General features: G+C 47.2%; 2 long non-coding RNA genes across 2 annotated transcripts; both read right to left on the bottom strand.

The window, feature by feature from the left end:
• Positions 1-20,237: 20,237 nt before the first annotated feature.
• LOC306815364 lies at positions 20,238-25,823 on the bottom strand. The gene is made up of 2 exons (XR_013777391.1): positions 24,687-25,823; positions 20,238-20,571 (listed from the first exon to the last, which is right to left on the bottom strand). It is a non-coding gene; the product is annotated as an uncharacterized lncRNA (long non-coding RNA).
• A 24,554-nt stretch (positions 25,824-50,377) lies between these two features.
• LOC306815363 lies at positions 50,378-51,253 on the bottom strand. The gene is made up of 3 exons (XR_013777390.1): positions 51,184-51,253; positions 50,577-50,612; positions 50,378-50,452 (listed from the first exon to the last, which is right to left on the bottom strand). It is a non-coding gene; the product is annotated as an uncharacterized lncRNA (long non-coding RNA).
• Positions 51,254-72,089: the final 20,836 nt, after the last annotated feature.

Below are 72,089 nucleotides of genomic sequence, written 5' to 3'. Positions count from 1 at the left end.
GAATGAACAAGGTTGGAAAAGATCTTCAGATCATCAAGCCCAAGTTATTACCTAACATCAACTCACTAACTAAATCATGGCTCTGAGTGCCATGTCCAGTCATTTTTTAAATGCCTCCAGGGACAGTGACTTTACCACCTCCCTGGGCAGAAGATTCCAGTGCCCAATTACTCTTTCAGTTAAGAAATTTTTTCTGGTGTCAAACCTAAACTGCCCCTGGCTAGTCTTAAGACTGTGTCCTCTTGTTCTGTCAGTGCCTGCTTGGGAGAAGACACTGATGCCCACCTGACTGTTCAGGCAGTTGTAGAGAGTCTCCCTGTAGACCATTGCAACCATTGGGGGCATTGTAGCACAGCAGGGCCTCATGGAACAAAGGGGACCACAGTGACAGTGTGGGGCTCTATGGGACGAAGGAGCCAATGTGAAACTGTGGAACCAAGGAGAGCTTTGTTACACTACAGGACATCATGGAACCAAGGAGGCCATTGTGATACAGCAGAGGCTCGTGAAACCATGTGTTATGATCCACTCAACAAAAGCCGGAGTCATGATGGCTTGCTTGAACTCAGGGTGCAAAAGACACACAACAAAGGGACTAAAGTTTTTATTCAACAACAACAGGATTGCAACTTTTTTGAATGCCAGCAACTCAGTTTTTGCAATAGAGAGGAGAGATATAAAGGAAACAAAGTAAAGAGAGAGAGAGGGGGGGTAATGAAGAATAGCTACCAACAGATGAGATGCATCCTTGTGTTTAACCAATAGAAATAAACATCCTAGTAGACCTGGCAATAGACACGGTGTCCTCATGGTCCAGCCAATAGACCTGTCTTCTGTGGGGAGATCTCAAAAATCTTTTTCAGAAAGTCATCTTTTATAGTCCCTTTTCCAAAGCGAGTGGCCTCTGGCCAAAAGGTGGGGAGATTTACAGACTATTGTGTGCAGAGACCGTTGCTCCGAGAAATAGGTACAGGAATGCCAAGATTACTGTGTCTTTTTCCTAATTACTTAGGATCAGACAAAGTATCCGCATGGGTTAGAAGCATACAGAAGAGGCTCTTTCAGGTCCCAGGTTTATTCCATAGCGATGGTGTGGCAGGAAAGAGGCAGATTCTCTCTGGGAGAGCGGTATTCAGGAGAGGGTAATGGGAATGGCCTTGGATGGCAGCCAATGGGGTAAGGACACAGGGGGTAATACAGGAACTTCAGGTGGGCTACAAGGTCACAGGGGAAGGTCACAAGACAGGAAGAGGGACAGGGAGCCAGGGACCAACCGGAAGAGATGGACAGAGGTATGCTGAATCATTCCCCCTGCCTCATTACAACATCTCCCCATTTTTTTGTTATTTTAAGTAGGGGGTGATATTAAACTAATTCTAATCCGAATTATTTTTTTACCCATCATTTGTAAAAAGAAGGAGGGTTAGATTGTTCTATATTTTTCATCTCTATATGATTGTCTACTGAGGTAGAAGGAATGATACTGTTAATGGCCTTAAAAATTAAATGACGTAAGATCCCAAATGCCATTACTACAAGGAAAAGAATAATAATGAACAACATAATGGTTTTGACTACAGAAGTCCACCACCCAGAAAACCCCCAGCCCTTGAACAGTTCATTAAACCAATCTTCCGATTCCTGCTTCACTTGTCCAATCAGGTGGTTCATATCTCGAAGCGCAGCGTGGACATTAGGAGCTTTTGAATTCAGGTTCATGCAGCAGAGTCCTTCAAATTCCTGGCATTCATGTCCATGTAGCAATAGGAGGAAATCTATAGCAGCACGATTTTGGAGTGTTGCCTGCCTGGTTACTTCTTCATCTTCTAGGAGGGAGCTAACGGCAGTTGAAGTTAAATTTGCCTGTTTAACAACCCAACACTCCAGGTGACCTAATTCACCCAGAGCCTTAGCTGCTGCAACCCATGGAAGGAATACAGACACAGCTATTCTTTTTGATTTAGCCCAATGGAAAATTTCTGCATCACAATTTGGGTCCAGATTTCCAGCACTTCTCTTTTGTATTTTAGTACCTGATTTACTTTTGTGTGTCCAATCACTAATTAAGGTTTTGTTGGGTGCTAACAAGGACAACCGCCCTATAGTGCATGGTCCCCCTAGGAGATTAGAAGGAATTCCAGCCCATGCCCGGTCCCCACAAATTAAAAACAATCCCTTAGGTAGAATTTTGGGACTTGAGTGAACTGGATCTTTAGCAGGAATATGGTTTATACTAGTACACCACTTGGTGGCCATAAATTCTTTACGAAATTGTCGGATGAGATGAAAACCTTTAGTGTCAGTGAGTGTTGGATAGTCGCTAAAATGAATGCAGTATGTTGCTGGGTAGGAACCAAGCAGCTCTAACTCTTGGGGTTCCTGGGCTGCTTTGGGAAATTTTGGCAGCAGCTCCTTTAAAGGATTACCTTTGATTTGTGCTGACTGCTTAGGTGATATAGTGAATACTTCAGGTGTTTTATTAGGTATGTCTATGTCAAAGCTGCCTGAATACTCACTAACTTTTAGTGGGACGCCTACCAGGCAGGTGGACATAGGGTCTGTTGCTGCTGCTGTGAACAGGCATATGTTTTCCTGTTTGAGTGTCTGTGCCAGGGTTACCCAGATGTTTTGACGCGGCTGAGGGACAATCCATGCAGCTGCTGAACTGCTCAGTGTTAACATGAAGACAACTTGGATGAGGTTCTTCACAGGGTTAACTGGAGAGTAGCTTTTTTCTAAAAGGAAAAACAAACATTTTAAAACATGTTATAAGTCTCTTTCTGTTGGAGGGTATTCCTTCATGAAGTTTTTGTTTTCTTTTCCTCTGCAGCGTCTTCTTTTCGAAGCAACTGTTACTTGCTTCTCATCCTCTTCTGCTGTAGCTGGAGTTTTGGGAACAAAAGGTTTAACCCACTTTTGGGGAATCCACCGAGGGCCTGAGGGAGTGGATACACATGCATAACCCCTTCCCAAGGTTATTAGCTCATAGGGACCCTTGGTTTTCCATGTTTCTGGATCCCTAATCAACACTGGTGGGTGCTGAGACAATTTAAACTGTTTACTGCTGTTAAAATGACAGACCACAGGAGGATTCATATTTTCAAATGAACAATTCAAGAAATTGATTGTGTACAGAGCTTTACAGAGCTTTTGCTGGGGAGACATCCACACAGTTGAACTGCTTTGCCTAGCTAAAACTTGTTTGAGTGTCTGGTGTGTGCGTTCGATCACGGCTTGGCCTGTAGGGGAGTATGGGATGCCTGTTTTATGATTTACTCCCCACTGCTGGGTGAATTCCAGGAACTCCTTGGATATGTATGCTGGGCCATTGTCTGTTTTTATTTCTCTAGGGATTCCCAGAACTGAGAAGGCTTGTACTAGCTGTTGTTTTGCATGTGCTGCCTTTTCCCCTGCGTGAGCTGAGGCATAAACTGCACCTGAATATGTGTCAATACTCACATGAACATATTTGAGGCGTCCAAAGCTAGGAATGTGTGTGATGTCTGTTTGCCACACCTGACAGCTGCCAAGGCCCCGAGGGTTAACCCCTGTACCTGTGGGAGTCCAGGGTTTTTCCCTGGCTCCTTTGGGGGTGCAAAAACCCCCCTGGCAGACCCCTCAGAAACCCCTGAGTGCTGCCCAGGAGCTGCAGGGGCTGAATTTGGCTCCTTGGGAGAATCTGCCCACATTGAGAGAAGAGACACAGAAAATAATGATGAGTAGAGTGTAAATTAGAATGTTAGAACGTAGGTAAATAGGTTTTCTTGAATGTTTATGATAAGGGACACGTGGACAAGATGGAGAATTTGGGGGGGTGGACACCTTTTCCTCCTTCTTCTCCATGTCATCCATGTTGGGTGACATGTTGGCACTTTTAGATTGGATGGGGTCAGGGCTGGACCATTTAATAAAATTGTATTGTATTGGTAAAATTTTGTAAACATGTAATACGTAGTACTAACTATATAAGATAAGCCCTGCCTTGACCAGGCAGATTCCACCATGGATGCCAGGCTGAGCAGACCGCTGCTGGCCAGGCAAAGTGTCCCATAGATAAGAAACAATAAACTGTCCTTGGAAAAAGAGAAAACTGTCTCCGGCAGTCTCTCTTCGGCGGCTTCGGGGAAAACCAGGTTTTGAACCACCTTCGTGTCCCTCTGGGGTGATCTCGGGGCAGAGGAGGAACCCCAGACTGGGACAGTACCCAGCGATGGCATGGCCTGGAGGTGGCAGCTGGGACAGGTGGCCACAATGCCTCTAGCCTGACTCCGTGTTAGCTGGAACTGACGGACCAAACCTGGTACATTCTGGTGGTATTGCTGGTGGCGCAGCTTTGCCTGTTGGAAGATGTCAGGAAGGCATGCCTTTTCAGCTGGAGCTGCAAGAGTGTCTGTGTCCAAGTTTGGGACAAATTTTAGGAAAAAGACCTCCAAAGGGTCCCCTCCCCCCCTTACAATTCCTTCCTTCACCAAGCTCGGAAAGAATTTTCTTCAGGGGAAAGTGGAAAAAACTTTTTATTAACAAAATACAAAAGAAACACTTCCCAGCACAGACCCAGATTGAGATGAACTCGGCAGATCTTCGCCGGGAAGGGCAGCAGAGCTTCTTTGGCAGACTTCCAGAAATGGTCTCCGAAGTTCAGATCCGTTTCCTCTGGAGCCGATGGAAATCTTAGGGATGGGGGGGGGGGGGGAAGGGAGAGGGGCAGTTTAGGCAGCCGGGGGGGGGGGGGGGGAAAGCAGCTGAAGCAGCGGAGGGAAGGGGGGCAGGGGGGCAGCCGAAGCAGCAGCAAAAGCAGCAGCAGAAGCAGCAGCAGAAGCAGCGGCAAAAAGCCCCAAAAGCCGAAAAACACCCGGCTAGATAAAACAGCCCGGGGGAGGGGCCGGCAGCTCCATGGTGGGGGGTAGGGAGAGGAGCTAGTCAAAACATAACCCATAACAGTCTGCCATACGGTTCCCTTCTGTGATCTCACCTGGCAAGTCCATGTGTGACCTCACATGCATCACATAGAAGGGATGTTCTCTGTGTGAAACCAAATAGATTAGTTTTGACAGCAGCCTAAAGAGCTGCTCATTATCAATGTCTTTAAGCACTGCCTGCTCCGCTCTACACACTACCCCAGCAACATAAACTGAATCTGTTACCAGATTAAGAGGCTCTGAGAACTTCTCAAAGGATCTCACAGCTGCAGCCAGTTCTGCAATTTGGGGTGACCCCTCCACAAACTCAACATCAGCTTCCCAATGCTGAGTCTGGGGATTTCTCCAAGTCATCATCGACTTATGAGAGGACCCTGATGCATCTGTGAACACTGTGAGTGCCTCGAGCGGTCTCCTGCTCTTTTTCTCACGATGGATGAGGTGGAATTCCTCATTAAACAACTTATGTGCTGGGCTGTGAACAGATATCTGTCTACTGTAGCTATCCAGAGATATCTGGAGGCTGGCATTGCTTTGTAACAGATGTTCAAACATCTCTTTTGTCAGCCTTTCAGGAGAATTATTTCCCTTCCCAGAAAGTTTAACTGGCAGGTGTATGCACGTGAAGTCACAACCGGACAGTTCACGCAGCCTCATTCTTGCTTTTTGAATCAACTGAGCCATAAGCTCCTGTGGTTGTGTAATAGTTTTGGATCTTTGGTGGGAGAGGAAGACCCACTCTATGATTAGGAGTGAGTCCCTCTGCCCCTCAACCCACTGAAATATTAAACCATGTAAGTGTGGCAGTTTCCCCAAAACAATGAAACTGAAAGGCAGTTCAGGCTGATAGCGGTGAGCCTGCCTCTCAGACAGAGCTTTCTGTACCTTTTCAATTGCAGCTCTTGCCTCAGGTGTCAGTTCCCTGGGAGAAACCAGCTCTCTCTCCCCTTTCAATAAATTAAAAAGGGGTTGTAAGTCCTCAGTAGTGAGGCCTAAGCAAGGTCTTACCCAGTTCAACGAACCACACAAAGAGTGGAGATCTGCTAGAATTTTGGGATTACAATTAATTTCTAATTTCTGTTGAACAATGGTCCTGGCAGTGATTTCTAGGCCCAGATACTTCCAAGGCGGCATTCTTTGAACCTTGTCGTCCTGTAATTGAAATCCAGCAGAGGTTAAAACTTTAACTACTAGGTCAAGCGTGTTTTGGAGTATGAAGTTATCAGGAGCACACACCAGGACATCATCCATATAAGGTAATATGATTGCTTCTTTTCTCTGTGCACGCACAGGAGACAACAATGAAGCTACATACCACTGGCAAATAGCAGGACTGCACTTCATACCCTGTGGAAGCACTTTCCAGTGGTATCTCTTCATTGGAGCCTCTCTGTTCAATGATGGTACTGAGAATGCAAACCTGGGAGCATCTTCAGGGTGTAATGGGATTTGGAAAAAACAATCTTTAATGTCTAATACTGCCAATTGCCAATCTCTAGGTAACATAGTTGGAGAAGGCATCCCAGGTTGGGGAGATCCCATGTCTTGAATTACTTTATTTATTTCCCTAAGGTCATGTAATAATCTCCATTTGTCTTTCCCTGTTTTTTTTATTACAAAGATTGGAGAATTCCGGGGGCTTGTTGTTTCCTCTATGTGATTTTTTGCTAATTGCTCCTCTACAAGTTTTTCCAGTGCCCGTAACCTTTCTTTTCTTAATGGCCACTGAGTGGTCCAGACAGGTGTATCATTTAGCCATGTTAGCTTCTGGACCTGGCACTGCACAGTGGCCGCTTCTAAAAATCCTGAGGAGTCTTTGGAATTATCATTTTAATTCCCCATTGAGACATGGCATCTCTTCCCCACAAGGGACACTTGTAATCAATTACAAATGGATGAACACTGGCCACTTTGCTGTCCGGTCCCTCAATCTGCACAATGCTTTTTGCTATTTTAGCCAATTTAACTCCTCCTATACCCTGAATTTGCCCAGCCACAGGCTGCAATTCCCACTGTGAAGGCCACATCCTTTCAGGTATAATGGTTACATCTGAGCCTGTGTCCAGAACACCTTGCACATGTAGATGGTCTGATTTATGTGTCAGGTTGCATGCTAGGGAAGGCTTTTCTTCACGTACCGTCTCTGCCCAGTAAACCTCTGGTGACTTATCATCTGCTGTGATATCTGCTGGAATAGGAAAAGCTTGGGCCAGAACTTGCCCCTCACGCAAATAGAAAGGTGGCTGAGAGCATCGTGCTAATATGATAACACTGGATATTTTTCCCTTTATGATCATAGGAGCTATCTCAAGTTCTAAAGGTGTGTGTGCTGTGTCTCCCACAACAAAATACTCACGCTCTGTGTGGCAAACCATCTTATCAATTAAGGGGCTTGAAACGTCCACCAGGATGATAGTCCACTCAGCAGATCTGAAATGAAAACCTTTGGTAGTCTGGAGCCTAACACGGCCACAAGACTGCCTGACTTGGTCAAGAGAACATTTAACATTCACATTATCTGTTTTACCCACATTGCCCATCCCCTCCTCCCCCTTTATTTTTAAGGGAGAGTCTTTTGCTAGAGTATAGCCTGCAGAATTTATATCCTGGCGCATTATGGTGTTTATAGCAGGCCCGCGCCTCATTTCTAGATTTTTGTTTGTTGAATTTCTTCTGTTTCCTTTTCTGAGGACAGTCTCTAGCCATATGTCCTTGCTGCTGACACTGGAAACAGGTGTTGTTTATCAGCTGCTCTGATGACATCTGCGGCTTCTTCATCTGTGGTGGTTCAGGTGCTGAAGGCTCAGGTGGTGCTGGACTCGTGGTCCTCTCTGGAGTACTGAACATCTCCGCTCTGTGGGTGCAGGCTTCTATCATCTGTGCTAGAGTTGGTTCTGGGTATAGTGGCAGACTGAGGATAACTCTCCGACAAGCTTGACTGGCGTTTTTCTCTGCTAATTCTCTAATCAGTTCTGCCTGCATGGCTGGATTATGCACCTGTCGTTCCACCTGTGCTTTTAAGCGATCTACAAAGCTTAAAAAAGTCTCAGAAGAACATTGTTTAATATTAACATAACTACTAGTTACTTCAACTGTTGGCAATTTGATAAAGGCCATTTCAGCAGCATCACAAACCTTATCCAAAATAAATTTAGACAACAATTTAGTTTGCTTTTCTGGGCAGTGTATATCCCCCTCCTCACATAAATGATTTAATGTAAGTTCATTATTATCAGAATCCTTAGAATGTTCAGGATTTTGGTGAAGCTCTATTAAAAGACTGCTTAGGAATGTTTCCAAATATTAGACCATAATTCATATTCAGCTGGGGTTAGCAAACACCTGAAAAGGTCCTTTAAATCATGCGGAACAAGTTCATTTGATGTAAAAGTTGCTTTTAAAATGCATTTAAATATTTCACTTTGTCTCCCAAATATTTTTTGTAATTTGCATATTTCCTTCCGGTCTTGGTATGATAATGGTTGGTAGCTTCTTCTACCATTTTTTCTACCTAAATAATGAACCGGGGCTGAATCCAAAATACGGTCAGGTTCAGGGTTAACTGGTACATTAGGGGTTAATTGATTCTGTGCCTCTGCAGTCTGTGGCTGTGTAACTGAGACACATGCTTCCCCTCCCCCTCCCGCTCCTGCTCCGGCTGGGTGTGGCTCCTCTCTCCCGGTGTGAATAGAAGGGTTAGGAGATGGTGTAAGGTTACAAGGTTGGAAAAATGGGTTAAAACAGCCAGAAAAATACTGAGGTATAGGTGCTGGATGCAGGAACGGATTATTTGGAGAAAAAGGCATATTGTAAGAAGGTACTACAGGTTTCTCTGTCTGCACTAGAAAAGGGTGATTTTCTAAATTAGTATGCTCAGAAGGCAAGGCTGACGAAGATGGATACAGAAGCAAGTTTGTAGCAGGCTGTTCAGAAGTTTTTAAGTCTGTATATTTCGGGGGATCTTTAGAATTAGTAGTTTTTTGAGGTATTTCTAATTTCCTTTTTAATTTAGGGACAGAAGGTTCCGAATTAGGTATAGAGGGCTTAAAAGAATTTTCCTGTGGTTGATCATTGTTTTCTAATTGTGATAATTGTTTGTGAACATTTAAAAATATAGGCAAAAATAAAGCAGCAGTGGTATCACCTTTCTGTATTTTAGAAGTTAATAAATTTCCAACAGTTTTCCAAAATAAAATCGAATGGATATTTTGCTTTTCAAATCCTATAACTTCTCGAGCCAACCAGACAACAAACTTTCCAATCTGTTTCTTAGAAATTACAACATCCTGTGCATGTAACATTTCTTTAAGCTGAGAAATAATACTCCTTTGCTGTGCAGAGAATTTCCCCCCCATTCTGATGTTATAAAAACAAAATGCACAAGTCCCGTACTCTTGCAAAAAGTTACACAATAGCAGTTAGTCGCAAACCCAGGTGGTGTTTCTGTGTGGGGGTGCTGGGCTTTGTCACAACACGTGGCTGCCGTTATAGCAACACAGCCGTTCCCGGGGAAACCCTCCTCAGGGAGTGCCCCGCGCCTGTGCTTAACAGCAATAAGGCAGGACACGCCAGGCAGAGCTTGGCTGAGCACGTGTAATGCCGGCGGGTTGTGCAACACCGCGCACGTGCTCCCTGCTCCGCACTGTAACTGCCGCCGTCGCTACCACCCCGCGGGGTACACCCCCCCCACGGGCCTGGAGCCACCCCGTCTAAACCCCCCCCGTACCTCGGGGCTAAATTGGGGTTCACTTACCTCTCTTAGATGAGGCGCGGTCCCACCAGTAACTCAGCGGAAGTTCTAACCCAGAAACGGCTTTTCTAGTCCCTCAGAGGAGTTCCCCGTCCCGTCCTCGTGTGCTCGGGGCTGGTAAAAGCAGCTCCGAAGTCACAGAGGTAGATGACCAGCACAGACGGACTTTTAAAGTCCAAAAAAACCTGGGACTTCCAGGCTAGTAGGATCTTAAAAGTAAGCCCTCGTCAGGCGCCACCTGCTAAGATTACTGTGTCTTTTTCCTAATTACTTAGGATCAGACAAAGTATCCGCATGGGTTAGAAGCATACAAAAGAGGCTCCTTCAGGTCCCAGGTTTATTCCATAGCGATGGTGTGGCAGGAAAGAGCGAGATTCTCTCTGGGAGAGCGGTATTCAGGAGAGGGTAATGGGAGTGGCCTTGGATGGCAGCCAATGGGGTAAGGACACAGGGGGTAATACAGGAACTTCAGGTGGGCTAAAAGGTCACAGGGGAAGGTCACAGGACAGGAAGAGGGACAGGGAGCCAGGGACCAATCGGAATAGATGGACAGAGGTATGCTGAATCATTCCCCCTGCCTCATTACAACACAGGAACAGGACACTATAGCCAGCACACTGCGCGAGAGCAGTGTACCATGGCTAGCAGCAAGCTTGCTTGAAGAAGAGTCCCTTGGCAAGCATTCACCTCAGCCAGCCAGGACTCTTGTCCAAAGTGATGTCCAAAGGGGTCCTCAGGGTCTTAATCTCTGACCTTGGATGGTTGTGAGGCAGATCAGGGAAACTTCAGACTGACCCTTACACCATGGAGACCATGATGAAACTTTGAGGCCATGTGGAACCACAGGAACACTGGGGTACTGCAGGGCCTCATGGAACCAAGGGCATAAGGGTGACATTGTTTGCTCCAAGGGACCAAAGGAGTATTCTCACACTGTAAACCAAGGAGACCATTGTGACAGTATGGGGCATCTTGGAACCAAGGGTCCATTGTGACACAGCATGGCCTCATGGAACCATGGAGAGCATTTTTACAATTTGAGGCTTTGTGAAACCAAAGGGCCATTGTGGCATTTTGGGGCCTTATGAAAACAAGGATACCATAGTGACACTGTGGGGTCTCATGGAATCAATGGTTTGTTGTGACACTTTGAGACTCCATGGAATGAAGGAGTCCATTGTGACACTACAGATCGCCATTGAAGTAAGGATTCATGTTACAGTGCTGGACCCCATGGAACCAAGGACATCACTGTAGCTCTGGTGGGCTGAAGGGTCCCAAGGCACCGGTGGGCGGCAGCAGGGCTGTGTGGAACCAAGAGGCCATTGTTCCATTACAGGGCCTCGTGCAGCACAAGAGCTGTTGTGATCCTGCAGGGCACCGTGGGTCCATGGAGATCATTGTGGCATTGCCAGGTCCCATGGAATCATGGAGGTCATTGTGACACTGTGGGGTCCCACAGAACCAAAGGGCCATTGTGACCCTGCAGGGCCTCATGGAAGCAAGGGGCCATTGTGACACTGCAGAAGAAGGAGAACATTGTGACACAGGGGCCTTGCAGAGCCAAGAGGAGATGGAACAGGTCTGGCTGGCTTGGACTCCCGTGGACCACCTGAAAGGTCCCAGCTGATCCTGGTGCATTGAGCGCTGCCTCTCATCAGCCCCTGGAGCACTGGGACCCTATGCTTCCTATCCTATAGAAAAGAACCACCTCCCTTTCCAGGTGCCCAAAGATTAAATTGGTGCTCCCCCTAAAAAAATCACTATGTGCAAAGGTTTCTTCCAGCTAAAATCTGCCAGGACAGACAGCTCAGGCTGGTCTTGGCCTCCTGCAGGTTCTCTCTCACCTACTGCCAACCACTGGCACTCAGTGCTCTCCTTCCAGTGGAAAAGAACTGTCCTTCTCACCCAGGCATCAATGGCCAAAATTTGGCTTCTATGTCCAAAATTGCATCTATCCAAGGATTGCACCGAGAAAAATGTAATCAGAACAGACAGGTCTTGCTGCCTTGGCTTCTTTTGTAGATTATGAGCAAAATGTTTTCCTTTGCCACCACATTTGAGAGGACCCAGAGATCTCCCAAGATGGGGTTTGGAGGCCTCAAGCACATGAATACTGTGGAGGGACAAAGGAGCTCTGTGCTCAGTGCAGTGCAGACTGAGGATAGCAGAAGAGATCCTTGAGAGAGATTGAAGGGCAGCTTCAGAGATAGTGAATCCTTTCGAAATAGTAGAGAACAGCCAGAGAAAGAAAGAATTAATGCCAAGGTCAGCTGGGGAGGCCCAGACTGGACCTAAAGAGAAAGGCATTTCTGTCCCAGGGCATAGCTGGAGTACAATACATACCCCCAGAAGGAGTCTGGAGCAGCCCAAGGCTTAGTGTGGCCAGGCAGAGGCAGGCAGGATGCAGAGCTGTCAGCAAAGGAAGGGCCAGCAAGGTGGGGCAGCTGGGGGATGACAACAGCCTGCAGGGACAGAGGCACAGGACACGGACACTGTAGGACAGCCTGGGCTGCAGAGGGCACAGGGATGGGCAGCAGCTTAAAGGCCCTGCCAGAGCCAACTGCTGCAGCACTTGGGCCATGGCTTCTGGCCCTGGGCCTGAGGCCAGCAGGGGACAAGTGAGCCTTGCTGTGCTGGGGCCTCATTGCCTCCTTGTCCCTGCTCAGCAGCCTGGCAGGGGCCACCCCATGGTCCTGCCCTTGGCATTGCACATCCCCAGAGCCCAGTGCCCCGGGAAGAGCCTTGAGCAATGAGGGAGAGACAGGATGTGCCTTGCCAGGGGCTGGGGCTCAGCCTTGGCTCTTTGCATTCCTGAAACACATCCAGGTGTGCTCAGCATCAGAGACACCTTTCCCTTGTTTGTCCCCACCTGTCATCACTACCTCCAGTGTTCTGCTCTAACTGGAACCTGGGTGTTCAAATTCAAAATGCAAGAAATTCTCAGAACACTGGGTGTGTAAGCCAAAGCTTAGAATTAAACACAGTTAAGTAGAAATAGGTTTAGCTTTAGAAATCAAGATATAGCAAAAATAAAGGGAATTAGAAATGTGACAGGAAGTTTTAGAATGCAGCAATGTAAGTTTGTGTACTGCGATATAATTGGTTAAGAAGGTTCACAGTGTAGTATGAGTCAATACCATGAAATATCTTAGTATTGAATTACAAACATAAATATTTCTGCTGACAGTGCTTTATTGGTTAATAAATCCTTAAAAGACCTTGTAACCATAACTCTTGTGACTTCTAAGCCATGCTGTGAACATCTGTAAGGCAAACTTACTCTTTCTGCCTGAAAATTAAAAAAAAAAAAAAACCAAACTTTCTAAAGCAATTCAGAAGTCTCATAGCTCTGCTTTGTTTTGAAAACGAAAAAATCCTGGCCAAAAAAGTCACATAAAAACAATAATCTCACTCTTTAAAAATATATCATAAAAAGAGTAAACACACACTTTAAAAATATATTATAAAAACAATAAACCCTCACCTGGGGACACTTTCTCAGTCATGTCGATCAGTGGGACCGATAAGAACTTCAGGAAAATTTGGACTTGGAATTTGACTTTGAATTCTTGAGAGGCTTCTTTTCCTCCTTTACCCTATTTTTTCCTACCTGACATCATCGTCCTCAATTTTGGGCTCTAATACAACCCTTGGGAAAACTTATCCTTCATGTTTATCAGTGGGGCTCACTAAAAGTAAGAGAAACTTTGGAGTTTGCATCTGACTTTGAATTCTTGGGAGGTTTCTTCACTCTCTCTCAGGAACTGATGTTCAGGGATTCAGCCCCAACCCCCAAGAGGTTCATTGAAGTCCTTGTGCTGTGTCTGTGCTGCTGAGCTGGGCCAGGCTCCTGGCACAGAGGCACATCCTGGCAATAGCAGCGCTGCAGAGAGACAGCCAGTATTTCCAAAATATTATTTGCAGCTCCTTGGCAGCACCAAATGCACCACGGGGCTCATTGGGATCAAGCAAGTCCTGACAAACCATGTCTCTGCCTTGATTTCTCTCTGGTCCAGTGCAGTTCATTATGATGGTTTTCAACTCCAGTTATGGAAAAATATTTCAAAGAGCTTTTTATACATATCCATTCCTATCTTAAAGGCTGCATTTTATTACAGTTCTCATCAGAGCAGAGGTGATTGCAGTTACTGATGTTGATTCAGGTTCTGTCCTCAGGTGGACTGGCCTGCTCAAAGAAGCTGTGCTTTGAGGTCTGACTCAGTGTGGACAACCTTGCTCCACATTGCCCAACCCCATCCAGTCATCTCACTCACTTGGGACCTGCTGTGCTTGGGAAACTGGCTACACTCAGGAATAAAGATGCTTCTCCATTTATTTTTTTTTCTTTCTTTTCTTTTTAAAGCAATCTAAAACTCTAATGCTCCCCACTGCAGACACCCTCCTCAGGTGTGTGCCAGCCCAAGGTGCCACCAAAACTACTGCAGAGCTGCCCTGGGTCAGCTGTGAGGGTGGATCATCATCCCATGCTGCACTGGGCACTGCCAAGGGCTGTGGCCATGGACACTGCACTGACCCCACTGCTGGGTTTGGGGGCCACGGCAATTGTGAGAAGCTCAAATTTCTTTGGAAATACTGGGGAGAAATGGGACATACTGGGGAACACTGGGAACACTGTGGGACAAACTGGGACACAGTGGGGGTGACACTGAGGGGTCTGGGACAACCTGGGAACACTGAGAATGCTGAGGGGGAATCTGGGAGGACTGGGATGGATTGCGGGTGTACACAGAGACACACTGGGACATAGTGGGACATACTGGGAGTGATACTGGGCCATACGAGTGAAACACTAATCTTAGAAAATTAGGATTTTAGTGACCTTGCTGAAAACAATTAAAAAATTAGAAGGGAGTAGTTGTCTGAAAGTTAAATAATTAATTGTCTGTCATTTCATGTTTGCTCAGCTCCACTTACAATGGGAAAAGACAAAACTAGCGAGCAGAACCACAGGAACATAGACAATGAAACTAGAAACCCATTCTTTGGAAAATTGGACTATCCCCAGAAATCATTTGTATTGTCAGTGATAGAAAAGGTCAAGAGTTAGGGTGAGGAAGACTCGCCTTACTTCCTCCTTTTAAGACCCCTCCCCATGAAAACGACCCCAGACCTAATTTAAGAAGTCAATCACACATGCTTAATAGCTATTCAAGCTAATTATTATAGGAAGCAGGGGATGGGAGGGGCTGTGACTATGAATATGTATTTGTTGGATTCCTTTGCTAATAAATAGACTTTGCAATCACCTGCAATTTTGCAGTGTGATTTAGAGGATTAGCTCACGCTGCTGCCCAGCACTGAATAAACATACACTTTCTAAATTTAAATTGTTAGAGAGTCTTTTGTCTGTCACAGTTGAGTATCAGTATTAGACCAATACTCATATTTTGATAATTCAGCAGAAATCAGTAACAAATAGAGCTTATTCAATTAATTAAGGGAATCATGTAACATAGGATGAATGACAAATAATTTTTTGGACTGCAGATAATACATACAGTTTTAATATAAAAATTAAAAATTAGATTTTAAAACTATAGAATACTAATATTATAAATAAGAAGAACATAACTGCAATTTCAATATTTAACAACATTTTTATTTGAAAGAGAAATTTATAATGTATTTTGATATTATGAGTTGGCAGTCGCAGGTGGGAGATATCATGACATGGTGAAGTCGGATGTGAAGAGCAGGTTGTCTAAATGGGGTCACCATGCAAGAGGCTTTTTCTTCCATGTGCCCAGACCTCCTAAGAAAACATTCAGCATCTAGATCACATGGGAAATTCTTCAATCAGTTTCTCTTTGCACTGAAAAGTACAAAAATATTCCCCCGAGGTAAATAAAGTCAAGAGATGCACTTTGAAATCTTCCTCTTAAACAGAACTCCAAACTGACACCAAGCAGCTGCACAAGCCCTGGATATTTGAAGACAATTGAAGGAAGACAAAGAGCTACTGAGGGCTTTCTGTATTTTAATGATCCCAATGGTGGATTTGGGGCTGAGTCCATGACCCTCAGGCACTGAGAGAAGGTTGAAGAAGCTGCTCAAGGAGTCAGAAGCAAAACTCCAAGTCCCTTGGAGCATCACTGGCCCCACTGAGGGCAAGGACTGCCAAAGGCTCCCCAGGGACTAGTGAGAGCAGATCCTTGAGGGCAGGATTGCAGGAGCCAAAGGCTGTGAGCAGGAACTGCAATGCTGAGCAAGGCCTGGGCTGGTTGGAGGCAGCAGAAAGGCCAAGGACTGAGCCCAGGCCTGGCCCAGCAGGGCCTGTCCCTCACGGGTGGCTCGGGGCTGTTCCTGGGGCACTGGGATGGGAGGGGCAGCAAGGACAAATGGCATCACCCTGCAAGCCCTGCCATCCTGCTCAGGGAGGGATGAGGCAGCAGCAAAGTGCAGCCCCTGCAAGGAAAATTCCTCCTGTGGGGCTCCAGAGGTGCTGCCCAGCCCAGGACACAAAGGCCTGGGTGCCTCTGGCCCTGCCAGCCCTGCCCAGCCCTTGGCCATCTCTCCTGCAGCCTGTGCCCCTGTGCGTGCTGCTCCTCTGCCCTGGTGGCTGCACAAGCCCATCTCGCTGTCCCCCCAGCATTTCTCAGCCCAGCATTGCTGTGCCCTCCCTGGGCTCCCTGCACCCAGCGCTGATGGCTCCTGGCACACAGAGCCATGGCATGGCTCAGCCTCAGCTGAGACACCTCGGCCACCAACATTCTGCCCTGGCAGGGACTTTGCTGTTTCCTCACCTCCAGGCTGAACCTTCCAGGCTGCACTTTGGGGAGGTTTCCTTCTCTTCCCACTCCCAAGGAAAGCTCTGTGTCCTGCTGTTCACAAACAGAGAAGAGCTGGTGGGAGATGTGGTCGTCAGAGGGTGACAGAGGGGTACGGTGACTATTAAATAATCGAGTTTTCAATATTCTGTGAAAGAAGGAGGGGCATCAACAAAACTTCTACACTGGAATTTTGCAGAGCAGACTTTGGCCTATTCAGGATGCAGATTTGGGGAGTAACAATCAGGTACTGATTTTTAAAGGGGAACAGTCTTTAAAAAAAAGGATTACAAGAAGGATGGACTGTGTTCAACAAGTTTAGAAGGAGCAGGAGCAGCCTGTCCCTGTGTCCAAAAGGAAGGTAGTGAGTAAAATGACTGGCATGGCTGGGCATGGAGATTTTGGAGGAACTCAAGAAGGTGCATCACCTTTGAATAGAGGGGAAGACAACTCAGAAAGATTTTAAGGATTTTGTTAGGGTTTGAAGAAAGAAAAGCAGAGAAGTGGAAGCTCCATTAGGACATAACCTGGCCACATTTGTTAAAAAAATGAAAAATATTTAAAAAAAATTTTATAACAATAGCAGGGACAAGGAGAATTTTAGCTCTTAAATGGATGCAGTGAGGAATATAGTAAGTAAAGTTCAGTAAAGGTTTGAGGTTTCTGTTTTGTTTCCTCAGTTTCCAACAATAACACGGGTTTTCCTCAGGACAAGTGTTCTCCTGAGCTGGTAGATGGGGACAGGGAGCAGAACAGAACCCTCTAATCCAGGAGGAAGCAGCTGGGGACCTGCTAAACCACTCAGATTCTCACAGGTGTTTCTGAGACCAGATGGGATCCATCCTAGGAGGATGAGGGACTGCTGGATGAGCTCCCCATGCTGCTCTCCATCATTTATCATCAGTCCTGGTTCACCAGGGAGGTCCCAGAGGACAGGAGGTACCAATGTGAGCCCATATCCAAGAAGGGCTAGAAGAAGGATCTGGGGAACTCCAGACCCGTCAGCCTGATCTCAGTGCCCAGCAAGGTGATGGAACAGATCACCTTGAGTGCCATCACAGGGCACCTACAGGATGGCTGACGGATCAAAGCCAGCTAGCGTGGATTTCAGTATCTGCTTTGATGATCTGAATGAGGGAATTGAGTGCAGCATCAGCAAATTTGCAGATGGTACCAAGCTGTGTGTGAGTGTGGATCTGCTGGAGGGTAGAAGGGCTCTGCAGAGGGACCTGGACAGGCTGGATCCAGGGCCCAAATCCGACCAGGTGAGGTATAACAAGACCAAGTCCCAGGTCCTGCACTTTGGCCACAACAACCCCTGCAGTGCTACAGGCTGGAGACAGAGTGGCTGGACAGTGACCAGGCAGAAAGGGAGCTGGGGGCACTGATGGACAGCAGGCTGGACATGAGCCAGCATTGTGCCCAGGTGGTTAAGAAGGCCAATGGCACCTGGCCTGGATCAGGAATGGTGTGACCAGCAGGACCAGGGCAGTAATTCTTCCCCTGTACTCAGACCTGGTTGGGATGCACCTTGAGTGCTGTGTCCAGTTCTGGGCATGGAGGCACTGGAGTGTGTCCAGAGAAAAGCAACAAGGGTGGTGAGGGGTGTGGAACACAAGTCCTGTGAGTAGCAGCTGAGGGAGCTGGGGTTGTTAATCCTGGAGAGAAGTAGACTCAGAGGTTACCTTATCACTCTCTACAACTTCATGAACTGTGGTTTTAGTCAGGTTGGGGTTTGTCTCTTTCACCAGGCAGCAACTGACAGAATGAGAGACAGAGTCTTAAACTTCACCAAGGGAAATATAGGTTGGATATTAGGAAAATTGTTTTTTACAGGAAATATGATAAAATTCTGGAATGATCTCTCCTGAGGTTGGTGGAGACACCATCCCTCTATGTTTAAAAAAAGAGTAGGTATGGCAATTGGTGCCATATGGAGGTGTTAGGCAGGGGTTGGACTTGATCTTGAGGTTCTCTTCCAACCTGGTGATTCTGTGATTCACAGAGTCTTTCAGCTGAAGTCTCTGTTCCTGTCCTTTTCCTAGGTCTGTGTTGCAGATGGAAGCTGCGGGTGCCATTCTCACCTTTAACCCCTGATTTGAATGAAGACAGATGTTCTCGGGTGTGTTAAGCAGATGTTGCTCAATGTTTATGTGGAATTTCTGTATCCTCATGGCACCAAGGAGACCCTTGTGGCACTGTGGAAACTCATGGAAAAAAGCCATTGTGACATTGGGGCAGGATGCTACCAAGGAGATCATTGAGATATTGCAGATCCAAGGACACCATGGTGGCTCCATGGAAACTCATGGAATCATGGGCACTGTGACACAGCAGGGCCTTGTGGAGCCAAGGAGTGAATTGTGACTGTACCAAACCTCATGGAACCAAGGGGCCATGGTGACACTTCAGAGCGTTGTGGATCAAGGGAACCACAATGACACTGTGGGGTCCATGGATCCAAGGCACCATGGTGACACTGTGGAGCCTCATTGACCAATAGTCCATTGGGATGCTGCAGGGCAGTATGGAATCATAGAGACCACTGTGACCTTACATGGTGTCATGGAAGCAATGTGCCATTGTGACACTGTGGGATGTTATGGAACCAAGGGGCATTTGTGGTACCATGGAAATTGTGGCAACTATGTCACCATGGAACCAAGGAGACCATTATGACCCTACAGGACCCCATGGAACTAAGGATTCATGTAACAGTGTGGGACAAATGGCACCAAGGGACCATTGTGACACTGTGGGGCCTCGTGGAACCAAGGGGAACATTGTGACACTGTGGGGCCCCGTGGAAGAAAAAAGAAACTGTGATACTACAGGGCTTTGTGGAGCCCAAAGACTGATGTATCGGCATGTGGCCGCATGGAGTCAGGGTGAGCATTGTGATATGGAACTGTTATAAATGATTCGTGCTAATTAAATTGTAACAATATTGGCAAAATTGTGGCATTATAATTAATTAAAAAATTATTTAATTGCTACAAAGCAAAAAGAGATAAAGGAAATGGTTAAACAAAGCAGAAAAACTCACTGTCCAGATGTTCAGTGGGAGGAAGGATGGGAAGGCTATAGGTTTAAGAACAAGTGTCTAGAAATAGGTTTTTGACCTTGAACTGGGCCAAATTGGGATGATTCCAAAGAGTTGGTCACTGGACTGAGGCCTCTTGTGGGAATATATATGTATTATATAACTCTAAGCTCAGTGCGCCTGTGCTACCTGAGAGGTCAAATACTGAGGAACACCCAGAGCCTTCATCAGAAACAAGAGCCCAAAAGGAGGAGAGACCCCCGACCACTGGTGGTGCGTGTGCAGCACAACATAGTGACGTAGATTTTAGGAATAGAAATGAGGACAAGCTTTCTAGAAGATTCTATATTAATATGTATTAATAAACAGTATAGAAATGAGATTTTATCTTGACTGATTCGGTACGCGCGGAAGGGAGAATCCCTCCCCGTACCCCACGGTTGGATTTGCTTATGCTTTATTCAACTGAACCATACCTCTATTATACTCAAATTGCTGCTAAATTTTGTATTTACTCAAATTTATATAACTCATACATTTTAATTGTATTAATTTAAATGCAATTGTTATTATTAAGAAATTACTGTTAAATTTAAGTTTGTGGTTTGATTAATTGGACAAAATCATATTCAATATCCATTTACAAAAACAGTGTTTGTCTTCCAAGGTAACAAGCAGGATGAGACTCAGTTTCACCAGTGGGCAGGGTCAGCACCAAAGACACAGACAACAACTGAAGGAATTGTGTAATTTATATAACACAAAACTGCAAAGAATTACACAAGGAGAAGCTCAGAAAAGCACATAATGGTTAGCAAAGAATTACAAAAGGAGAAGCTCAGCAATGCACCCAATCATCACTACCAAAGATTGCCCACAGTGATTTAGAAAGATCCATCATCAGTTATCCCCAGACTTTGCTGTCCCCCAGGCGCATACATCAGCTGGGGGAAGATGTCACAGCCAAGGACTGCAGAGCCACTCACAGACACTGGGAATTCCTGCAGGTGCCTCCAGCCACAGGTGAGGCTTCCAACCCTGCTGTGAGAGGGCCCAGCTCTGACAGTACTGAATAAACAAACTGACAGCACTTCTAGAACAGGAACAGCTGGTTTCATTCTCCTGTTTGGTTTCTCCCAAAGCCTGGCCAGGGCTCAAGGAGGAATCGAGGGAGTTGACTTTGACCAAACACCCCCAAACAAAGACAGATGGGATCTTGTTTGCTTTCTAAACACAGAAAGGTAAATGAATGTTTCACCAATGCAGAGATACACAGATCGTATTGCTAAAAATGCCTCATTAATGAGCAGGTAACAATATAACATTTGGTTGGAAGGTTCATCTAGAGGTCAGCTTTGGCTCAGGGCCCGTGTTCAGGCCTTGGTACTTCAATCAGTGCTTTGACCAAGGCATGAACTGCAACCTTCATAACAATTTTTTCAATACTTGAGTCTTAGATTTAGCTGTGAGGCATAAAGGCATTGCCTCTTGTTCTTCAATTAAGTGCTGTTCAAGTTCATTACTCAGAGCTGTAAGTCACATTGCTTCTAAAACATGCCTAATTAGTTGTATTCTTTGTTATTTATCAAATCCCTTCTTTTTCTTGAGACTGTGTCTCTTTTTAGACAAGTCTCAATACTCAATTTTCCAGCACAGTGTCACAACAACTCTTATGCAGAACCATAATACACCAAGTGCTCACACTGCAATGATTGCAGTGACTGACACAAATACATTTCACAGCAGCCTCCAATTTGGCAGCCATGAAGCCAATCTCACCAAGAAGAATTTTCTTCTTTCTTCCACTCTTTACTGCTCTTTCTATCGAGGTGATTCCTGACTCTTGGACTTCAAACTCATCACTGACAGAAGTGCAGCATTCCTGTCCCATGATAGCCCAGGCTCCTCCTTGGCCAGCAAGCAGATAATCCAAAACCATGCGGCTCTGTAGAGCCCCATTTGTGTTTGTTGGAGCTCACAGGATGTGTTATCGGATATTTTCACAGTATCATTTTCTACTTCTTCTAATAATCAATGTAGCTCATTAATGTAAACTCCACAGGAGGAGGCAGTGCACATGGGGCACAGGGTGAACCAGAGTCTTTGGCTTTCTGAGAACAAAGGCACTCTTTAGGGGGAAAATGTTCTTTCAGCCCTAACTCTTCCTGGTGGTTGTTGCTGAAGTACCCTCAAGGGAGGCACCGACATTGCCAGGAAACAGGACCCAAACCATCCTTTAGGAAACCATTTACAGGCATTGTTTCTGCACATCCAGCAGCTCCCATTCCCAGTACCAAAGGTCTGATTTCCCATTTCCCACTGTGGGCTGCTGGTGGATCCAGGGCTCCTCCCTGTGCTCCTGTTGTGTCCCCAGTGCCTTTGGGCCAGAGGAGTTTCACAGTGGCCCTGCAGCTGGGAATGCTGGAACACTGACTCTGACCAGCTCCAGCACCCTGAGTTCTATTGACATTGGAGTGATGGTAAAACACAGAAATCCTTTCACATTGTGGCCTTTGTCATTGTGGATTCGGTTTCTACTGAAGGGAAATTTTAGTGAATCCTGTAAAAGTGATAACTGTATTCCTTTGTTCCACAGCATAGTTTTCTGTGACTGTCCCTGCACTGACTCTGTTATGAGTCAGAGCCCACTGACAGAGGTCTGCCACCCCGCAGGGAACCCCACTCCTCCCCACATCAGTTGGGAACATACCCAGCAATTAGCTACATTGAGTATTTTGGCTACTTCACTCTTTAAATTTTCATAATAATTTCATGACTAATCCTTGCTGAAACTCTAGAGGCGTTTCTGGTGAACAAGATTCTGGCTGACTCTCAAGATACAACTTACAGACATAAGCAGTACTTCAGGGACAAGGTTACTCATTCTTTTTCATCAGTCTCATCCAGGTTAGGAGCAATAATTCCATTGTCCATGGATCTGGTGCCTTTTTAATTCCAGAATAATGTCCCCCAGGTCCTTTGCTGTTCAGCTTTCCTGTGCTGTCTGTGGGTGACAAGGCTTGGTGGGTCCTTTCCCCTCTGGCTGGAGAGGTGCCAGATCCCATTCCCTGAGGGCACCCAGGCTCCTGGTTGGAATTCCTGTGGAAGTCCCTCAGTGTCACATCAGCCTTCACATGGAGCCCCAGGGATCAGGGCATTTCCCAAAGAGATGTTGGGACAAACAGGGAGATTTGGTCTGGCAGGATCTGAAAAACAATATCCCATAACATCCACTTGTTCTGGCACAGAACATTTGGCTGCAGGGACATATTCCCATTGCTCCTGCCGAGGTTTCAGGATTCAAACAGTGCTGTCTTTGCCCAGAGCTGTTCCTTCAGCTGGCCTGGCAGGACCATTTGGCCTCTGCACTCACATTTTGCCTCCATTATTAGGGCTACTGGATCCAAACGTTTTATCTACAAACAGTGGTGATTTGAGGTGGGTCTCCTTTTCTCACTACTGTTTTTAAAACTTAAATATCAATAATTGTGCTACTGTGTCATAGGGCCAAATAATCCAATCTTGTTCACTATTGTTTAAATGGATTACTTTGATTTCTCCTTGACAATCTGCATCAGTTACTTTCCCTGTGACATTAACACTTTGCAAAGCCAAGCTCCAGTGAGCAGTTCCCGAACCAAAGAGTCCTGGAGGAATTGGAATTCCTCTTTCTGCATTGAAAACTCTCATTTGCTTCTGATTCATCCTAATGAATTCCACTGCATCCAAGTCCACCTCTGCAGCCTCTGGGGGGGGTCCTGTCAGGGGCCATCACACCCAGAACAATTTCCCAGCAAGTCCAAATCTCACTGGCCATGGCTGTATTTGCAAGCTGGGTGCAGCCATGCACACCCAGGGGCTTTTCATTTCCCTGTGGGCCCATTGTTAAGGGTATGGAGCACATCTGGGAGATGGGTTTTCCATCAGGACAGGCTCTCATCTCTTCATTTTTTCAACTGGTCTTTTAACAAACATTCATCTCTTCAAACAATCCTGCAGTTTGTGGATAGTCTGGTATATGAAAAACCCAGCAATCTTCATCACCATGTTTGCCACCGTAACAGATAACACATTCCACATCACAGTATTGCAAACCCCATTAAAACAGCCCATTTCATCCCTTCCTACTTTACTCATTATAAATAATGTCACAAAGATTACCATGACCTTTATATCCTTGCTAATGCTTTTCTGTAGGGTATTTAGTGCTACATCCCTGAGCAACCAAAGCTAACACATTAGTATTGTCAGCATTATTTCACATTATTATTATTACTTACTTTATCTACAAATAAAAATATTATTTGATTATATTTGATACATATATATATAAAATATCATTATTATTTCACTAGTACAAAGAAATGCAAACTCAAAATTAAAAATTCTTCTGTGGCTCCATGTGGGAGTGTTCCAACAAAAATTGTTCCTTCAGTTGGTGCTGTGTCAAATATGCTGTTAACAAAATCCATCCTCATCATCCCAAACTCACAAGTTCTCTTCCTTTTTCCATATGCAATTTTTGGATGCATTTTAAGACATCCAGTGGTTCAGCCTCTTTTAACTGACTGCCCCACTGCTCACACAGTGCTCTGACCTCAGCCCACTGCAGAGACAGCAAACTCTAGGGAAGGGCTTTGCATCCAGGAATTTTGGATGGGCCTAATTCCTTACATTTACATTGAAATAGTGACATTTTGTTAATACCCAGCCAGACGATGTCAATTTGGTTTCACTAGTGGGCAAGGTCAGTACCAAAGACACAGACACCAACTGAAGGAATTGTGTCATTTTCTGAAGTTCAAAGCAGCAAAGAATCACAAAAGGAGAAGCTCAGCAATGCACCCAATTATCACTACCAAAGACTGCCCACAGTGATTTAGAAAGATCCATCACCAGTTATCCCCAGACTTTGCCATCCCCCAGGTGCACACATCAGCTGGGGGAAGCTGTCACAGCCAAGGACTGCAGAGCCACTCACAGACACTGGGAATTCCTGCAGGTGTCTGCAGCCACAGGTGAGGCTTCCAACCCTGCTGTGAGAGGGCCCAGCTCTGACAGTGCTGAATAAACAGACAGCACTTCTAGAACAGGAACAGCTGGTTTCATTCTCCTGTTTGGTTTCTCCCAAAGCCTGGCCAGGGCTCAAGGAGGCACCAAGGGAGCTGACTTTGACCAAATACCCCCAAACAAGGCATGTTGGATTCCATGGCCTTGTTCAGCTTCTAAATACAGAAAGGTCAATCCATGTTTCACTAATGAGTGCACACATCTATCACAGCACTAATGACCATGCATATTTCGTTAATGAGTGGATACAAAGATAACCTTTGGTTGGAAGGTTCATCCAGAGGTCACCTTTGGCTCAGGGCCTGCAGTTCAGCCCTTAGTCAGGGCCTCTTGTCCAGGCTTTGGTACTTTAGGGATGTGATCTAGTGGTGGGCTTGACAGTGCTGGATGAAAAGCTGGACTTTGCCGAAGAAAAGATTCTGTAATTCCAGGATTCCATCGGCTGGGCTCAGTTAGGTCCCTGTTGGCAGCACTACTTTGGTCAAAAAGCTCCCTCTTGCTCAGCTCTTGTGGCCTAAGGCTTCAGCTCCTTTAGCTCCTGGTGCTCAGCTGCTCATGCTGGACGAGACGACTCACAGAGAAGAATACAGTTCATCCAATTCCTTCTGGGACACTGAGAGGGGAGGGTGTGGAACCAGCAGCATTGTTTGGTGTCACCTCTCTGCTCTTCACACCTTTCAGCACTTTGAACCAGCCAAGAGCTTTCTCCAAGGGTGCAGTGAAGCAGCTGTTCCTGCTGTTCCCAGCTCTGGCTCTTCCCAGTCTCTGACCTTGACTGGTTTTGTCCCTCTTGCTGTGCCGTCTGTTCCCCCTGTGCTCGGTCGCTGCTGCCCAGGGCTGTGGAACTGGCACAGATGAAGGGCTCCAGCCCCTCCTTTCTCTGCCCTTGGAGCTGCCTGCTCACAACAGCCTTTTCCATCTGGAAGTCCCACATGAGAGAGAGTCCCCACCTCTGTTCCTTGTACAACCTCCAGGAGCCCAGAGCTGCCATCTCAAGTCCCTGCTGGCACTGGGGTGTCCCAGATGCCCCAGGCTGCTGTGACACCACTGCACATGGGAGGGAAGAGTGACAGGGGCTGTGTTGAAAGTCAGGTCCATGTGCTGCGGCTGCTGCTGCTGCTGTGGGAGCCATTTGTCCAGCCCTGCCTCAGAGTCAGGGTTCAGATCTAGGCACTGCTGCTGCTTCCTCAGGATTAGTCACAGTTTGGGTGTTGATGTCAGTGCCAGCAGAAGCAGTGGCTGGAGCAGTGGGTGCTGACAATGTCCCAAGCCCCAGGGCCAGAGGGGTCCCTGGGCTGGGAGGGAGTTTTCCCTTTTTCTCCCTCTGCCCCACACAGAGCTGGGCTGGCACAAGTGGGGCAGCACAGCAAACAAGGAGCCTGCGAATCTCTTCCAGCCCTGTCTGCTCAGAGTTTGGCCCTTGGAGCTCCAGGTGGACAAAGGCAACTGCTGCTGCTCCCTCTGTGTATCCCCGTGTTCAGCAGTGCTGCTCCATCAGTCTGTGCCCAGCACTGGGGAAAAGCCTCAGCCCTGCAGGGCCAGGAGCTGCCGGGCTCTGCCTGAGCAGCTCAGCCAGAGGGAAGGAGCTGCTCCCCACAGGAACCAGGAGCCAAGGACACTGTTTTTTATGGCATGTTTTCTGGTTTAAGGAAAAGAAAAGAAAAATTAAAAGGAAAAGCCACAGAAAAGATGTGAAAGATAAAATGAAGGTGTTACTGAAAAATAGTTCATACCTTTGGATAAAGGGGTAACTGACTTTTTTAAAACAAGAACTAAGTTATTTACTTTGTAAATGTGCTGATGGCATGAGTCCATCTTACTGACCTCAGCAGACTTTTTAAAACAATTATGGGGCTTATTTCCAATATTGTTATTTTAAATTGTGGTTGAAGCAAGAGGAAAATGCTTTGTGCCCTGCCAGCTTCAAGCAGGACTGGGAATCTAAAATCTGTCAATCCCCAAATCCTTTAGAAGATGCTCTTTCTTCTCACCCTTCAAATGAGGTGCACATTTCCTTTAAATTGTCAGTGATTTCTTAAAGATGGAAAGTCCCACTTACAGCTTTTGCTCTGGTTTGGGAGTGCAGAAAGGCAATTCTCCATCCATCAGCTCCAGGCTGCACTGCCTTAGGAACATGGCCCCTCGCCAGGTTTTGTCCACTCGTGGCACTTCTAGAGGAAGAAGAAAGTGCAACTGCACAATTCCAGCCAAGAAGGAATGAAGAGTGGGACAGACAAAACATCCTGTGGAGATCCAGGGGTTCAGCTGGGACCATGGAAAGTTTGGGTTCTTGCCCATTGGGTGTGTGTCCCTAACTGCAATCTCCTGGCTGCAGGAGAGTCTCCCTCAGCTGCAAAAGAAGAAAGCTCAGGTGGTGCGCTCAGAACGGGCTCATCTGGTGCAAAGCTGTCAGAGCCCTGTGAGGGCAGAGCCCTGTTCCCAGGGCTGAGCCCAGCAGAGCCCTGGCACAGCCCAGAGCTGCCTCAGCACCCGCAGAGCCTGGCTGCAAGGAGAGAAACCAGAACCTGCCCGTCAGCTGAAGGCTCCTGTCCCCCATGTCCCAACCCCTGCAGTGACCAGGCCATGCTGGCTGTGCCCAGAGCTGGGCACAAACCTCCCAGTCAGTGCTGCCCCTGGGAGCAGAGCAGGAGGGCAGCACATGTGCCCAGCCTGCAGCCAGCCATGGCACATCCAGCCCCTCAGCAGCTGCCCAGAGCCAAAAAGCAGCTTGGCTGCCCACTGAAGAATTTGTTGCATCCACTCAGCAAAGGGGGGAACCTTTGGTGCCCGGCCAGGCCATGCCATGCCATGCCCAGATCTGGGAGCATTCCCCTGGCTGGGGACTCACCTGCAATTGGGTGTGGAGCATGCCTTTAAAGAAAGGGCCAGAATCAAAGTTGATCATCTCCAGCTGCCAGTGGCCAGATCAAGGAAGAGGTTGTCTCTTTGAGGTTGTCCTTATAGCAGCCCCACCTGGTACAGCTTCTCCAGTGGCTGCTTCTCCTTCCCTGGGGGCCAAACTGGGCTGTCAGTGCTCTGCCCAGGGACTCAGCCATCACTGAAGCAGGACAAGTAAAACCAGGTCGAATGGTGGCTGCCAGTGCTTGCAAGACCAGCTAAGCTCCAGAACAGATGTGCCCATCTGATGACCCCTGCTCCATGGTACAGGCAGGATGAAGAAGTCGTGGGTTTCTTTGCTTCTTATCACCAAGAGATGTGTGGAGCTGTTTGATCCAGGCTCCTGGATCAAATGGTGCCTGTGAATCTCTCCCATCTTCTAGGGCAGATGAACACCCTGCAGCCAAGTGTCATAGAACAGATTTTCCACAGATGGCCTGTCCAAGGAGCGCATGGATAAACACCAACTGATAACATCTCGGCACTCTGGGGAGAGAAACCATAAATCACCAGGCAGTTGGAGAAGGATCCTTTTTGCTTTGCCCAGCGTTCCCGTGCCTGGGCACTGCTGGATTTTCTCAGAGCTGTGCCTAAACTTTCCAGTCAATTCCCTGTTTTGGAGGAGAGCAGGACATTTGCCACCTCCTCAGCAGCTGCCAGAGCAGGATGCTCACAAGCTCGCTGCTGTCTCCCAGCACTGGTATTCCCCGTGCCCAGAGATGAGGATCCACCTTGAGAGAGCCCCCGTGGGAACTTGAGCTGGCCCCGGATGATGCCCTGGCCCTTCCTGAATGGGTGCTTCCCGCAGACCATCTGGTACAGCAGGATGCCCAGGGACCAGATCGTTGCTGCCTCGCTGTGGTAGCGTTTGCGGTAGGTCCATTCTGAGGGGCTGTAGGATGGTGTTCCTATGGAATACAGATGGAGCTCATCAGGAGGATGCTCCTGCTCCCAGAGCCTGGCCCCAGCACCCCTGGGCATGGGGGGGGCTGCAGCAGTGGCACAGGGGGTGACCTGCTGCCTCCTTGTGAGCACCTGGCTCTTGTGTACAAAACTGGGGCTGGAAAAGAAGCCACTGGTATTGGGAGAGGGCAGCAGAAGCCCTGGGAAGGCCCAGCTAGGACACACAGAAGAAAAACCCACCCAGTGGTGGGAAAAACCCACTCTCCTCCCTGCTTGCATTGCCCCCAGAAAACATTAATAAGCTAAGGCAAACAAGGGCAGCAAAGCAGTCTAAGCCCTTCCTCACCTGCACACCAAACTGAGCAGTGCCCAGGTCTGAACCCCCTCTCTGCCACCCCCATGGGGTTTGTGTTGGGCTGGCTGCCCCAGCTCCAGCCACAGCTGAGTGGGTGGTGAATGAGGTTAGCAGAGCTGGTAGCTGGCCCCCCTCTGACCCCCACCCAAAAGCAACTTGGCTGCAGAAGCAATGCCATGGCCTGCAGCAAAGAGGGAAATCCCTGGTGCCACAGCCAGGCTGGGCCATGAGATGCCCAGGAGCATCCCCCAGGCTCAGCTCACATGCAAACTGGGTGTAGACTGTGTCCTGGAAGAAGATGCCACAGCCAAAGTCAATCAGTTTGAGCTGCCCACTGTCCAGGTCGATGATTATGTTGCCCGGTTTGATGTCCCTGTGCAGGACCCTGCAGCTGCTGCAGTGCCGCACGGCCTCCAGCACCTGGCGAAACAGCCCCCGCGCCTCCTCCTCCGGCAGGAACCTCCGAGCCACGATGAAATCACGGAGGTCCTGACGTTGCTCCAGACACTCCAGCACCAACAAGAAGCAGCTGGGAAGCTCAAACCACTCCAGCAGCTGAATGACTCCACAGAACCCAGTGGACACCTTGTCCAGCAGCACAATCTCCATGGGCACACGGGCGCCATTGGGCTGCGCGAGGAGCACGATGCCGTCAGCGGGGCTGAGGCCGTGCCAGGGCTCTGGGGCTCCTCAGCCAGCCCGGGATGCTCTGCACCCCGCGCTCACCCCACGCCGTTGTCATTGCAGGGCTCTCGGTAGCTCTGCCCGGCATGCCCCGGCTTCTGCTGCTGGCCCCGCTCACCCACCAGCTCGCCCCAGTGCCGGATGGAATCCTGCGGCCCGCGCTTCATGGCCACCTGCGAGCCAAGGGGCAGCAGCGGGCTGAGCTCGCCACTCACCCCGCTGCACCCCGCTCTCTTCTTCCTCCTCCTCCTCTGCCCGCCGCCGGCCCCACCACTCACTGGGGCGCTGTCCGAGGGCGGGGTACCTGAGAAGACGCTGCCAAAGCTGCCGCTGCCCAGCAGCAAACCCAGCTGGTACCGTTCTTGCAAGACCTCCTGTGCCCTCCCTGAGGGCGAGAAACAACCGTCAGCACTCAGCCCGGGGCCAGACATGGCCTGAGAGCACCCCCTGAGCGTCCTGGGCTGGTCAACCCCAGCTGCCCCAGGCCCCGGCGGCTCGGGGCCGGTGGCCCCGCCAAGTGGCGCAGCTTGAACCGGGGAAGCTGCGGCGGGAGCAGCCGCACCGCGTGTGTCCTCCGTTGGCCCCGGGAGGAGCGGGGGCTGGAACCAGGGCCGGAGCCGGAGCCAGAGCCGGAGCCGGGGTTGGGGCCAAAGCCGGGGCTGGGGCCGGCCTCAGGCTGGGGCTTGGCGGAGCCAAAGGGCGGCGATGCTGCCCCAGCCCCAGGCACTGATGTCCACCCAGCCGCGCCACCGCCAGTATGGCCAGAGCCAGGCGGAGGCGAGACCGCGGCAGGACGGGTAGAGGCGGGGACGGGGCAGCCCTGCTCGGGGCCAGGGGCGGACTGGGGCCGTGGCCCAGTCCAGAACGAGGAGATGGGGAGAGGAGTGGGGGATCTGGGGAAGGGAGTGCAGGGAAGAGGCTGCGGGACAGCGAGAGAGGAGGAACAAGAGAGAGCAGAGGAGGGTCTGTAGACTCACTGCTGCTGCTGCTGCCGCTGCCACAACTGAAGCGCCAGGGCCATTTGTCCCATGTCCGCATGTCCGTTCCCCGCTCGCCTCGCTCACCCCATGGCCGAGCCCCACACACCCCAGGGGCAGCCCCCGAGTCTGTCCCAACATGGCAACTTTGCCCTGTTGAGCCAAAGCCCCGAGTCCTGACTCCTGCCCGGGGACACAGGAATCCCCTCGGTCGCTGCTGTGCATTGGCTCTGCTGAGGCTCCGACACTGCCGGGGCTCATTCCCTGGCTGGAGGATTCCTACCCGAGCCAAGCTCTGCCCTTATGTCTCCAGCATTGCTTTCCAACAATGGCAGGGGAAGGCAATCTGTTTGTAGCTCTTGGTATTTTAGAGTGCCTAAAACTCACAAGCCATCGATCTTGGAGGTGAGATTCATTTGGGATTAATGGCATGGAGAAGCAGTGCAACACTAAAACACAGAAAAGGGGAGCATAGAAATAAACACTGGAAAACATCTTGGATTGTTTCTTTCTGTTTTCATTTCACTTCTGGAAAGTTGTTTCACTTTTCCAAGAATTTTCTCCACAGTCCTGTCTGCTCTTTTCAAGACCCTTTCGTGGAGAACGAGGTCGAGCTTCTGTCACAGGTTGTGCCACCAATGCGGCTTCTCTTGGCTTTCCACACTGTGCGTGCAGCACGAGTTCTGCAGCAAAGCAGGACAAATGTTTGGAGAACTTGACAACTTATCCTTTCTTTTCCTTGTGGACTGGGCAGTTGTGCCATTGTTAAGGTTTTCATTGTGATTGTTCCAAGCTTGGAAAACAGGAGGTGGTACCAGGAATTGTTAGGGAATGCAGGCCTGACTGAAGTCAGAGAAAGAATCTCCAGAGCCTGCGGCCAGAAATGGAGAGTTGTGTGATAATCATTCCCACATATCCACAGACACCTGCAAAGTGACCTAGATCATGAAAATGGGCTGACAGATGCAGTTTGTTTCTGTGTTCAGTTTAGATCATTCTACATCTCTTGTACTGGTATAAATCAAGAGCACAATGTGTTCATGGTAATCACTAGACCAAACTGGACCTCTCAGAGTAGATGACAAAAAGAATCTAAGAAGGGAAAATGAAGGTGAACCTGGTAATTTTGTCTGTAAGAAGGGTAATTACTTTCTAATAATTTCTAGTCTATTCCCTCTGCTTTTATCCCTCTTACAAGGCCATTGGCATCCTAGAATCCTCATCAAAGGAGAACCCTGAGCTTGTGGAACTGTGTGTCCCTGTTCCTCTGCAGGGACACTCAGGGTGAGCAGTTTTGGAAGGAAGCAATTTGAAGCAATTGTATTAAAGCAAAACCAGTTATTAAGTAGAGATTGATGTCATTCCCCAAACCAACAACCGTGGCAAATCCCTTTGGCTCATTCTGGAGCAGTGACCTTGAGGTCACTCCAGGGAGGAAGGCCCACACCCCCCGAGGAGGGGAATGTCAGGACACGCTGCCGTTACAATCTGGGACGGGTCTTTTCCAGCCTGAAGTGCTGCCCTGTCAGTCAGATGTGCCCAGGCCATGCCAGCTCAGCAGCTCTGCACAAGTTCTCAGTGGTGACACTTGGTTGTTCCTTTCTCTGGGGATTTTCCCAGCTCTGCCACAGCTTCAGCTTCCTCTCAGGATGCTGAACTTTGACATGGAGGAGTCAGGCTGCTTTCAGCATTATTCACCCCAAAAGCAGCATGACCCCCCCCACTTCATTTCCCACTGGGGGCTTTGCAAACAGAGCCTTGTTGGAGTTGTTTGAGCCCATTGCAGGCAAAGCCTCCTGCTCCAGCAGGAACTGCCTTTCCTGTGCCATGGCCAGGCCAGATCCCACTGCAGGAAAAGCCCCAGGTAGCCCCAGCACAGGGAAGTGCACAAATACAGAGTGCCATGGTGTGAGCTATGCCAGGGAGAGCCTGAGGCAGAAGCCTCCCCTGGCAAGCTGGCCTGGTGGCCACCAGTGCAGAGCTGCTGGCTCAGGGGGGATTTCTGGCTGGGCTCTGCAAAGCCACTTGTGCTCCAGGAACCTGACTGGGAAGCAATTGGCCCCAGCACCCTGGGGACAAGGTATTAATGACAAAACTGTTCATCCCTGCGGAGACAGGACAGGGACAGAGGAAAGGGAAGAGCTAGGCCCAGGGACATGGCAACAATGGTAATGGCTGTGAGGTCACTGCCACTGCAGCAGCCTGGCTGGCCCTCAGCAGACATTCTGGCCACAAGTGCTGTGAGGACACCCAGCACATGAGAGAGCCCATGCAAGAGGAATTCTATCCTTGGGGAGGGCAGGGGTTTCACCATGTCAGGTTGCACAAAGCTCCTGCTCTTGGAGCATTCCTGGCATGGGGTATCCACTTCTCTGGAAAAGCACTGGCAGTTTTGTGCCACTCTCATTGTAAAATATTTTCTCCTTCCAACAAATGTAGATCCACCCTGATCCAGTTTAATGATATGGACCCTTGTTCTGTCACTGCAAGTTCTGGGAGAGAATAACACTCAATTTTTCATGGACTTTGACCACTATGTTTCCATTTACAAAGACCTTGGAGAACACCCAAAAATCTCCCAAGACTGACTTTGGAGGCCTCATCACATCATCATCAGGCAGAGGCTGAGGGCCCTGGGCTCAGTGGAGACTGAGGACAGAAGAGGAGTAGCCTGAGAGGGATTGAAGGGAGGTTCCACAGATGGTGGAGCTTTTCTTCATTGCATAAAACAGCCTGAAAAAGAAATATTGGCACCAAGGGCAGCTGGGGAGACCCAGACTGAACACAAGGAGAAAGGAATTTCTCTGCCAGGGCAGGACTGTGATGCAGCACATGGCCCAGAAGGAGTCTGGAGCAGCCCAAGTCTTTGTGTGGCCAGGCAGAGGCAGGCAGGATGCAGAGCTGTCAGCAAAGGAAGGGGCAGTGAGATTGGGCAGCCAGGGGATGACGACAGCCTGCAGGGACAGAGGTGCAGGGCATGGATACCGTGGGACAGCCTGGGTTGCAGAGGGCACAGGGATGGGCAGCAGTTGAAAGGCCCTGCCAGAGCCAACTGCTGCAGCACTTGGGCCATGGCTGCTGGCCCTGGGCCTGAGGCCAGCAGGGGACAAGTGAGCCTTGCTGTGCTGGGGCCTCATTGCCTCCTTGTCCTTGCTCAGCAGCCTGGCAGGGGCTGCCCCATGGTCCTGCCCTTGGCATTGCACATCCCCAGAGACCAGTGCCCCAGGAAGAGCCTTGAGCAATGAGGGAGGGACAGGATCTGCCTTGCCAGGGGCTGGGGCTCAGCCCTTGGCCCTTTGCATTCCTGAAACACATCCAGGTGTGCTCAGCACCAGAGACACCTTTCCCTGCTTTGTCCCCACCTGCCATCAGTGCCTCCAGTGTTCTGCTCTATCTGGGACCTGAGGACACTTTCACAGTCCTGTCCCTCACTGGGATCTAGTTAAATATGAGAAACTTCAGTGCTTCAGTCTCACTTGGAGCTCTTGAGAAGTTTTTTGAGCACACTCTCTCAGGGACTGAGTCTAATGCAAACAGCACCAAAGCCCCGAGAGGGTGATTCAAGTCCTTTTGCTGTGCCTGTGCTGCTGAGCTGGGCCAGGCTTCTGGCACAGAGGCAGCTCCTGGCAAGGGCAGCACTGCAGAGAGACAGCTCTGCCCAGGAGCAGCTTCTGTGCACAGCCCAGCATGGCTGGGGCACTGACAGGGTATGGCAGGGACACGAGCAGGGCACAGGCAGAGCTCACAGGTGCTCAGCACTGGCAGGGGCTGTGTCATGTCCCAGAGGGGGCTGTGGCACGGAATCACCTCTGTGGCTGTGTCATGGAGCCAGGGAACAGCTGTGATGTTAGAAAGGGGCTGTGTGACAGCGCAGGGTGGGTTGTGTGAGGTCACAGATTGGGCTGTGACATCACAGAACAGGCTGTGATATTGCTGAGTGGGCTGTGACAGCACTGGACAGTTGTGTGACACCATAGAGAGAGCAGTGAGGTCACAGAGGAGACTGTGCCATCATAGACGGTGGCTCTATGATATCAGACGGCAGACTGTGACATTACAGAGCAGCTGTGTGATGTCCCAGAGAAGGCTGTGGCATCAGAGAGTGTGTTCTGCCATCACAGGGTGGCTATGTGACATCAGAGAGGGGCTGTGACATCCTGGAGCAGGATGTGACATCACACAATGGTCGTGTGACATCCCAGGGCAGATTGCGTGGCATCACAGCAATGACTGTGAACTTCACAGGTCACAGAGGCTGTGTGACATCACAGGGCATTGTGACATCACAGGGTGCTGTATGACATCACAGGGGCTGTGTGACAGCACATGTGGCCATGTGACATCACAGGGGCTGTGTGACATCACAAGGATTGTGAGATATCACAGGACAGTGTGACATCACATGGGTTGTGTGACATCACAATGTCTGTGTGACATCATAGGGTGCTGTGTGACATCACAGGGCTATGTGACATCACAATGACTGTGTGACATCATAGGGTGGTGTGTGACATCACAGGGGCTGTGTGACATCATAGGGTGTTGTGTGACATCATAGGGTGCTGTGTGACATCACAGAGCTGTGTGACATCATAGGGTATTGTGTGACATCATAAGGTGCTGTGTGACATCACAGGGCTGTGTGACATCACAGGGCTGTGTGAGGTCACTGGGGAGGTCACTCTGCCCCGTTCCCCCCTCACAGTCCCCCAGAGGAGTCCAACGCTGCTTGTGCACAATGGGGTCCTCTGTCCCCCCAGGTCCTCCCGCCCCCATGCTGCAGCTTCCCCCAGAGGATGTTCCATGAGATCGACCCCAGAGCCTGACACGGGGACAGGGGTGGGGCCCTGGGGGTGGCAGAGGGGGACAGGGACCCCCTGGCAGTGTCCCCATGTCCCAGGGCCAGAGCCTGGGCCAGGGCTCCTTCACCCTGTTATGAGCCAGGGGCTGAGAGCATTTAAAAAATCCCCAGCACGGGATCAGCAAAAACCAGATTTAATGTTAAGCTACAGCACGACAAAGTTCCTTGGCAAGAGTCACCCTGCTTCTGGACTGGAAACTTCAGGCACACCAAGGAAACAAAGCAACAACAAAGCCAAACAAAATCCAGTCAATCAAACCAGAAATGAACCAAGAACTGTCCGTATGTGTGTGCTCAGGTGGGTGTGACAAAAGGACAGTGAGGGCAAGGATAAAAGGAATGCAGCCTCAAAGCCTAACAGAGCTCAAACTTAACAGGACTTAACTTATACTTTGGTCTTCACAATTTAGCAAAAGAACAGCACTTAACAGTATTTAACCTAACTTTTAACCTATGATTATAACAATTTAACAGAGGAATAACACTTAAGAGTATTTAACTCAGCTTATAACTTATATTAAACTTAACTTAGGAAAAGAACAACACTTAACACCATTTAACTCAGCTTACATCTTGTCCTGGGGTGACTTTATCATGTTGAATTATATCCTCATCCATCTGTTTAGCCCAGAAATAACTTTTGCACCTTTAAAACTAGATTGGAGAGTGAAGTGGAGGGAGAAGAAGAAGCGGTGGAATGTCTGAGGAAGTTGTTTTCAAAATATATAGATAAGAGCTTCAGCTTTCCTTCTCCTCACTGTGTTGTCTGCAGCATGGATGGGCAGTGAGAGGGAGCTCTCCTCTGTTTTTTAGTCAGTATTTTTTTAGCTAGCTGAGGCAGTGAAGTTCCCTGGACTGTGATTTTTCTTTTTCTTGGAACTATTCAAACCTGCTCTGGACTGAAAACCCAGAAGAACACTGGGAGCTCACAACTGTGACCCACTGGAGCCTGGGACGCTGCATTCCAGCACCAGAGGGACTGATAAGAGACTGAGTGAACCAAGCTATGTCTCAGCTCTGAGGGTCTCTTCAGGTGTGAGACCTCCCCAGAGAGGGTTTGAAGGTGGTAAGAAGTCTGGTTCTCTCGGAGGCACCAGCAAGAAAGCAGCTTGAGACGACCTTATGTTGTTTCAGGGCTGTTCATTTATCTTATCTTTAAAAATGTTTCTGCCAGCCCAACACAGGTCCGCTCTGTAGGTCGACCATCGCAGAAGAACCCCTGGGCGGGCTGTGCCAAGGCCTTTATACTCTAAACTACGTATACAATATTTACAAATTTTCCCCAATGCCATGCAACTTTGCAATGTCCAGTTCTTTCCCCATCCAATCTGTGGTTCCCAGGGTGCAACTTCAGCATGGATGACACAAAGAAGGAGGAAGAAGCCCACCACACCCAGGATCCTCCATCTTGGCCACATGGTCCTTAATATAAACAATCTAGAAACCTACTTATACTACATTCTAATATTCTTATTTACATTCTACTCATCATTATTTTCTGTGTCTCTTCTCTCAACATGGGCAAATTCTCCCAAGGAGCCAAATCCAGCCCATGCAGCTCCTGGACAGCACTTGGGGGTCTCTGAGGGGTCTGCCAGGGGGGTCTTTGCATCCCCAGAGGAGCCAGGAAGATACCCTGGACTCCCACATCTCCCCCCTCTGTTTGCACCAAAAAGACCTCCTTCATGGTTTTGTCCAGAGCCCTTCGAATGCAACGAAAAATACAAGGTAGAACAATCAAAAAGACAACAAAGAAAATAACAATCTCTACTAATACATAAAAAACAACTTTCAAGATCTCTCTCCACAAGGGTGAGAGGTCAAAAAAGTAGAACAAACCATCCATCCATGATCCAGTGGCTTCTCCAAGTTTTGCCACACCTTCCTGTAATTGTCTTATATTTTCATGAATCGATTTTGAGTGATCAGACAGGTTCATGCAGCACATTCCTGCAAATTCCTCACATCCGTGTCCATGAGTCAGCAATAGATAATCAATTGCTGCTCTGTTTTGAAGGGTCGCTTTCCTCACTATGTCAACATCTGTTAACATGTCGCACAGTGCATTGGAGATGGCTTTGGTGTTTTTGCTCAGCCAGCAACCTAAACGATCCAATTGAGTCAAGGCCACCCCTGATGCTGTTTCGGGAGAGAATATCGCTACTGAGATTCTCTTCGCCTTGTCCCATGAATAGAAATTGTCATCACAATTTGGATCGTATTGCTCAATCCCTCTTTTCTGTCTATGTTTCAATTCTCTCAAAATTTTCTGATCTGGTGTTAACAACGTAAGTCTCCCAATGCTGCATGGACCTCCTTTGATGTTTGCAGGGATAGCAGGCCAAATTCTGTCCCCACAGATGAAAAAGACTCCTTGTGGCAATCACACAGGAACTTGGGAGGATGGTTTGTCTGAAATCAATGTGTCGTTACACCATGAACTATCATTTTTATAAACATCCTGGTTTGGGGTGACATCTATCTGGTTTTTTGTCACCTCCAAACCTTCAAATTTCACACAAAAATCCATTTTCATTGGACCAAAGATTTCTAATTCTTCTGGTTCGAAAGAAGCCTCAGGGAGAGAGTGAATCCACGTATACCATTCATCTATCTTTGGGGTTGCCAATTCCTCCACTGGAACTGCCACCAGACACATTGAAAACGGCTTTTTCGGCCTGGATTGTGTCAAACAAATCGTGTTCAACACCGCTGCCTGCGTTAAACTTTCCCACACATTCTCCCTGGACTGCATCATTGGTAAATCCATCTCATTGCCCAATATTCTCGCCAAAAAGATCAAACACAGTGTCCCATAAACAAACATGATTTTCTCTAAGTCCTTTAAGTTTTTTCTGCTTTGCTTGAAGAATTCGCATCGCTGCCCCTTGTCTTGGTTTGCAAGTTTCTTTCCTCACAATCAGGGCTGGTTTCTGCTTGTGTTGGAGCCCAGTATGGTTTGATGCATTTCGCAGGCACCCACTTCAGACCTTTATCTGTGGAGACACAAGCAAAACCTTTCCCCCAAGTGATTAGTTTGAAAGATCCTTCAATTTTACCTGTTTCAAGATTTTTTGCCATAACTAAAGGATTCTCCTTCAGTTTGGCTCTCGTCTCATTCATGAAATGTCTTATGATAGGTAGTGTCGGCTCTGAAAAAGATCCATTCAAAAAATTCAGCACATATAATGTTTTATACGATTTCATGTGAGGCGTTGCCTCTGACTCCCCTCTTTTTTGTTTTTCAAGGAGTGTTTTCAAAGTGTGATGAGTTCTCTCTATAATTGCCTGTCCTGTAGATGAATGTGGAATGCCAAACGTATGTCTGACACCCCATTTTTTCAAAAACTTGTCTAAAACTTTTCCAATGTAAGTTGGTCCATTATCTCTTTTCACTTCTTGTGGCACACCCAACGTTGCAAATGCTTGTAGAAAATGTCTACATGCATGCTGTGCAATTTCACCTGTATGTAAAGATGCAAAAATTGCCCCTAAAAATGTATCAACAGAAACATGAATATTTTTTAATTTGCCAAAAGGCAGATATTTTTTAACATCAGTTTGCCATAGTTGAAGACTTTGCAATCCCCGTGGGTTAACTGCTCCCATGGAGATTGGTGGTTGAATCATCTGACAATCTGGACAAGTTTGTACTATTTCTTTTGCTTGAGTTTTGGAAAGGTGGAAGGATTTCATCAATGCCTGCGCATTTTGATGAAAAAAATGCATGACTCAATTTTGCCTGTTGGAAAATGTCAGGTAAAGTTTGCAGGACAGTCATAGTTAATTTTTCTGCTTGTGCATTTCCTTCCGCTAGAAATCCTGGAAGTGATGAGTGCACTCTGATATGTGTGATAAAATATTTGTTCGTCCTGTTTTCCAAAATCGTTTTCATGCATGATAAGTAAGAATATAGAAGATCATTGTTTGTTTCTTTCAAAAGCGATCCTTCCAACCTTTTAACTACATTTGCTACATATGCAGAATCTGTGACCAAATTAAGTGGTTGTTGGAATAATTCAAAAATTCTGACTACTGCCACTAATTCTACAATGTGTGGTGATCCCTGTACTATTTTTACATTTGATTCCCATTTTCCAGTAATTGAATTTTGCCATGTAATTGCTGATTTACCCGTTTTCCAAGAACCATCAGTGAATACCGTGATTCCATCCAATGGTTACTCACTTATTTTGATTTTTCTCAGAATCTTAATTTTACTTTCAATAATTTGTGACTCGGATAATGAATTGAACCACTGCCTGTATAATTTAAAAGTACAATCGCCAGGTCCTGTGATTTTTGAACTGTTCAGTTGAAATGTGTTTTCTTCAAGGGTAAGTATATCATTGAAAAGTCCCTGCCTGCCATTGTCATCAACCTTGTTCTTCCCTTTATTATCACTTGTGCTGTCATTTCTAAGTCTGTAAGAATTGTCCTTGGAGATCTGTAAGATAGGAAAACCCATTCTATAATTAAAAGAGGGTCTTTTTTGCGTTTGTCCCACTGAAAAATCAAACCATATAGCTGTGTTTCTTCTCCCAACACTGCTAAATGGAATGGTAAAGAGTCCACATATCTGTGTGCTTGTCTGTCTTGTATCATTTCTGCAACCTTTTGCAAGTTTGCTTGTGCTTCTGGAGTAAGAGTCCTGGGGGATTTGATGTCGTCTCCTTTCAGAAAATCAAACAAAGATGAAAGATCTTCATTCGTGATTCCCAAAATCGATCTAATCCAGTTGATCTCTCCAAGGAGTTGCTGCAGGTCTTGGAGATTGTTGACTTTTGAGCTGATCTCTAATTTTTGAGGTTTGATTGTCTGTTCGGTGATTTTCCATCCAAGGTATTTCCAGGGTGCGATTTCTTGAATCTTTGAATTGCTGACTTTGAGTCCTGCTTTTTGTATTTCTTCAATCACACAAGCACCGACTTCTTGTAGTTCTTGGTCTGTTGACGCAGCAATCAGCAAATCGTCTATATAGTGTATAATTCTTGTTTAGGATATTTGTGTCTTGCTGGAGCCAAAGTTTGCGCCACATACCATTGACAAATTGTTGGAGAGTTCTTGAGGCCTTGGGGTAAAACAACACAATGATACCTCTTCATCGACTCTTCTCTGTTCAAACTTGGAACAGAAAATGCCATCCGGTAAGCATCGTCTTCATGAAGTGGAATGCTGAAAAAGCAATCTTTGAGGTCAATAACAAGAGGCCAGTCTCTGGGAATCACCGTGAGTGATGGAAGTCCTTGCTGAAGAGGTCCCATCTCCTCCACTATTTCATTCAATTTTCTGAGGTCGTGAAGCAATCTCCGCAATCCAGAAGACTTCTTTCGGATGACAAACACTGGAAAATTCCACGGGCTGTTTGTCAGTTTTATGTGTTCATTTTCTAGTTGTTCTTTCACCAAAGTTTTCAATGCACTCAACTTCTTCTTCTCCAAGGCCCACTGATCCACCCAACGAGGCGTATCAGTTTTCCATGTCAATTTTGGAGTGGGGAGTGCCACAGTGAGCCCTACTAAAAATCCATTGTCAGGTACATGTTCCACTGTGAAAGGAGATCTCTTGCCCATACAGTGAATGGCTTTTGCACAATAAATGGATGAGTAATAGCTGTCTTCTGTCTGGGTCCTGTGAATGTTATTGAATTTTCACTTTGGAGGCATACAGAACTTCCTCCAATGCCTGTGATTTGGCCGAAAGCTACAATCAAGTTCCATTCTCGAGGCCAGAAAATATATGAAATATATGAAATCAGTGTCACGTCATCTCCGGTGTCCACCATCCCTGTGATGGTTATTTTCCTGTTATTGTATATCAAGTCACAAGTAATAGTTGGCTGTTCACGGGTTATGTACTTCAACCATAACGCGTGTACTTCGACATGGTCATTACAGTGTGGATGCCCTTCGCCCATCGCTGGCATTACTTGATGCTCCAATGGATGCGATGGCAGAGCTATCACTTCTGCCAGTTGAGTATTTTTTGGAATTGTCAATGGGGGTCGAAGAGCTCTTGCTAAAATTGTCATCTCTTCGAAGCAGTTTGCTGAAACAACAGTAGGATATATTGTCAGTCCAAAAATGCTGCACCGGTCTCTGCCTATTATAAAAAAATCTTGTCTCTTTCGGCACGGTGCTTTGAATCCTGTACGTATAGATGCAGATGCTTCATTCAAAAAACAAACCACTTTTGAAGCTGACAGGATGTACTGCATTCCTGGTGGCAGCAAATCCCTGTCACAGAAAATGTCCCCTAACGCCCTGCTGAGTGAGTCAGATTGACTTTCCCCGACAACTGTATTTTCTGTGCCGGTGTTGTTGCTGTTCCTTGTTGCACCGCCATCATTTTTGTCGTAGCACAAGATGGTCCTGCACTTTTCTTCGTGTTTTTTGGCAGTGGCAATGGTTTTCTGTCCACATCCTTCAGAGAATAACATTCACTTGCCAGATGTCTTCCTCTGCGACATCTAGGGCAAAGTTCTGGTAGCTTGGAAGTCTTTGTGGATTGAGGACAATTCTTCTTAAAATGTCCAAAAACCCCACAATTGTAGCATTGGATTTCAGATTGATTCTTTTCCTTCTTGAAATTTGCAAAAATCTTTTAATGTTGTTCATGAAAGACTTCTGTCATTTGCTCCTTGACAATTGAAGCTATATGTTGTGGTGTTTCAATCTTGCTGCAGGTTTCGACCATCTCCGTCAAGGATGGCTCACCTGGCAAAGCACTGATGACTCTTTTGCATTCTGGATTTGCATTGGCAAATGCAAGGTTCTTCAGCAGATGTGGTCTGGCTGTTTCTTCTGTAATTTGTCTATAGATTGTGTGTGAGTTTGTCAACAAATGAGGAAAAAGGTTCAGATGGTCCTTGTTTGATTTCTGTGTAAATAACATCATGTGTTCCTGCTGGTGAAACAAAGAATTGCCTTGCGAGCTGCTTCTTTGATGTCTGCCAACACTCCCCTTGGAATCCTGGCAGCTTGTTGTGCTGGATCATTGTGAGGAAGGTCTCCTGCTAATTCTGCCATGGTGAGGTTAGCATGAGCACCACCTTGGTATTTCTTTTGCAGCTCCTCCAAAGCTCTTCTCCATCTGCTCTCCCACATAAATCCTTGTGTGTCAGTAAATATCAATGACACAAGAGATCTCATTTCATATGGAGTCATGTCATATTCATTGAGAATACCTTTTAAAAGCTGTTTAAAATATGAAGATCCCAGTCCATAATCTCTAATTGCCTTAATAAAATCTTTAACTAAATAATGATTTAATTTTTGCCATCTCAGGTTTTGTCATTGTGGGTCATAATTCACTGACATGGCTATTTCACCAGTCCCAATTGCAGGACTTTCTCTGCTTCTTGTCAAGTCCATTCTAATATTTGCCCAATCAACTAAAGTATCTTGAGCTCTTGTTGCAGGTCTCTGTGTCTCTATAGGAATTTGTCTGTTCAAAGGTATTACTTGTTGAGATTGAGGCCAAGCTGCTGCCTCATTCATTTTTTGATTCATTGATATTGTAGAAATCTGTGGTCCTTGCTGCATTGTTCTTTGTCCTGGCTGAAGAGTTGGAGAGCTTTGTAGAATTTCAACCTTTTTCTGAAGATGAGGTTCCAAAACTGTTCTCATTTGCTGAAAAAATCCTTCAAAAATGCTTTTCAGAATCACAGCCACAGAGCTTTGAATGTCTCCAGTGCTCACCACACTTACTGGAATTCCTTCTGATGCTGTGAGACATAGGGTGTTTTCCTGATCTTCTTCAGGAGACTGTGGCATCTTGTTTCCCTTATCGGTTTGTTTCTTGTATTTAACTGGAAAATAGTCTGGTATTATAAATCTTCCGCCACACGATGGCGCTGTTGGTCTAGCTTGGAGTGATTCGGTTTGTTTTTGTGTCCATGGCAACTGCTTGACTTCCGGTGCCTGGGCCCGCCCCCCAGCAGTGTAGCCGTACTTCCCTTGGCCACGCCCCCATTTGGCACGGACCGTCCCTGCCCCGCTTCCTGCAGTTTGCCTGCCGTCCGGGTCCCTGTCCCTGTGACCCACCTCCTGTCCCTGCGAGGTAGGTCTGCATGGGTATCTCTCTGTCTGTAAAGTCTCTGGCCCCATCCCTGTCACTTCCGGGTTCGGAGACACCGGCAGCTCCAGCGGCTGCACATGCGTGTGTTCTCTACACTTTGACCGCACCACGCATGCGTCACCGGCTGCTTCCGGGTCGGGTGGCTCCTCTGGCCACCCCTCTGGGTGTACCCCACTCCCCCCAGACATAGATGGCCCTGCTGCTGCTTGCGCGCTGCCCGCCGTAACCATTGCCGTCCCCAGCGTGGGCAGTGCCGTCCCCGCGAGTCCCGCCACGCTCGGATCTGCCCCTGCCGTGCCGCGAGAGCTTCCCCCTCCGCTGCGTCTGTGGTCCCGGCACTGGATCCTGCCGCTTGTGGGGGGGAGTGGCCGTCTGCACTGCTGGTGAGGCGCCCCTGAGCAGCGGGGGCTTTCTGCGAACAACGAACCACATGGGGGTTTCTGCACTTATATCTCTCCCCTCCTTCCACTGCAGCGCGTGCCCCTGTCCCCCATGCTCCGGGTCTCGAGGTTTGCGGCATTTTTCTTTGCGCAAATGGTGGCAAAACCAGTAAAATGTGACTATTTGGAAACTCCGATGGTGTCGCAGTTACTCTATTTATTCCAGCAACACCACCAATTGGGGTTATCATCTCCTCTGGTTGAAGGCTCGTGTTACTTCTGTTGTCGACTAAGGATTCCTGCTCCCTTCCGTGATTAAGGCGTAGAGGGGTTTAAAAAACAATCCATAGATATAAATCCACAGTCTGCACCACCCAGTTATGTCTAGAAAAGTTCTCAATTCTTTCACTGTTGTCCCACTCTGAGGTTTCTCCTTTGCCCTGAGATCACCCTAGAGGGACACGAAGGTGGTTCAAATTCTCGTTTTCTCTGAAGCAGCCGAAGAGAGATTGCCGGAGACGGTTTTCTCTTGTTCCAAGGATTGTTTATTATATCTTATCTCAGGGACTTTTTGCCTGGCCAGCACCGGTCTGCTTAGCTTGGCATCCATGGTGTAATGCCATCCATCTGCCTGGTGAAGGCAGGGCTTATCTTATATAGTTTGTACTACGTATTACATGTTTACAAAAATTTCCCAATACAATACAATTTTATTAAATGGTCCAGCCCTGACCCCATCCAATCTAAAAGTGCCAACATGTCACCCAACATGGATGACATGGAGAAGAAGAAGGAAAAGGTGTCCACCCCTCAAATTTTCCATCTTGGCCACGTGTCCCTTACCATAAACCTTCCAAAAAACCTATTTATCTACGTTCTAAAAGTCTAATTTACACTTCACTAATTTTGGTGACCTGTTTCCATTCTCTCTGTGCTGGTAATTTCCCCCAGGGGTTAGAATTCAGCACCTGAGACACCAGAGTCTCACTCAGAGGTCTTTGAGACCCTCGCCAGGGGGATTTTGAGACCCCCAAGGAGGCCAGGGGTACACCCTGGGCTCCCACATCTACCCCTATTGTTTGGACCAAAAACACCCTTTACACAGTTCTGTTCAAGGTGTGCCGAGTGCAAGGGATGATGCATGGCAAATAATGAGAATAGCAACAAGCTCCACTAATATATAAAAACCTACTTTCAAAATTTCTTTTTACAAAGGTAAAAGATCAAAAAGGTCAAACAGACCATCCAGCCACGATAACTGTGCTAGAACTCGGAAGGATGGTTTGTTTGAGACTACAGTATAATTGCCATATACATTCTGATTCGGAGTAACATCCGTTGTTTGGTTCTTTGTCACTCCTAAAACATTAAATACAATTCAAAAGTCCGTTGTCAAACCACAAATTTCTAATTCTTCTGGTTTGATAAAGGCCACAGGGAGAAATTGAACTCACACATGCCATCCGTCCACAGGAGTTGTTACAACTCGCATCACCCATGAATGGATACCCTCCGGAATGGGCTATTCTTTCACTGGCAATCCCACCAGACATGTTGAAAATGGCTTTTTTGCCTGGAATACCTCAAACAAATTGTGTCCAACCCCACTGTCCATGCTAAATTTTCCCAAACATTCTCCCTTGGCTGCATCACTGGTAAATCCACCTTGTTACCTAACATAGTTGACAAAAGATAAAATACAACAGCATATAAACAAACGTTTCACTGTCAGTCCTTAAGTCTTTTATATCTTGTTTGAAGAGAAGTTCACATCCTTTGTCCTTGATTCTGTCTGCGAGCTCCCTTCTTCACTTCCAGGATTGGCTTCTGCTTGCATTTTGTCCAGACATTGCCTGATGTATTTCACTGCCTTCTATTTCCGTCCTCTCTCTGTGGAGACACAAGCAGAACCCTTCCCCCAAATGCTTACTTTGAAAGCTTTTCAACTTTCTCTGTCTCTAAATTTTTGATCAAAACTCGAGAATTTTCCTTTCTACTATTATTTCAACTATTATCTAACAAAAAATAAACCCAAAGTTTACAATCTTTTGCAAGTAAGACACAATGCAATAATTAACAATACTTTAAACAACAGATATATATTTACGAGATTAGATAATCATTAATTTTTAAAAAACTGTGTCACCACCTTAGGGTCTGCAGACAGCTGACAAACCTTGATTCAATGAGGAATTAGATGGTCATCTCTGGAAAATGAACACCAAATTCACTTCAAAGTCAGCTTCAGCTGTTATATTGATAAGTCAAATTGCCAATCCAAACGACTGGAATATTATTTTGATGCAGAAAACACCTGGGTTTACACAATTTCTCTTTTTTATTTTTAGAATCAAGGCTTGGCCAGAGCCTAAACTCTAATTGGAAGAGAACTCCCTGACATCTTCTTATTAAAGAAAAAACCACAACTCTTAACAACAGAGATACAATTAAACATTTCAAAAAGAAATCTAATTCCTCCAGCGACTCGTTTTCTCTAAAATTCTTCTTTAGGGTAAGATACTTTGAACATGGCTAAACACAGCAGTGCTTCTATGATAGCAACTCAGGAAAACCATAACACTAGGAATTTGTTCTGAGAATGAAGCTCAAATAATTTTCTGGAATTCTGCAAAACATTTGTTGCGGGTTGAGTGTTTTTCTGTTACTGTGTCAATTGAAAGAATTTTTCCCATTATGCCAATGGAGCTGGCCGGGTTACACCCAGGATATCTGATGAGTCCAGACAAAGGGGTGGGTGGGAACGGCTCCCGGAGGGGCCTCTGAGGCTTCCAGGAGGGCACTCGGGTTTCCGACGAGCTGGGAGGAGGACGCCTGGGATCTTCAGCCGCGCAGCCGAGCACAGCAGAGCCAGACCCTCTGTGATCACCTGCCCTGCATCTGCCCCGTTCCAGCCTCCTGCCTCTGCGGACACAGCTGATCACCCAGACACACACGGTGAGCGAGGAGCCGCCGCTCCAGCCCGATCCCGCCCGGGACCGGTGTGGCCGCTGCCGCCCCAACCCCCTCCCTCCTGCCTTCGTTCCCGCCTGCCCTTCGGCAAATCCGGGCTGTGGACTAAGTACAGAAACAGCGTACTTGCATCTAAAGGGACTGACACCGAGTTATCTATTTCGTTCTGTTAGCAATTTTAACTGTTATTGTTTTCTGCTTGTACAGTTAGATATATTAGTAAAAGAGCTGTTATTCCCACCCCCTTATCTCTGCCTCAGAGTCCTTGATTCAAACAATTATAATACTTGGGGGGGGGGAGTGGAACCAAAGTCTCTATTCCAAAGGGAAACTTCTGCCCTTACTAGCAGACACCTGTCCTTTCAAACCAGGACAACATTCAAAATCATAAGATAGCACAGTGCCAGGTCACAAAAGATCTGCCAATATAAAAGAGAGAATTAATAAAAAGAAAACAAAAAAACATTAAGTTAACAACTTAGCTGATTATCTTCATACGTTTGATTCAATGACACGTCTGAAAGCTTTCCAAAACTTACTTAAAATATTGAAAAATTTCAGATTAAACAATGAAACAGAAAACAAAATCATTCTGTAATAGAGAATTCCTACAATCTTATTACAGTGTTTTTAAAATGAAATACAGAAACTAAATTTAAATTTTAAAATCCAACTCAAAATCTATTGATTTATATTGACAGTATTGCAAATACTTAGAAACTGGCTTCTCTAAAACAATTAACTATAGGAAAATTAAAACTCAATGTTGACATTTAAATAAATGTTCACTCATATCTGAGCAATAACAAATCACTAAATATAGATGATATGTATTAAAATAAAATTCAAAATACCTTATTATACCTTCAATTATTAAAATACCTAATGCTATATAATACCTTCACCATTCTTAAAGTTTCAGCATCTTTTTTTTTTTTTTTTACAACAATGCAAAACAAACACCTTTATTTTAACATAAAAGAACTGTAAATAAAACTGAGTCTGTTATCCTGTTCCCTTGTTCTGTTTTTCTCCACAATATAGATAAAAAGCAGCTCTTGGCATCTCTCCATCCCTCATCCCTCCTCCTGTCTGCAGCACTGGGTCTGTGCATGGCAGGGGGGAGCAGTGGAGGTGCTGCTGGAGCCTCTGGGAATAGGGCGGCTGCACCTCCCCTCCCTCCGTGAGCCCCAGGCTGGTGACCTCACGCTGCTGCGCCAGGGTTTTCTCTGTCCGACTCTGTCTGAGCAGCTGCCTGCAATTGCTTAGACGTTGTTAATTTTTTCCTTCTTTGACTTTACAAAGTATAAATTTCTCTCTCCATTAGAATCTGCCAGTTCTAATGTGGATATCTCAGGTTTCCCTGAAATAAGGCATTCATCTCCTCCCTCAGCATTCCTGACAGCTGGAGACAGATCTGTCTGTGCCTTTTCGCACTTCTCGCTTTCCTGTGTCCCGGCACTGCCGCAGGTTGCCCCTCCCTGGACATCCCTGCAGCTAAACGCACCGAACCCGCACTTTTTCCCCGCTTTTTTTGCGGTCCCGCCACCTTCCCCTCTATCCCCCACAGCCCGGGGAGTCATCTGTAGTGCCCTCCCGCCTTCTGGGGTCAGGGTTTTTGAAGGGGTGAAAACGTCCCTCCCCCAACTCATGGCTAGTTGGGAATCCTATGATGTATCTGACTCTGAAACATCTTACCCAAGAGAAATTTGTCCAAAATAGATTTGGAGTTTCCTGAAACCGACAAGCAGTGCACAGAAGTGAGGCTTCCCGGGACACCTCCTCTCTGACTTGCGTCTGGAGCTCGGCTTTTCTTGGCAGAGGGTCAGAAATCTCCTCCGCAATCCTCTTCAACAGCATCCCTTTTCTGAAGCTTGTTCTTCTATGGGTCTGTACCTGCCTTTGCAGGCTACAAGGATCCACCAGGGTCCGTGCCAAATGTCTCTGCCTGGGGAAGGGGGGTCTCCACCTCTGTGCGTCTTCTTGAGCTTGCCCTTCTGAGGGTCTGTACCTGCCTTTGTAGGTTGCAAGGCCGATCCAGAGGGATGCCAAGTGTCAGGGTCCACGGGTCCGCAGCCACCTTTGCAAGCTGAAACTGACCACCCAGAGATGCCAGATGTCAATGCCCACCCAGGGACGCCAAATGTCCCAGTCTAAGGTTTCTCCTTTGCCCCAAGATCACCCCAGAGGGACATGAAGGTGGTTCAAACTCTGATTTTCTCTGAAGCAGCTGAAGAGAGATTGCCAGAGACGGTTTTCTCTTGTTCCAAGGATTGTTTATTATATCTTATGTCAGGGACTTTTTGCCTGGCCAGCAGCGGTCTGCTCAGCCTGGCATCCATGGTGGAATCTGCCTGGTGAAGGCAGGGCTTATCTTATATAGTTGGTACTACGTATTACATGTTTACAAAATTTTCCCAATACAATACAGTTTTATTAAATAGTCCAGCCCTGACCCCATCCAATCTAAAAGTGCCAACATGTCACCCAACATGGATGACATGGAGAAGAAGGAGGAAAAGGTGTCCACCCATCAAATTTTCCATCTTGGCCATGTGTCCCTTATCATAAACATTCCAAAAAACCTATTTATCTATGTTCTAAAAGTCTAATTTACACTTTACTAATTTTGGTGACCTGTTTCCATTCTCTCTGTGTTGGTAATTTCCCCCAGGTGTTAGAATTCAGCACCGGAGACACCAGGGTCTCACTCAGAGGTCTTTGAGACCCTTAACAGGGGATTTTGAGACCCCCAAAGAGGCCAGGGGTATGCCCTGGGCTCCCACAGCACCCCAAAACACCCTGGAATGGAGGATTCTCCCTGCTTCTGCCAGGTGCTCCTTATTCATCTCTGGCCTGTGTGCTCCTATCCTGAGCTCCCCACTATGGTCATTCCTGGTGCCTTGGAGGGGGAGTGAGGATTTCAGTGCCAATGTGGGAGGTGCCAGCAGGGTCAGAGATGTGTGGAGGTGACAGTGATAGAGTGATGGGATGTGCAGATGGACACAGGAACAAGACAACACCTCTGAGGGAAACCTCTTGGAGATTTGGGGCATTTTTCTTTATAAAATAAACACGGACACAGAGCAAAGCTTTGCTCAAAGGGTTTATGGATTTTTCAGGGGAAATGGCCCAGGGCTCAAAGGGTTCAGAGGGTTCCTCCAGAGATGATCATCTCCTCATGCCGCCAGTGGGAATCAGGACATCGGTGTCCCCACAACGTTCAATCCTAAAAATCCAAACCCAGAAAGTGACCTCTGGTGCCCACTGGCATAGGAGAGGGGCCCTGTCCCCACCCCTCTCGCTTTAGGCACGGCTCATCTAGGCACCCAGTGAGGCAGTCAGGCGCTTCTGCCGCAGAACAGCGTCCAGCTTTTCAACAACTGGGGGCTGGGGACAAACACAGCATTAGAGACACACTGGGGGCACTGGTCTGCACTGGAATGTGGGGAAAAGCACGGGGTCCTTGGGGAAAGGGGTTCTGCAGGGAGCAATGGGGGGCAGGAGCTGCTGTGCTCCTGCCCAGAAGCCCCCAGGGGGTGCTGGGGGGACAGGGCTGGGAATACAATGGGGCCTGGGAAATAGGTTCTCTGGGGAGGATCTATGGGGAAGGGGAGTTGTCTAGGGTGTCAGAAGGGGTGCAATGGGCTGTGCTGGGACAAATTGGGATGGTCTGGGGTGTGCTGGCCGTGCAAGGGGAGGGTCTGACATGGGCAGAACTCGTGGTACACACCAGAGGCGTCTCCAGGTTCACAACATTGTCTAAATCAATCTGCAGAGAGAACAGGACACTTCGCTGGGCACTGGGAAGGCCCCTGTGCCAGCAAGGGATAGGAGGACACAGCTACTCCCAAATTCCCAGAGGGGATGCCCTCCAATCCCAGCACACCACTCACCTCCCTCAGATCATCTTGGGTTCCTTCCAGGAGCGCCTGGGAAAGGAGAACAAAAGTTTAGTCTGGATTGGACCCTGTGTGGCTGTGGGGGCACAGGGGTGCATGGAGCAGGGTGGGGACGATGGGGTGGGATTTCAGGGCCTCCAAGAAGATCTTTTTGAGGTGGGGAGAGACCCAAAGACATTGAACTGGGGTCAATGGAGGGCCCAAGGGACAGGGCTGGGGCTGGAAAGGGGCTCGGTGTAAGGTAAAGGGGAGGAGAAAGAAATTGCAGGGTAGGGACATGGGGTACAAAGAAGGGGCTGGCTGGGGACAGAATAACGAGGATGAGTGGGGACAAAAGAGGCAGGACCCAGAGAGGATTTGGGAAGGGGGGTGAGTCAGAGAATTGTTGAAGGGGATCCTGCTGCAGTGGTCAGGAAGAAGGCAAAGGATTGAGGGGGCACATGGAAGGAAAGACCTTGGGCATGGTCAGTGGGAGGCATTTGGGGACCCTGGAGAGGACACAGAGGAGGGAGCAGGGAAGGAATTTCTGAAGGGACTCAGGGCGTGGGATGGGAGGCGACCAAGGGCAGGGTGTGGGGACAGCGTTTGGCTGGTGCCTCACCTTGGCCTGTGCCGGGGGGCACAGCAGGATGGAGAAGAGCAGGGCCACGCTGAGCACAGCCACCTTCATCATTCTCTTCCTATGGACAGTGCTGGCTGAGGCTGAAGCAGGGCAGGAGCGCATTTATCCCTGCCAGGACTCCTCCCTCCACCCTCCCTGACAGCCCCCAGGCCAAAGCCCGGCTTGGCACAGCCTCCAGCCCTGGCCACAAGCCTGGCCCTGGCACAGAATCCATCTCATCCGTGGCACAGATCCAGCCCCCTCCCTGCATACCCCCAGCTTCCTGCACGGGGCAGCTGTCCCTGGAGGGGACCAGGCACCCGGGGGACCAAGGGAGGCAGGCAGGGATCCAAAGGTTGCTGGGGACCCTGTGGGGACAATCCCCACTCCAACACAATCCATCCTCTAACAGCCCCCTTGGGCAACACCCCCCATCTCCTGGTACCCCTCCTCTCCAAGGGTTTTTCATTCAAGACATCCCAGAGCTGACACCAGCCACTCACCCAGACTGTCTGAGCAGAATTGGCTCTGTTCTTCCTCCTGCCCCATGGGCAAAAAGCAGATGGACTGATCCCTCTTATTTGGGACATCAAGACTCCAGAATCTTGGAAAACTGAGACATGATAGGACAGGGGTGTCATGAACCTGGGAAACATCAAAGTGATTTAGATCTCCAGACACTGGAGACACTGGGGAGAACTGGGAAATGATGACCACCTGAAGGCAAGGCTGAGGCTTGGGGAATTGCTCAGGTGTGGCACTTCCCACATTCAGACCACCCCATTATCTCCCTTTCCCTGCATGGCCCAAACTGGTCCCATCTTCAGCCCCAGGGTGGAGTCCAGGTGGGAATATCCCATGACCTGAGGCTGACCCTCATCCTGTCACACCCGCAGCCAATAAACCCTCCCAGAGCACCTGGGCCCTGCTCTGCACAGCTGCCACACACGGGGGCTGCCAGGGACCCCATCCCCAATAAGGCTCCCGCTCTAGCACTGTCCCTGGCTGGGACTTGCCCACAGCTCCCCAAGGCCCTTGTTCCCACACAGGGTCTCTGCAATGCCCTGAACCAAGGCCAGCAGTGGCCCTGAGCAGGATGTGCCCATCCCAAAGGACATGGGGAAGTGGGCACTTCTCCTAGAGCAGCCACTGGGATCAAATTGGGCAAACAGAGGTGCCCATGCAGGGGAAGGGTGTTGGTCCCTGGCCAGCATCTCTGATAAGCCCTGTTTACCCAGAGCCTGAGGCAGCAGGAGGACATTCAGACATCTTGGGCATCTGAGAGGTGAAAATCCACTGAGAAGTGGCTCCTGAGAGCTCCCTGTGTCCATCCCTCTGGCCCTGGGGCACCTCGGGCAGGGGCAGGGCAGGGTGACACCCACAGGGCTGAGGTCCCTTCCAGGCTCTGGCAGTGGCAGCAGAGCCCAGGGAGCCCTTGCCATGCTGCAATGAACTGTCTCTATGTGTGTGCCAGGGAAGGACTCGTGTCCCTGGACACCCCTGGGGCTATGAGCAGGGCACGAGCCCAGCTCAGGGGTGGACACCTGACAGAGCCCTGACATTTCTGGCTGTGCCCCTAAGAGCAGAGTTGAGCAAGGTGGCTGTGGTTAAACCCCTCTGGGCATCCAGTGACAACAGAGTGTCTCTGTCACTGTCCCTCCTTACACAGAGTACAGGAGAAAATAAGGTGAACAGTTGTGGGTCACCATAAAGAGAGATTAATATTTGGGGGATTAAAAAGCAAGGGCCAAATATAGAAGACAGGAAAAACCATGGAGAGACAAGAATTTACCACACATAATGGTTGCTCTGAAAGACAAATATATTAATACAGAAAGTCAAGAGACCCTCTTGTCCCCATCATGTCCCTGCTTATCAGGACATCCCATGGAATTGAAGATCCCTTGGGTCAGTCCAGCCCAGCTGTCCCATCCCTCTGTCCCCAAGAACACGTGCCCCCTCCCAGCCCATTGGTTTAGGGGTTGCAGAGATGCCTCACGTGGGGCCAGCCCTGCTCAGGAGCAGCCAAAGCCTTGGGCTAGGACCAAACCCACTCCAGCCACAGGAGCCAAGCACAGCAGGACAGGGGCTACTCTGGGCAAAGGGAACTTCATCCCAGCCACACCCAGGCCAAGGGGGCTCAGGAGACTCTTCCCACCTCTGTTATTCCACAATTCAATTAATCTATTCCTTGGAGAGCTCTTTGAAGACAGAATTGAGAGACAGGCAGAAGCAGAGCTATAAAATGCACCAGTACAAACACAGCAGCTCCTGTGAGCAATGAACCCTCCCAGGGCAGGGCTGTGGCAGGAGAAGCACCTAGGAGGAGGAGGATGAGCTCAGTGCATGTGTGTGTGTCTCAGGGAACAGAGGGTGAGAGTGGCAGAGGTCAGGGCAGGGATGGCAGTGGCAGGGCAGATCCAGAGGCAGTGAGATGGGAGTGTGCAGCCTGCAGGGACACAGCAGCAGCTGTGGGACAGCACAGGACAAGCTGTGCTGGACATGGCCAAGGGCCCTGGCAGGGCTGGCAGTGCCCAGGAGAAGCCAAGTCTTGGTGTCCTGGGGCACATCAGGGTCTGTGCCACCAAGGGCTGTGAGGAGACACCTTGTCCTGAGCAAGGCTGGGCAGTGTTACCCCTTGTGCTGCCTTCAGCATCCCCCACATTCCACTGGCCTCAGGGATCTGCTGGGACCAGTCTCTGGGGAGCCTTGGTCAGGAATGGCCCTTGGCGGCTCCTTCATGTTCCCAGGGATTGCAGATTTTTCAGAGAACTTTGGGTTTTGCTTTTGCTCTGAGAGCTTTGTGCAACCAGGACCACCAATTATCTCCTCCAAGGAGTTCAGGAAGAATTTCTGTTGGTGATTGTCTAAGTTTGGGACAAATTTTAGGAAAAAAACTTTTAAAGGGTTTCCTTCCCCCTTTACAATTTCTTCTTTTACCAAGCTTGGAAAGAATTTTTTTCAGGGGAAAGTGGAAAAAACTTTTTTATTAACAAAATACAAAAGAAACACTTCCTAGCACAGACTTAGATTGAGATGAACTTGGCAGATTTTTGCCAGGAAGGGCAGCAGAGCTTTTTTGGCAGACTTCTAGAGGTGGTCTCCGAAGTTCAGATTTGTTTCCTTTGGAGCCGGTGCAAATTTTAGGGATGGGGGGGAAAAGGGAGAGGGGCAGTTTAGGCAGCTGGGGGGGGGAAAAGCAGCCGAAGCAGCGGAGGGGAGGGGGGCAGGGGGGGCGCAGCAGAAGCAGCGGCCAAAGCAGCAGCAGCGAGCAGTGAAAGCAGCGGCAAAAAGCCCCAAAAGCCGAAAAACACTTGGCTAGATAAAACAGCTCGGGGGAGGGGCCGGCAGCTCCATGGTGGGGGGTAGGGAGAGGAGCTAGTCAAAACATAACTCATAACATTCTACCCCTTATCCCATATTGTGATCATTGACACACGATTGGGATACACACTTACTAGGCACAAACTTTTTTTGACTTGCTTAAAACTTTCAACACTTACACATTTCTTTCTTTTTACTTGCTTAGGCTTTTGTTACTTACACATTTTTTTCTATGCATAAAATTTGGCATACAATGGTAGTGGCACTTAACAATAATATTTGTGTACAACTTTATCTTATAATTAGATTTCCTTGAGGTACACAGCAGGTTGTTTTATTTTTTTGCATAATTTACTAAGTACATCCTGGTCTTTGAGCAAAGGCAATCTCACGAATGGGTTTGCCTGTACTTGAGGCAGGATGAATTCATACTGTCTTTTTTAGTAACTTTCTAACATGGGCTACTGGGACTTTATTTCTATTTATTACATTAAGGCTTTTAGACTGGGCGGGACCTGCTCGGTTGGTGGAACTTTGAGTGTTAACTAACTAAGTGGCTTTTGCCAGGTGCTGCTCCCAGTTTTTTAGAGATCTCCCACTTAATGCTTTTAATGTAGTTTTCAATAATTTATTGTACTTTTCTACTTTACCTGCAGCTGGTGCATGGTAAGGGATATGGTACACCTACTTAATACCATGTTTCTTAGCCCAGGTGTTGACAAGCTTATTTTTGAAATGAGTTTTATTGTTTGACTTAATTTTTTTAGGCGTACCATGCTTCTAAAGGACTTGCTTTTCTAGGCTCAGGATGGTGTTCCGAGCAGTGGCATGGGACACAGGGTAGGTCTCTAACCATCCGGTGGTGGCTTTTACTATGGTTAGCACATAACATTTTCCCTGGCGGGTTTGAGGCAGTGTGATGTAATTAATTTGCCAGGCCTCCCTATACTTGTATTTGGACTACTGTTTACTATACTAGAGGGGTTTTACCCGCTTGGCTTGCTTGATGGCAGCGCAAGTGTCACAGTTATGAATGACTTGGGTAATGCTGTTTATGGTTAGATCCACCCCTCGGTCTCGTGCCTACTTATAGGTGGCATCCCTACCCTGATGGCTTGAGGCATCATGGGCCCATTGAGCCAGGAACAACTTTTTCTTATGTTCTCAATTTAAGTCTATTTTTGAGACTTCTATTTGTGCAGCTTGATTTACTTGCTCGTTGTGCCTGTGTTCTTTATTAGCTTGACTTTTGGGAACATGGGCATCTACATGACGGACTTTTACGGGGAGCTTTTCTACTTGAGTGGCAATGTTTTTCCACTCATCAGCAGCCCAGATTGGTTTTCTTCTACGTTGCTAGTTAGCCTTTTTTTACCTTTTTAGCCAACTCCACAGAGCATTGGCTACTATTCACGAATTAGTGTAAAGGTAGAGCTTTGGCCATTTTTTTTTCTTAGCAATGTCTAAGGCTAGCTGAACAGCTTTGAGTTTAGCAAGTTGACTCGATCCACCTTCTCCTTCGGTAGCTTGTGCAACTTGTCGTATGGGGCTCCATACGGCAGCTTTTTACTTTTGGTTCATCCCCACAATGCGGCAGGAACCGTCGGTGAAAAGGGCATAGCGTGTTTCATTTGATGGCAGCTGGTTGTACGGTGGAGCTTTTTTAGGTTGGGTCACTTGCTTCTGCTCCTCTTCGTCAGCAAGACCAAAATTTTCACTTTTTGGCTAGTTTGTGATTATCTTCAAAATTCCAGGGCGATTTGGGTTACCAATACGGGCGCGCTGCGTGATGAGGGCAATTTACTTGCTTTATGTGGCATCGGTGGCGTGGTGAGTAGAGGGAACTTTTCTTTTGAACATCCACTCCAGCACTGGCAGTCGAGGTGCCAGGAGAAGTTGTGCTTTTGTGCCAATTACCTTTGAAGCAGCTTGAACTTTTTTATAGGCAGCTAAGATTTCCTTTTTTGTGGGAGTGTAGTTGGCTTCGGACCCTTTGTAGCTTCTGCTCCAGAATCCCAGGGGTCGGCCTCGGGTCTCACTAGGCACTTTTTGCCACAGGCTCTAAGACAAACTATGGCTCTTAGCTGCTGAGTAAAGTATGTTCTTTACATTTGGTCCCCTTTTAACTGGGCTAAGGGCTACTGCATGGGCAATCTCCTGTTTAATTTGAGCAAAGGCTTGCTGCTGTTCAGGGCCGCAGTGGAAATTGTTTTTTTTGCGGGTAATAAGGTAAAGAGGGCTCACAATCTGGCTGTACTTAGGAATGTGCATTTTCTAAAAACCGATGGCACTTAGAAAAGCTTGTGTTTCTTTTTTGTTAGTAGGTGGGGACATAGCTGTAATCTTGTTAATAACATTAGTAGGAATCTGACGCCGTCTATTTTGCCAATTTACTCCCAGGAACTGAATTTCCCGAGCAGGTCCTTTAACTTTACTTTTCTTGATGGCGAAGCCGGCTTCTAGGAGAATTTGAATAATTTTTTCTCCTTTCTTAAACACTTTTGCTGCTGTGTTTCCCCATACGATGATATCATCAATATATTGTAGATGTTCCGGAGCTTTACTTTTTTTTAGTGCAGTCTGGATCAGTCTATGACAGATGGTAGGACTGTGCTTCTACCCCTGGGGTAGTCGGTTCTAGGTGTACTGCACGCCCTTCTAGGTGAAAGCAAACTGAGGCCTGCACTTTGATGCCAAAGGAATGGAGAAAAATGCATTTGCTATGTCAATGGTGGCATATCACTTTGCTGCTTTGGACTTTAGCTCGTACTGGAGTTCTAGCATGTCCGGCACGGTAGCGCTTAGCGGTGGAGTCACTTTATTCAATGCTCGATAGTTTATAGTCAGTCTCCATTCCCCATCACATTTACGCACAGGCCAAATGGGGCTGTTGAAGGGTGAGTGGGTTTTACTAACCACTCCTTGGCTCTTTAGCTTTTGGATCATTTTATGAATAGGAATTACAGCATCTTGAGTTGTTTTGTACTGCCAGCGGTGCACTATTGAAGTGGCAATTGGTACTCGTTGTTCTTCTCCCTGCAGAAGTTTTACTGTAATTGGATTCTCAGATAGTCCAGGCAAGGTGTTCAATTGTCGAATATGCTTTGCCATTACAGTTGCAATTTCAAATGCCCATCTTAGTCCTTTTGGGTTTTTAAAATACTCACTCTGAAGGTAGTCTATGCCCAAAATACATGGGGCCTCTGGACCAGTTACAATAAGATGTTTCTTCCAATCTTTTCTAGTTAAACTCACTTCCGCTTCCACCAGGGTGAAGTCCTGCGATCCACCTGTCACACTAGCAATTGAAACAGATTTTGCTCCCATGTGTCTTGATGGAAGTATCGTACACTGTGCACTTGTATCTACTAAAGCTTTATATTTTCGTGGTTTTGAAGTGCCAGGCTATTGAATCTACACAGTCTAAAAAACACGATTTTCCCTCGCCTCACCCTGGCTAGAGGCAGGGCCCCTCTAAGCCTGTTTTTCCTTCTTTTTTGGGGCATACATCTTAGAAGTTCCCTCAAGAGGATCAGACATGTCATTATCAGTATCACGTTCAGCACTTTGGCTGTGAGAGACAGGAGCGGCTTTTTTTCTGGTGGAACTTCCTCTTTCAATTTTTCCTTCCTTCAAATCTCGCACTCGTTTTGCCAGAGCAGCCGTAGGTTTCCCATCCCATCTTCTCATGTTTTCTCTAGAATTTCGCAAGAAAAACTACAATTTAGCTCGGGGAGTGTACCTCCTCTCCCAACTGGGGGAACGTCTGCGTTGGGTACCAGGGTCTCTAATCTGTACAGCTGAAATTTGGAGGAGGTCCTCTTTAATTTCCTCCCTGAGTTTCCGATGATTTTTCTCTATTTTATCTTCTAAGTCTCGCAAGCGTGTTTCCACAGCTGCAATTTTAGCATGAGTCGGGCCGTGTACTGCATTCGCATATGCACGAAGCTTCTTTGCCATATCGAGTACTGTCTCATACACCTCATCTCTCTTCATTATTGCTAGGGTAGACGCATATTCAGGTGGCCCAAGCCGCACAAGTTTTCTCCACATCACCGGTGTGCATGGTACCAGGTCTGGATTTTTAGTTGTTACGTTATCCGAAAAAATAATTTTTGCTACTGCCATTTCTCTGAGGCGTTGGACTCCCTGCTTTATGGTTTTCTATCGGGTCTGCTGCACATATAAGTCATTTGCACAGAGATATCTTTGTGCCACGCTATCCAGGACCCGTGCCCAAAGGCTTTGAGGGTTAGCTCCCCTCATCACACCTTGGTCGATAACAGGATCATGAGACAGAGACCCCAAATGTCTCGCCTTAGAGCCATCCAAAACTGTGGCCTCCCCTGCTGCATCCTAGAGACGAACCAGCCAGCTAATAATAGATTCATCAGGTCTCCTGGTGTAATCTTTTCTTAAACCACGAAGATCTTTTAGGGAAAGTGATTTATTATTAGTCTCTGCTCTTCCATTAGTTGTTTTAACTCCTGATTTTACATCAGGAGGTGTTGAAGGTCCCTTTCTAGCATCATCATCATCATCATCTTCCACTAGTCTATCTATCTTCTTGGTGCATTTCCCACTTCTCGTACTAGTAGCCACAGCCATTGGTTGGGGCTTTTTCTCCAGTTTAGCTGCTGGGTTTTGGCCTAGGGGGTTGGCTGCAACTTGAGTCACTGGGATAGGGGATAATTTATTTCCCTGTTCCCTCTCTTTTGTCTCTTGCTTTATCGTGCCTAGCAGGGTACGATATGCATGTGCCAGGGCCCAGCTCACTGCAATAATTCTTTTCTCTTTAGAACCATCCTGACACTTCCCCTTTAAGTACCTTGCAACCTCAATTGGATTTTGAATTTGTTCTGATGGGAATTCCCAAATTATGGGGTCAGAAAACTCCTTTAAAATCTGGCCCATTTTCTCCCATTTGCCATTCCACTCAAGATTCCTCCTGCCCAGCTTGACTCCCAAATCAGGAGTCCTCCCAGCCCCTTTAGAAATCTCGGCCTTAATTTTGTATAAACTGCAAATGGTGCAACAAAGACTTAACAAATTAACTGCCAAAAAGATAATGTCCTTAATATTCAGGGAGGTCTGAATATTTTATAATACAGATGTAACTAATTCAGAGGAGAGGAAAGGAAATAAAGGCAGAAAATCCTCTTTTCCTGCTTCTCTTCTAAGAAATAACACAAGCCATGATTTATATATTCCTGAAGCCGATTCTAACATTCTTATAAATTTCTTATATGCCATTATCACCAAGCCTAGCCCGATGAGTATTTTGGTTAATACCCCTTTAATACAAAAACTTCGTATTAAAGAGAGCACCGGAGCTATCTCTGGATATGTAAACAAGCCCAACGACCACAACGGTATTAACACTTCAAAGAAACTTAATAACCACCCATACAGGCAGGCTCCCACAACAAAAGACATTTTGGATTCAATAGACATACCAATACCAACAGTTGCAAACAAAATATTATTAGAATAAAGTTTTTTCCACTTTTCTGGTTTCCCCGTACGGGCCACCAAATTAATTTGTCTAAGTTTGGGACAAATTTTAGGAAAAAAACCTTTAAAGGGTCTCCTCCCCCCTTTACAATTTCTTCCTTTACCAAGCTCGGAAAGAATTTTTTTCAGGGGAAAGTGGAAAAAACTTTTTTATTAACAAAATACAAAAGAAACACTTCCCAGCACAGACTTAGATTGAGATGAACTTGGCAGATCTTTGCCAGGAAGGGCAGCAGAGCTTTTTTGGCAGACTTCTAGAGGTGGTCTCCGAAGTTCAGATTTGTTTCCTTTGGAGCCGGTGCAAATTTTAGGGATGGGGGGGGGAAAGGGAGAGGGGCAGTTTAGGCAGCTGGGGGGGGGGGAAAAGCAGCTGAAGCAGCGGAGGGGAGGGGGGCAGGGGGGGCGCAGCAGAAGCAGTGGCCAAAGCAGCAGCAGCGAGCAGCGAAAGCAGCGGCAAAAAGCCCCAAAAGCCGAAAAACACCTGGCTAGATAAAACAGCCCGGGGGAGGGGCCGGCAGCTCCATGGTGGGGGGTAGGGAGAGGAGCTAGTCAAAACATAACCCATAACAGTGATGAACCTCAGTGGGACTGACACTGAAACTGTATGAAAAACAGAAACTCCCCAACATCTACTCAGTGCTGGAGAATTTAGTCATTATTTTATTCTGGCCAGGATGTTATTGTGGCCAGCATGTGCAATAGAAATCATTCCGCCCACACGTGCCTGTTTTGTGCAGTGAAAATCATTCTATCACACGTTTTTTTACTAGGCTTTTCACATATTTAAACAGACAAACCCCAAAGAAATTCATGTTACATTGAAGAAATTAATTGATCAAAATTTTTAGTATTTGATCTCCTGTTGGTTATTGATTCCTTTGCCTTTGATGTGAATTAGGCCCTCATTCTTTGATTGTCTTACCAATCTTTTCCCAGACCAGGTGTCTCCCACCACACTGCAGGTGATGTTTGTCAATGCTGGTTTACCTCCTGTGTATCTTCTGGTTACTCCCAGTCTGTAAATGTTGAACTCATCAGGCCTCACCCAACCTTGGTGAACAGAGTCTTTTGAAGAGAAACTTCAACTGCCCACCCCCTGGGCAAAGGCAAACAAACCCCTGACTAAGTTACATTTAAAAAAACCCTAAAAGTTGTATCATTTGCAACAATTCCATTACGTTCAGTGTCACAATGCTCACCTTGGATCCATGAGACCCCACAGTATCACAACTGTCCTTTCATTCCATGAAGCCCTGCAGTGCCACAAAGGTCTCTACAATTCCATGAGTCCCCACAGTGTGACAATACCCCCTTAGTTCCATGTGTCCCACAGTGTTACATGATTCCTTAGTACCATGGGGTCCTGTAGTGTCACAATGGTCTCCTTGGTTCCATGGTGCCACAATTGTCACAATTTCCATGATACCACAACTGTCCCTTGTTCCTACAAGGCCCCACAGTGTCACAATGGCCCCTTGCTGCCATGACACTGTGTAATGTCACAGTGGCCTCCATGATTCCATACTGCCCTGCAGTGTCACAATGCACCATTGGTCAATGAGGCTCCAGTGTCACCATGGCCACTTGGTTCCATGGAGCCTCACAGTGTCACTGTGGTCCCATTGGTCCACAAGCCTCTGAAGTGTGTCACAATAGCCCCTTAGTTCCATGAGGTTTTGAACAGTCACAGCTCACTCCTTTCTTGGGTCAATGAAGCCCTGCTGTGTCACGATGCCCATGGCTCCATGAGTGCCCATAGTGTCACCATGGTGTCCTTGGGTCTGCAGTATCTCAATGATCTCCTTGGCACCATCCAGCCCCAATGTCTCAATGGCTTTCTGTTTCCATGAGGTTACACAGTTCCACAAAGGTCTCCTTTTTGCCATGAGGATACAAAAATTCCACATAAACATTGAGCAACACCTGCTTACACAACTGGGAACATCTGTCTGCATTCAGATTAGGAATTAAAGGTGAGAACGGCACCAGCAGCTTCCATCTGCAAAAGAGATCTAGGGAAAGGACAGGGACCAAGAATTCAGCTGAAAGACTCTGAGAATTCACAGAATCACAGAATGAGGAGGTTGGAAGGTCAAGATCATCAAGTCCAACCCCTGCCTAAAAGTTTCATATGCGACCAAGTCCCATGCCGCATCTTTTTATAAAAACATGGAGGGATGGTGGCTCCACTAACCCCTGGGCAGATCATTCCAGCATTTATCACCCTTTTAGTAAAACACTTTTTCCTAATATCCACCCTATATCTCCCTTGACACAGCTTAAGACTGTGTCCTCTCCTTCTGTCAGTTGTTGCCTGGTGAAAAAGACCAACCCCACCTGACCACATCCACATTTCAGGAAGTTGTAGAGAGTTGTAAGATCGCCCCTGAGTCTACTTTTCTCCAAGATAAACATCCCCAGCTCCCTCAGCCACTCCTCACAGGACTTGTGTTGCAGACCCCTCACCAGCCTTGTTGCCCTTCACTGGACACGCTCTAGTGCCTCCATGTCCTTCCTAAATTGGGGGGCCCAGAACTGGACACAGCACTCGAGGTTCTGCCCAACCAGTGCTGAGAACAGGGGAAGAATCACTGCCCTGCTGCTGCTGGCCACACCATTCCTGATCCAGGCCAGGTGCCATTGGCCTTCCTGGCCACCTGGGCACACTGCTGGCTCATGTCCAGCCTGTTGTCCAGCAGTGTCCTCAGGTCCCTTTCTGCCTGGCCTCTGTCCAGCCACTCTGTCTCCAGCCTGTAGCACTGCAGGGGTTTTTGCTGCCAAAGTGCAGGACTGCCACTTGGTCTTGTTAAACCTCACTTTGTTGGATTTGGGCCCTGGAACCAGCCTGTTGTCAGAGACTGAAATATTATAATTTATGACTTATACATCTTCGTGCTAGTTAAATTGTAACTATATTAGCAAAATTGTTGCTTTTTAGTCAATAGAAAAATTGTACCTACGAGCAAAATGGGGAAAGAAGTGATTAAACAAAGCAGATGGAATTATCCTCCAGATGTTTGGTGGGAGTAAGAATATTAAGGATATAGGTCTAAGAACAGCATCTAGAAATAAAACTTGACCTTGAATTGGGCCAAATTGGGACAATTCCAGGCATTGCACACTGGAATAAGGCCTGTTGAGGAACATATATTTAATTATATAAACCTAAGCAAAATTCGCTTGTGCTACCTGATAGGTCAAACAGCGAACACTGAGGAAGACCCAGAGTCTTCATCGGAAACAAGACCCCAAAAGGAGGAGAGACCCCCGACCACTGGTGACGCATGGCAGCACAACAGAGTGGCGCACATTTTAGGAACAGAAACGAGGAGGAGCTTTCTAAAACATTCTGTATTATTATGTATTAGTAAACAGTATATATGTGAGATTTTAGCTTGACTGATTTGGTACGGTGTGAGGAATGGCCCTGCCCATACCCCTGGTCGGGTATCCCCCGGTTGGTTTTGCTTATGCTTTATTCGAGCCAAACCTCAATTATACTAAATCACTTACTGCCAAATTTTGTATTTACTTAAATCTATGTAACTAATATATTTTGATTGCATTCATTTATATACAATTGCTGCTATTATTAATAAATTTCTGCTAAATTTAATCATGTTGTTTGATTTATTGGACAAAATCAAACAAATACAAATATCTATTTATAACACCCTGAATAGGCCTCCTGATTGAGGCCCTGAACCACTCCTCATGGATGTAAGTAACTCAGGAGAGAATACATTCACTGGGGGATCAAGCTTAGCACTTTCAGGGTGGAGACCTTGGCCCCAGGGCTATCAGCTGCCAGGCTCATGCAGACCCTCACTCCACAGAGTTGGGGGGAGCGAGGTTTTGGTGTGTAGTGGAAAAGCCTCTGGTTCCAGGCAGTGACGGCCCACCCTCCGCTGTGCAGAGGAGCCCAAGTTGCAGTGGCCCTCGACCCTGAAAAAAGCTTATGCACAGCAGAGGGGCTGTCATGGCCCACCAAAGGCTTCCCCCAGTTGGACCCTGCACCAGAGCACTGATCCACAGTGTTGCAAGAGACAGTGTCAAACTGGCCCCCTGCAGGGAAGGCACCTGGGCACTCCCACCTGCCCAAAGGTACATTAATCCACTGGATTCTGTGCTTTTCAGCGTGGCAGAGGGGGATCCTCACTACCAGATGGAGTGGAAATGTGGTTGGGACCCACAGAAAGGTGATACACTTCTACCTAACCCCTGTCACTCTCTCCCAGTCCCACCAGGCCCCCTAGCACAACTCTTTTTCTAATTCTTCCTTTCCCTTTGCCTCTTTTAATATTTAATAATTTTAATTTTTTTTTTTGGCACTAACATCTAAAGTCGCTTGGTTGCAATCACATTTTTTGGGTATATTTCAAATCTTTTTATGTCCGATCTATTTTATTCACCAAGGTTTCGTCTCTTTTGGTCTTCTGTGTTTAAACCAATTCATAACACATGTCCAGGTCCCTCTGCAGAGCCACTCTACACTCCAGCAGATCCACACTCACACCCAGCTTGGTGTCACCATGATTCCACGATGCCCTTAAGTGTCACAATGATCTCCAAGATTACAGGAGGCTCCATAGTGTCACAACAGCCCCTTGGTTCCCCAACAGCCTTGATAGTCAAAATGGCCCTTTGGTTCCATTGGGCCCCTCGGTGTCACAATGGCCCTTGGTGTCCCAAGGCCCTGCAGTGCCACAATGGATCCTTGGTTCCATGAGGTCTCGCAGTGCAGCAATGCTCTCCTTGGATCTGCACTGGCACTGTGGCCCCTTGCTTCCCCAGGGCCCTGTAGTGTCACAATCATCACAGAATCACCCAGGTTAGAAAAGATCTTGGAAATTATCAAGTCTGACCTGAGATGCAACACCCAGACAATGGCAGTCAGTGCCACATCCAATCTATCCTAAAACACTTCCAGGGATGGTGACTCCACCACCTCCCTGACAGCCCTTTCCAATGCCCAATCACCCTTTTTGTCAAGAATATTTCCTAACATCCAGCCTAAACCTCCCTTGGCACAGCTTAAGGTTGTGTTGTCTTGTTCTGTCACTGTTCCCTGTGAGAAGAACCTGACCCCACCTGGCTCTCCTACCCTCCAGCAGATTTCACACACTCACACCCAGCTTGGTGCCATCTGCACATTCCCTGATGGTACACTCAGTGCCCTCATCCAGATCATCAATGCAGATGCTGAAATCCATGCTGGCTCACTCTGATCCCTCAGCCATCCTGTAGGTGCGCTGTGATGGCTCTCAGGGTGATCTGTTCCATCACCTCGCTTGGCACTGAGGTCAGGCTGACAGGCCTGGAGTTCCCCAGATCCTCCTTCAGCCCTTCTTGGGGATGGGCTCACATTGGAACCTCCAGTCCTCTGGGACCTCCCTAGTGAGCCAGGACTGATGATAAATGATGGAGAGTAGCATGGGGAGCTCATCCAGCAGCTCCCTCATCCCCTAGGATGGACCTCATCTGGTGTCAGAGACACCTGTGAGCATCTGAGTGGCTCAACAGGTCCCCAGCTGCTTCCTCCTGGATTACAGAGGTCTGTTCTGCTCCCTGTCCCCATCTACTAGCTCAGGGGGACACTTGCCCTGAGGAAAACCTGTCTTATTGTTGAAAAGTGAGACAAACAAGGGGTTAAGCATCTCTGTCTTTTCCTCATCTTTGGTAACCATTTCCCCCCAATAAGCACTGGAGGTTTTCCTATTCTGTCTCTTTGCCAATAATGCATTGATGAAACCATCCTTATTATCTTTCACAGAAGTGGCCTGGTTAAGTCCTAATTGAGCATTCATCTCTCTAATTTTCTTTCTGCATGACCTAATAACAGCCTTAACCATTTCCTGAGTTGCCTACTCATCTGTCCAAAGGTGATAGAGCCTCTTTTTTCCCCTGAGCTCCTGGATAAAATACTTATGCCTTGCCAGGCCACTCATTTTCCTTATTTGTTCACATTTTGGCACAGAAGGACATTTTTTTCCTTCTCCATCAAGATTTCCTTCTTGAAATGCCTCCATCCTTCCTGGAATCCCTGGTTTTAAGGGCTGTTTCCCTTAACAAAATGTCACAACCTCTCAACCCGAGCGGGAGTCGTGATGGTTTGTTCGACCCCAGGGTGCAAAAGACAAAAGGCAAGAGACTCAGGTTTGTTTAGCAGTAATACAGTTCATTGTGTGCTAACAATCAAGTTTTGTGTGTGTGAGAGAGAGATGAATTTAAAAGGGGAGAGAGAGAGAGAGGGAGGGATATAGCTACCAACAGACAGGACGCATCCTTGTGGCCGTCCAATGAGACGTGTCTTCAATCCATTGGGGAGAAAGAGATCTCAAAGTCTTTTTAGGAAAGTAACCTTTTATAGTCCTATTCCAAAGCAAGGAGCCTCTGGCCAAGAGGAGGGGAGATTTATGGACTATTGTATGTGGAGATCGTAAGTCCAAGAAACAGGTGGAACAGGACACTGCACCCAGTATCCGGCTGAGCGCAGCATACCATGGCAAGCAACAGACACATCTACAAACAGTCCCTTGGCAAGCATCCACCTCGGCCAGGCCAGAACTCAGGTCCAGAGGGAGGGGTGGCATCCTGGGGTCTCAGTCTCTGATGATGGTTGTGAAGCAGATCAGAGAAAACTTCAGACTGGCTCTTACACAAAAGCAGTACCTGATTCAGTTATCCCCAAATCTGCATCCTGAATAGGCCAAAGGCCACGCACTCTAAGTCCAGTGTAGAAGTTTTGTTGATGCCCTTCTTTCTTTCACAGAATATGGAAAAAACCCCAAATTTTATGGTCACTGTACCCCAAACAGATTCTGACTACCACATCTCCCACCAGCCCTTCTCTGTTTGTGAAAAGCAGGACACAGAGCTTTCCTTGCAAGTGGGAAGAGAAGGAAACCTCCCCAAAGTGCAGCCTGGAAGGTTCAGCCTGAAGGTGAGGAAGCAGCAAAGTCCCTGCCAGGGCAGAATTTTGGTGGCCCAGGTGTCCCAGCTGAGGCTGGGCCATGCCATGGCTCTGTGTGCCAGGAGCTGGCAGCGCTGGGTGCAGGGAGCCCAGGGATGTCACAGCAAAGCTGGGCTGAGAAATGCTGGGGGGACAGCGAGATGGGCGTGTGCAGCCCGCCAGGGAAAAGCCTAAACAACAAACTCTACTCAGAGCCAAATGCTCAATACAGACTGCCTAAAATTATGTCACCTTTGTACAAGCTACAGTATGACTAGAAATTATCTCTGTAAGCAGAATTCTCTGAGTCTTCCAACTGAATTCTCTGTCCCCATCCTTTCCCTGGATCTCTGTTGCAGATGGAAATTGATGGTGCCATTGTCACCTTGAACCTCTCTCTTGAATGCAGACAATTTTCCCCAGGTGTGTTAAGAAGTTGTTGCTCAATGTCTATGCAAAGCTTTTGTATCCTCATGGAACCAATTGTCTCCATGGAAAGGAGACAATTGTGACTGTTCAGAGTCTCACAGAAACAAGGCTCCAATATGACACTGAGGGGAATTATGGAATCGAGGAGACCATTGTGACACAGCAAGGCCACAGGGAACCAATGGTCCATTGTGACAATGCAGATCCAAGGAGACCATAGTGACACTGTGGGACCTCATGGATCCAAGGGGCCACTGTGACACTGGAGAACTTCATGGAACCCAGGGTCCAGTGTGACATAGCAGCACCTCATTGGAACAAAGGAACCATTACTGACAACACAGAAACTCCTGGAACCAAGGGGCTCTGGTGACACAGCAGGGCCACATGGAACCAAGGAGACCAGTGACCAGTGACATAAGAACCTTATTGAACTGATGGTCCATTTTGACACTGCAGAAACAAGAAGACTATTGTGACACTATGGAAACTCATGGAACCAAGGGGCCATTGTGACATTCCAAGGCCTCATGGAACAAGGGAGATCATTGTGACACTCCAGAACCTCATGGCACTAAAGGTTTATTGTGACACAGCAGGGTCCCATGGAACCAGTTGTCCATTGTGACAATGCAGATCCCAGGAGACCATGGTGATGCTCGGGAAGCTCATGGAACCAAGGGTCCATTGCATCCAGGTTTGGAGGACAGGCATCTTCCAAGAAAGGCAAAACCTTCTATTTGAAATGGATAATGCAAACCCCCCCTCTCTAAATTACTGTAATTTTGAAATTAAGGGGCTCTCAGGCAAAGATATGGGAATTAGGAATAACAGCTCTTTACTAGGAAAATTAAAATAGAAATACAGTATTAGAAAGAACAATCCCAAAACACTGACAGAGTCAAAATACAACCTGACACCCCATCAGTCAGAGTGTTGGTAGCAGTCCAATTAAATGGTGGCTGCAGTCCTCCTGGAGTGACAGATGTAGTTTAGTTGAAGCAGTGCTCCTGTAGAAAAAGTGCAGTTTTCCTCTGAAAGTCCAGAGATGATGTGGAAAGGTCTGGCATTCCTCTGGAATCCAGTGGAAAGAAGATACCTTGTTGTTCAAAATCTCAGTTTTTATCTAGGTAGGAAAGATTTGGCTCCTCCCTCTGGCTGGAACATTTCCCAATTGGATAATGTAATTTTATCAGTCATACAGTGGGACTCAATGGCCCAACAGCAGATGATATCTTCCTGGAGGGACGATAGGTTGTGGAAAAGATAAAGATGATTGCCCTACCTAGTCTTAAAGACGGCCCATTAGCAGGTAGTATGTGCCACAGAGATAAGGGTCACCACCCTACCCAGCTTCAACACATGGTGATAGAATACACATTTTTTGTATTTCTGCAACCCAAGACACCTGATAAGTTCTCTGTGTTTGTGGTTGCTTGTGTTTCCTTGACTGCTGCTACTAGAGTCCTGGCTCTTATTTTTTGTTTTTCCTTATCTCTTCTAACATACACTTTTTGCACTTCCCATAACAACTCCTGAAGCCCCCTATCCTGCCGATCTTCCAATTTTTCCAACTTCTTCCTGATGTCCCCTCAAGACTTAGCTATGAATTGTGTTTTCAAAAGGACCTGCTCTGCTGCTGTATCAGGGTCTATGCCCGAGTATAATTACAAATCCATTCTTAGTCTCTCTAGCCATTCTGCCGGCGACTCGTCCTTCTCTTGGTGCTCACTCAGAGCTTTCCCTACGCTTTTTTCCCCTAGGCACTTCTCCCCGAATTCCTTGGATTATCATCCACCTGAAATCCTTCGTATTCTGTCCATGTTCCACCTCCTGATTATTCCAATTTGGATCTGCCAGAGGTAATTTCTGATCTCCCTGTTCTGGCCCCTGCTGATCTCTTTTCCAAGCCTCTATTCCTGACTCTTTAATCATCTCTCTCTCTTCCTTTGTAAATTGGAAATATTAAAAAGATTCTTAAAATGGACTGTAATTTCACTCTCCTCCCCACCCCCCAGGAAAGCCACAGGCCTGCATATTTACTTTTGTCCTGGTTAGGAGGTTCTTTTGAATTCACAGATAGATTTAAACCTTGACAAATCTAATCTTCAAATGATTTAAACTCTGGCCAATATAAATTGTCTGCATAGATCTTTTCCTTCGTCTATTCAAACATAAAATAATGGACCATTTTCTGCTTGTTTTTTCCTCTTTAGGATTCCCTTTATCCCAGTATTGTAATATGATCCCCAGTGGACTGTCCTGAGGAATACTGCTCCCCTTCTGGGACTCCCCCTCTTGGATCCCAGGTATACCAGGTTCTTGTGAATTTTTGTCATAATTCACAACCCCTTGTTCAGAGGTCTTACTCTTCCTCTGACCCATCTATGGTGGAAAAAGACTAAAAAATCCCTTATATCTTAGTCTCCCATGCTCTCCCTTACTTGTTTAGTGGTTCAACTTTCTCACTTAATATTTGCACATAAAATATTTACAATATTTTATCTTTTGCCAAATACTTGTCTCCCTCCTAATTCTCTAATTTTCCTTCTCATTCTATTTTCCCTAACTTTTCTGGCCACTTTCTTCAAACCTTTTAATCACATACAATTTTCCATCTGTTTTTCTTCTAAAAAATAATTTAACTGAACTTAGTCACTTCCCCCCTAAGTCATCTCTTCGAGTGTCAACTAGCTCTGTTCTCCTTAAAGACTTTTTCTGTGAGTTCTTGGGCTGGGACCTTCCCTCCCAGTCCCTCCTGGGGTCTTCATTTGTTCTTCCCTTTTGATTCTTTTTTTTCCTGGCCAGCGTCCTCACGGAGAACTGAAAACCTGGTACTGGGAGGCCCCCACTGGCTTTGGCTATCCAACCGTCTCAAATATTCCTCCCTCACACACACAAGCACACAGTCGCCCCTGCTTCACCCAACCCCGTGGTACTTACACAGTCTGTTTTCCCACAGTTTTTATGCACAAGACATTTTACGGGCACTTTACCTTTTGCTAGCACTCCTCCGGGAGTCTTTTTTTAGCGTGCATACTATTGCTAGCTTCTTTTGCTTATGCTTTATTTTAATTTGGAACTCCTTCTCCAAGAGAGCCTGGTCTAGTCTTGGGACCACATTAACCAACGGTGGGAAGCTCCTTCCCAAAACTAGCTACTCTTCCTGTGGACAGAGTTCCCAAGTTTCATCACCAAATTGTGAATGATGTTCTATTTGTCTAATTAACGAAACAGCAAGATTAAATTTAGCTGCAATTTTTAAGAGCAGCAATTGTATATAAATGAATATAACCAAAGTATACTAAATACATGTAATTGAGTATATACAAAATTTGGTAGTGAGTAATTTAGTATAATTGAGGTTCAAGTAAAGCATAAGCAAAACCAACTGGGATTACACTGACCAGGGGTACGGGTAGGGGTTAGCCCTTCCTCTCATACCAAAGCAATCAAGCTAAAAATCTCACTTACATACTGTATGTTGATACATATTAATACAGAATGTTCTGGAAAGCTCCTCCTAGTTTCTATACCCAAAATCAACATCACTATGTCGTGTTGCGCATGCTCCACTAGTAGTTAGGGGTCTCTCATCCTTTCAGGGGTCTTTATTTCCAGTGAAGTCTCTGTGTCTTCCTCATGTCTGCTGTTTAACCTTGCAGGTAGCGCAAGCACACTAATCTTGGGGTTATGTAACTAAGCATATGTTCCCACATCCAAGTACCCAGTGCCTGGAATCATCCCAATTTGGCCCATTCCAAGGTCTAAACTTTTTATTTCTAGATGCTGTTATTAAACCTACATGCTTCTAATATTCCCACTGAACATCTGGAGGATCTACTTTGTTCCTTTTCCTTTTTGCTTTGTAACAATTATTTTCTATTTATATGAAGCAACAATTTTGCTAATATAGTTGCAATTTATTTAGCACGAATCACATTTATCACAGTCCCTTAATAGAGAGATATCCTTTCCTGCAGTGATTTTGGCTTTGGGATTCGGGTTGTGTGAGGGGAATGCCTGTTTGTGGGGGATGGTATTTCCTGTAACACTTGGTGTTCTGGCTCAACTGGTCCCCTGCCACTGCTGGTCATTGTGTATTTTAGAGTAATGCTGCCATCTTGTGACAAAAGTTATCATTGCAGCAAACTGGTAATCTTGTTCTGTGTTGATTAGTCTGACTGTGTTGTTGGCTGCTTTGTTTTAGTTTGCTCAGAAGTGGTTGTTGAAGATCAACCCCAAGCTGAAAGGTCCCAGCTGTGTAAGCAGGCTCTTTCCATGTGGCTTCAGCGTGAACCAGGAGAGTTTTGAATACAGAGGGGAACCGGACCACTGTAGGGTGAAAGGACGATGTAAGCTTTGCAAGAGAAATTAAAGGAACTTCCTACCTGCAGTGTTGTGTCTTTGACCCTTGGGAATTTAAGATACAAGGGGCTTATATTTGTGGACTGTCAGAATTACAGTGTGGTGGTTTGAGCATATTTTGAATTGTGGCTAGATGAATAGAAAGGATCCCCCTCCCTCAGTGGTTTGGGCAGGATCCTTGGGAATTTCTGAATCCAGTGAACTATTGTATAGAAAGAGGATGTGATCAATTTTATCTGGAAGGAATATATAGAACTTCAGCAGGGAGGTTGGTAGCTTTGGATTGGGAACAGGCTGTGTAAGAGGATATGGATATTCA

This window comes from Erithacus rubecula (assembly GCF_903797595.1).
Source record: "Erithacus rubecula genome assembly, contig: scaffold_427_arrow_ctg1, whole genome shotgun sequence".
NCBI classification, from domain to species: domain Eukaryota; kingdom Metazoa; phylum Chordata; class Aves; order Passeriformes; family Muscicapidae; genus Erithacus; species Erithacus rubecula.
This window is presented reverse-complemented; position numbering and strand designations above follow the sequence as displayed.